This window comes from Topomyia yanbarensis, chromosome 3 (genome assembly GCF_030247195.1).
Source record: "Topomyia yanbarensis strain Yona2022 chromosome 3, ASM3024719v1, whole genome shotgun sequence".
NCBI lineage: Eukaryota > Metazoa > Arthropoda > Insecta > Diptera > Culicidae > Topomyia > Topomyia yanbarensis.
In genome coordinates this window covers 64,175,899-64,231,625 of record NC_080672.1, presented here as the reverse complement: position 1 = coordinate 64,231,625, position 55,727 = coordinate 64,175,899, and the positions used below count along the sequence as shown (strand labels likewise).

At 39.2% G+C, this 55,727-nt stretch overlaps 2 protein-coding genes across 3 annotated transcripts in view; one reads left to right on the top strand and one right to left on the bottom strand.

Moving 5' to 3' along the window:
- Nucleotides 1–11,683: 11,683 nt before the first annotated feature.
- On the bottom strand, nt 11,684–45,630 carry LOC131693763 (transcription factor GAGA-like). Its single transcript, XM_058981885.1, has 8 exons — nt 45,368–45,630; nt 44,793–44,942; nt 41,622–42,009; nt 29,723–30,007; nt 29,224–29,599; nt 29,017–29,166; nt 28,657–28,943; nt 11,684–16,210 (listed from the first exon to the last, which is right to left on the bottom strand). Exons 3-8 carry the CDS (start codon nt 41,811–41,813, stop codon nt 16,058–16,060), a joined length of 1,443 nt encoding a protein of 480 aa, XP_058837868.1. The 5' UTR covers nt 41,814–42,009; nt 44,793–44,942; nt 45,368–45,630; the 3' UTR covers nt 11,684–16,057.
- Nucleotides 45,631–54,252: 8,622 nt separating this feature from the next.
- The window catches only part of LOC131691163 (ubiquitin-like-conjugating enzyme ATG3), a 1,912-nt gene continuing 437 nt past the window's right edge, over nt 54,253–55,727 (top strand). Inside the window, exons 1-6 of one of the 2 annotated variants that reach the window (XM_058977365.1) lie at nt 54,253–54,289; nt 54,384–54,670; nt 54,734–54,869; nt 54,938–55,275; nt 55,338–55,615; nt 55,684–55,727. The exon at nt 55,684–55,727 is cut by the window's right edge and continues 437 nt beyond it. In XM_058977365.1, the coding sequence (XP_058833348.1) occupies nt 54,599–54,670; nt 54,734–54,869; nt 54,938–55,275; nt 55,338–55,615; nt 55,684–55,727 (868 nt within the window). In that variant the 5' untranslated portion in view covers nt 54,253–54,289; nt 54,384–54,598. The other variant, XM_058977366.1, reaches the window with a different exon arrangement.

Below are 55,727 nucleotides of genomic sequence, written 5' to 3'. Positions count from 1 at the left end.
GTTCCAACAACAGAAAAATTTTACCTTTTCCGGCAGCTGCTTCGCTCGGAAAGTTACACTCACGCGGTTGGTGGGCCTTGGGCTCCCATCCACGAATCTATTCAGACGGTAGACATCCACTACCGGGTACGGTAATTGTTCCGAATCGCGGCTTTTTCGAAAAGAGTGTTAATTTCTTTTGAAAATGGTTCTAAATGGCCTATTTTATAACAAGCAATGAAAAAAATTTAAGGGGAAAACTTTAAAGTAGTTTAAACTGGAAAAATAAGGTTTTGATCTTGCTTTCGAAGGGTGCAATCAAACCTGTAATCCACTCGTTTGCCCGGTATACTCAAACATAGGGGCTATCTCTAGTTTAAGTCAGTCAGGACAGCATGACAAAGAGCGATGTGGCGTAGCCACATTAGGCATTAACAATGTTTTATTTAGTAACATTAGGATAGTATTCATTTACAAAAATAAAATGTCAGTGCTTTATTCAAGTGCTGTCCGACTTCGCTGACGTCACTTTCTCATGAGCAATGCCATTGTTAGTAAGTGGGAACAACTTATTTTTCCAGTTTAAACTACTTTAAAGCTTTCCCCCCAAATTTTTTTCATTGCTTGTTATAAAATAGGCCATTTAGAACCATTTCCAAAAGAAATTAACACTCTCTTCGAAAAAGCCGCGATTCGGAACAATTACCCCGGGTACTCACACTCCATGTCCGCTTTGATTTAATCGACGCTTATGTGGGCCAGAATTCCAGCTAATACTCCTGTTACGCATACGACATGACGGAGAATGTACGGCTTGTATCCGCGTTCCTTCAGTTTTTCGTTCCCCACCAAAAAATTTGCCATTAAGTAACTTAACTAAAGCGATGATTTTGTTACGTCCCAGATATTTCAGTTCGATGACATGATTTCGTATCTTGTCCAATTTGCGTATGAATGATCCAAGTGCAAACTTGTTGATTTTCGATTCGTTCGTTCCTCCTAGTTATACTCTATATGGCCCATCATCACATGTTGTGTACAAGTATGAATCCATTTCCTTTTTGCGGTTTTTATTATCCTGCGGTGTTTTCCGATCGGTTCCTTCTGTCTCCATTATTGCATCTGGATCCGGCGGTTTTCCGCCGCCTACTTTCGCCATTTTGGCTTTCTTTTAAAAAAAAAATAGCTGCTCTATTGGCTGCTTTTTTGCTCACAATACGTGAAAAATCCTTTGTTTCAGCAACGAGAATGCTGGTCACGCTAACCTTTCAACGAGTTTCATACTGAATTTCCTCTGAAAATAACGATATATCAGAAAAAACGCTCTGTCTAATCACACGACAAAAAAACTGGACCTTTCTCCTTGGCGGGAAAATACAGAATGGAATGTTACTACTGACTGAGGGACAGATCCCTCAGCTGTCAGTCAGTACCTTCAGTACTTTTATTTACTGTTAGTACGGTATGTACGCTAAAATTGCGTAATCTAATTTTCGGTAGTTTTAATTGGATCATTAAATGAGAAAAAAAAATTATTACATACATCGATAAAGCTGATTTTCGTGATTACAACAATGTTTTTTTTCCAACTCAGAAAGTGTGAAAATAAAATCAAATTTAAAATTATTGCGCACTGCCCACCAACCTGGACTCCGCACTTTCAAAGTGCGAGTGATCAAACTGCTACTGAAAACTGCGAGCTGTCAAAACACATGTATTTCAAGTGATAGAGATGGTACTTTCATAGACAGACCAGTCGAACTAACCAGTTTATGAGAAGCATTTATTAGAAGAATAGTAAGTGCGCAGTGCTGTTAGAATCCAGTTTTTAGTGCCACAAACAATATGTTGACAGCCTTGATTTGACACTATCAGAGGCATTTGACATATAGAATGATGCTCTGTCAAAAAAAAAAATGAATGCATGTTGTCCCAGTTTTCCCGCAGGGTTATTTTTATTTGACATAAACACCATCCAATTGAGTTCTTGACGACCGGTCCCCCGCATAGTTAAAAACCATTTATCACATAGTCCAAACAATAAACCTACACACTTAATTTTGTTCTACCGAATCCCTGCTTTTTTCGCAACTTTTACCGAGTTTTACACAGCTGAGCACTCAGCTAACAAAGCTTTTACCGACATCTCAGTAGAAGTGACGTTTGTTTTGCTGAAAGTTGGAAAATATATCACTGAAAATCAGTAAATTTAAGCCACTTTGCTGAACTATCTGTAGAAAAACTTTACTGACTGTTCAGCTGTGCGAAAATTACCGAACTGAATTGAGTGTGTATGGTTGTCTACACACTCAATTCAGTTCGGTAATTTTCGCACAGCTGAACAGTCAGTAAAGTTTTTCTACAGATAGTTCAGCAAAGTGGCTTAAATTTACTGATTTTCAGTGATATATTTTCCAACTTTCAGCAAAACAAACGTCACTTCTACTGAGATGTCGGTAAAAGCTTTGTTAGCTGAGTGCTCAGCTGTGTAAAACTCGGTAAAAGTTGCGAAAAAAGCAGGGATTCGGTAGAACAAAATTAAGTGTGTACACTGAGGGAAAAATCATTATAATACATATGTGCGTAACACATACATTTTTGCAATTTGCATTCACACATATTATTTATAAGTTTCACGCATAATAATCGTTCTTAGACATAACATTGATGTTATGTGTAAACCACATTGTTTCTGAATGCAAATATATCAAATGAAATATGTTTAATAATAAAATCGAAATGTTTCCACTGTTCATATGCATAAGTAATAAACGTTAATCTCAATTGCTTCAAATTTAATATTTATTATACCACACAAATTATTTTCATGTTCCATGCATATATACATCATGCAGATTGCAGTATATAGTATATCTGATATCATTTTGAAAATCAACGACATTTTAATGGGATATTGTACGCCGATAATAGAGAAGTCAAGTGCAGCGTATCTTTGATAACATACATTTATTCTAGAACTGAATACATGATATTGATCTGCCCCTAAACTTATTTCTAATCTATTGATAGAAAAGCTTGATTTTTACGGAAGAGGAATTGTTTTCCTATTTTGTGTATTGCTATTGGAGGACCGTCTATGTCTTGTATTTTAATAATACGTACTTCCTCTGTTTTCAAAACAGCTTCGTATGCTAGATAGTGTCTATTATAATCCCCTACATTCCAATGATTACTAACAATATATACATTTCCATCAATATGCAAAATCGTTTCAATAATTTCAAACAAGGAAACGGTGTTGATTTCAGTAATGGTAACAAACATCCCTGATTTAAAGCTAGTGCCTTTATATGTTATCCAGTCAGAAGCAGACACCGTTGAATCAATGTCAAAAGAAATTGGAAACAATATTGATTTTACATATGGTCGCTCATTAAAAACAATCAACTGAAAATTCCCTTCTATTTTCCTTTGGAAAAAATCAGATTTGAAAAGATTATTACTGAATTGCAATTATATTTTGGTGCATAATGTTAGGCATATATTGCGTCGTGATGAAATCACACGAGCATATTCTTTAAAAAATTTATGCTTTGCCTCATATCTAAAATTCATCATTTTAGCTAAACTGCCATTTTGTTTCGCAACAGTACTGTAATGAGTAATAAAATGGTGTTTGGGCTTTAGTTGTTTATCAAATAATGACTGATACAACATATGATGCTTTTTGGTTGCTGATTGCATATTATCAAGGTCCAATAATGATAAATTAGGTTTTAGTATTACATCTGTAAGGTTTACAAGTGCTATCAGATATTCCCAAACATGGTCGTATTGAGGTACAAAAGGTCCCATGATTAGCGGAAAATAGTGAGTAAGTGATCGAACTTCACTTGCAGTTGCTCTTATCGTTACACATTTAGATTTTTTTTACTGCAATACGATGAACTGAATGGAGGCAGCCGTTTTAATGCAGAGTCTGGGACGGTTTTTGAAAATTCGCTTTTATAAGTGTTTAAAATCTCCAGAGAAACATATTTTTTCTCAAATATGTAATAAGTCAAGAGTTCTTCTAAACCAAACACGCATATACCACCACTGAAGAGGTCGTGCATTGGATCTACGCATACATTTTGTATACAATGGAACGAAGGTAAGTCATTTAAAGGACTACAATGTTTAATTCCAGTTTCAGATGGATTATTCAAAGCGACGTCAGAGTCATAATTATCTTCATTGCGTAGGCAATCGTTTATCGCTTCGCAATCGGTTTGCAAATAGTCTTTATGACGACGACAAATTCTGCAGTAAAAATTAGCGCTGAATGTCAAAAACCCGAAAAACTGGTGCACACCAATATTGTCTCCTTGGAAAATAGTTACTATAAACCTAACTGGTTTTATAATACCCTTATTTGTGAAGTCAAAAGCGGTTTCCTCTACGTTTTTGAAAACGTTTACAAGATGTCGCAAAAGGGAATGGACTCCAGCTTGGCTTATATCTGTTTTCTTAATTGCTCCACATACGAAAATATTACATAATTTTGAAGTAAATTCATCTGGTATTGTGGGGAATGAATAATATAAGCCACACACAGCGTGTTTTTTGTTATGGGCACCTAGCGGGTCATTAATTTCGAATTCTTCTGCGTATAGTGAAATTGGTATTTGTACATCATTTTTATACTTTAGTTTTATCTGTTTCCACACGTTTCCACTAACGATACTGGTAATGCCTTCCGTTTGTTCTAAATTAATAGTATTTTCTATTGTTTGAGTAAGAACATTATCTATGTTAAAAAATGATCGTATTTGGAATTCGACATCCATTACAACTAAATTATTTTCACTCTCATCGTAAGTTTCTTCTAGAGTAATATCTTTGGAGTGTATTGAAATTTGTTCTCTTTGTAACGAAACAACAGTTGGCATACGAAACAAATTGTTTTCCGTTAAATACATAAAAAGTTTATGGTCTGTGCCAACAAAATTAAACAACGATTTCATTTTGGTTAGATATGTATGAAGTTCGAACTCAATCTGTGGATCGGTTATTTTAAGCTGAAGTTCATTAATATCTTGTGCTATCTTCTCATTCAAATTGTTCACACATTTCTGAATGTGTCTAACATCACGTCTAGTTAAGTTAGCGCTGCTATGTAAATCTAAAGTGAAAGATAATGAAGATTCTTGGAGATGGTTCAGATTTCTAGAAAGTTGACTTGTTTGTTCGGTAATCATATTTGCTGTTGTGGGCGGCATCGCTGCGCTTGTTGTTGTCAACATTGGCTGAATCGTCTGCGAAGATTCCTCGGCTTCGTGATGCACGTGAAATTTATTAGATGGTTTGTGGGTATATAGATGGCGCTTGAAGATATACCAGGATGTTGTTTTTTGTATACACGTGCCGTATGTACATATAAAGTGATATTCTTTAGGCACGCGATGAAAGAGCATTAGATGATTGATATAACCAATAACTGTAGCCAGTTTTTCGTCACAGTCTGAAATTTGACATGAAAACATTTTTAATTGTTTTCGCTCAATTTTGCGATCACTGAATCCACGGATGCGTAGGTTGCTTGACACGGGATCTTATATAAATACCGACAAAGAAAATTCCACAGCATTCGATTAACTCGTGAGTATTCAAGCTCGAAAACAGTATTAAACTTAATCAGAACATCAATGGCACGTTCAACAGTCTCAACTTGGTAGCTCAGGTCGTCGTAGCATACGAAAAACTTTCCGGATAAATTGGCGGCACCAGAGCCGACGAATACCAACTTGGCAATTTGTGTAAAATTCCAATTCGCGTAATTTGCATAAGTGTTTTGCAATTTCTTCTTAATTTCTGTTTCCGTTTCGACGAACAAGACCGTATCTTCTTGTGCCACCAGAATTGTTGGTTTGAAAGTCTTGGTAATTTTCGTGGGCCGCAAATGATTGTTGAGTAATATTAAAATCGAACAAATTTTGGAATCTGGAATAGTGAATTGGAATGATTTATGGAATTAGTGACATTTACTTTATCTAAAAATGTGGTCATATACATATTATGGGTCAACCTAACAAACGAATTAAGTGAATCGTCATAGTGGCTGATCTATAATATTGGAATGACTGCGCCTTTAGAAATGTTAAGTAACTATAAAAGATTACCTCTTGAGATAGAAGATTGCTTCAGGTAATCTGAGAGCGCAGCTGAAAGTTTATCCTTGTACTCCACACTCACAAGTTCCACCAGTTTTTCCAATTCACGATCCCATGCGAGTGATCCTTCCTTCTCTTTACCATGTAATTTGACGAAGTCGATGTCGATCTAAATAGAAAATGAGTTTATTAAAAATAAAGCAATAAACCAAAAAAAAAAAATATGATACCAGTTGGTACCCGAATGGTTCCGTATAGTGTGGGAACGATTTCCAAATTTGAGCAGTGTCCAACAGCTTCGGCAAGCTGACTTGGCGTGATTTGAAGCTAATGGCCCACTTCTCTAGAGTAGTTGCCCACGGTTAAGTGTTGAGTTTTAGCCAGTTCAATGCTTCCTCACCCTCGAGGTCGGTACGCTGGGGTGAATCAGATAAATTAACCTTTTTCTTCGCTAGATGTTCCTTTTCTTTCAACTTCCTTTTTACAAATTTTTGTCTGGTGTTAACGATACCGTTGTACAGCTTCCCACCCGGATTGCGCTTTCCGTTTCCTCGTGGTGTAAAGTATATTTCCTGCAAGAAATAAATTTATTATTTAACAATCCTCACGTAGTTTTTGACGGGTCAATAAACCAACGGTCAAAATACATTTTGTTGTGAAATACGGGACGAGTCGTTTTTGTTTTCGCCTTCATCGCGATAACAATCGCACTTACATATAGAATTCCCCCCTTCTATACTACACCGTGTACCTTTGTGCTGACTGTCTGGCTCTTTTCGAAAACCACGCTAGAATTCAAGGAAGAAAGGAGAAAATCCTATAAAATCCTATATTTATATTTACCTTCTCTTTTTTCTTCAGGTAGAAAACCGAAGTAAAAAGGAACAAACTTTTGCTTCTCCTGTTTGCTTAGAAGCGCTTCAGAGCAACTGGAAGCAAGAAGCGTGTACTGGAACAAACCTGTTATCAAAGTAAATCTTTTGGCATTTGATTCGGGTTGCGTTGTATAATCAAAACAATAACATACCTTTTTTTCGTGTTTGAATAGCAATGTTATGGCTAAAGTATAAATTTTAAGAATTTCCTCAGTTACTTTTCCTTTCGTGCTAATGTGGTACTCAGAAAGTATCGAAATCAGTTCTGCTTGACTCTGATTTGATAACGGTCCTTGATGTGCACGATTTATTAGTTCTTTTCCGGTTACTGTTCCTTCCAACAGCGAACGTAACTTGTTGGGTCCAAAAAATTCTGCAAAATCCGAAACCTCCGCAACATGTTCGGTGTACTGAGAAGCTGTAAGTTGATTAGTAGAAATACCAGGAGTTGAAACTTCTAGCACCGATGTGTCACGCTCCAGCTCTGAATTATCCTTCTGCTCCAAAACCAATATCTCATGGTGTGGCCGAATTGATCCTGCGTAGGTACTCTGGTCCTCCTGGAGGATGACCGATTGCAGTTGTTCAGCAGTACGTTGAGCAACACAAGGCAGTTTCGATCCGGTAGCAATGTTCGTGGAACCGCTCGCGTTCGATGCTTTTGATTGAAGCTGCTCTGCAGTATGTTCTCTAGACGATTCAAACTCGAAATCGAAAATCGTTTCCGTTGAACCGTCGTCGTGAGCTTTCTGATAATTGAAATCCGGTAGATTCGTTGGTTGCAGATTGTTCTGAAATTTTTGTTTCTCAATGAGTTGTCATAATATTTAGCATAACTTTACATTATTCGAAAATGCAAACACAGACTTCTAAACAATCGTTTAAAAATCTGATTTCAAAGTCAGAATCATCCGGGAATTTTGTTCTTCTTAATGAGATTTGTATGGATTGGATTTGTATGAACAAATTCAGCCACTGATTCCGACTCTATCAGTTCCGGAATCGGCCCCTAAATTTGAACTGGAATTCATACAGAATTCATTCGGAATTCAGATTGGTTTGACTAACCAAACCAGCCGGATTCTAATTCGTAATTCTGGCTGGTTTCTATCAAAATTCCGATTCGAATGCAACAAACAATTTGAAATAATTGTATTATTTTAGTCTTTCCATAAAGATACTTAGTAAGTCCTGCCGGAAAATGAGTCGGAATTCTGGCTAGTATCCGGCTCCAGTGACGCAACCAATTCTATGAATACGTTGTATCACTAAAGCTGGACACTAAATCGCGCCAACCGGAATTTCGGTTGAACTTACCGGGTATGCCTATGGATGGTAGAGTTTGCTTCGAATTAGTTACCTGCAGTGATCTGGGAATCTGGGAAAACTGATTGGTGCTTGGTGCCCTCGCCAGAAGAATTCGATTCATCAACTTCTAGACTGTCAAGCGGCATCCGGTCAGTGTCAACATTCTCATCCGATTGGCTATCCTGCCAGTGGTGTTCAAATTTTACTGTTTCAAAATTGAACAGATTCAATCCCTACAGATATTTTCTGTATTATAACAATATGCACATTCATGTAAATATTTGAAAAGATACCTTTGATTGACGCCAGCTTACAATCCTTTGGAATAGTTCATGGATATTACACCGGTATCCTGCCCTTAAAAAATCAGCCTCCAGCTGGTCCTTGGTTACGGTTTTAAACGATTCCTTTGTATATTCACAAACTGAAAAGTAAATGAGATCAAAATAACTGCTTTGGAAAATTACAACGAAATTGTGACGCATGTGAACTAGACTAAACTAAAGAGGAAGAATTACAGTACAGGTCAAAATGAAGAAATTTTGTTATTCGAATTAATATCAATCTTAACGAAATAAAAAGACTGGTCATTTCTAATTTACTTACATGAAAAAACTTCAGCGAATTCAACTGGCAAGTTGAGCTCTTCACAAATTTCGCTTGTTGACGCCATCTTTGTCTATCTACATTTGAGCTCTTGTCCAGTGAATAGCCCTGCACATACTTTTCATTCATGGTTCGTTTTGGAAAAAAAATATGACTTTATCCAATAGAATGTATGTGTGTGTCTAATACGCATTATGTTTTATGGTATTGTGTTTGTAAATGTAAAATCAAACATCAAAAATATCTGGTTCGCATTTACTATGAATATGGAGAAACATTTAGAATGTATGTGCGGAGTATTTTACGGAATTTAATTCCGGTTAAGTGCAGCTTGCACTTGAAATTTATCATGATAATTATTTCAGTGTATGTTTACATAGGATTTATTTAAAAAACGAATAAAATCGTTTTTACCTATTAGGTTTTTTTTTAAATAATGGTATTTTATGTATATTGGACCTAAAATTTATTGAATGGAACGGAAAACTATATATAGCTTAATGACCCAATTGTACTAAAACTTATATACAACAGTGCCTTCCATTAAAGAAGATAACATAATAAAACAAATTAAAATAACTTATTCTCCTTATTTGAAAAAAAAATCACCATAAAAACTGGCTACACTGCTCTCAATAACATTCTTTCTAACAATCGGGGGAAAATGACGCGACATTAAATTGGTTTTTCCGAACAATTAAAACCATATGTGTGCACAAAAGAAATCTAATTGCAATTTTCTTTTTGTTCTTTTCAATAATTACTTACTATTATAAAAAAGTCCGCTCTGCTTCCGACTCGTACACCTATGGGTCTGCCGTTAATATGCGCGGCCAATTGTCCTCGTCGTCACTTATTTGTCCGTCGTTTAGCGGTATTCCGAAAGGCCACTAGAGAAATTAAGGGGAACTTTCTATAGATAAGTTAAAAGCCGATGTTTACAGTACAAATGTTACTGCAGCTGCTGCAGCCTGATAAGCAGATCCCTCAGCTGTCAGTAGTTTTATTTTCTGCTAGTATAGTATGTACACAGTAAACTGGATGTACCTAGAGAATTGGTACTAGCGCTGTACCCAAACAGAAGGTACGACTTACCCACTAATAGGTGGAAATCTCTATAATATTTATTCTTTTTCATGTACAAGGGATTTATAATTGATTCGTAATCACCTAGTTTAGGTAGAGTGAATATACCCACTTCTAAGTTCGTGCACTTTTCTGGATGCCTAAGTAAATAGTACCTAAATTCCACAAAACTGCACATACTCACCAGTAGGTAACTTGAAACCACCTAAAATTAGGTAATTGGCAATCAAATCTGAGCGGATATTACCGATATTACCTAGAAATAGGTAAATATTATAGGGATTGGAACCTACTAGCAGGTAATTTGTACCCCTTCTTTAGGTACTACGCCACTACCAATTTTCTAGGTATGTCCAGTTTACCGTGTACGCTAAAATAGCGTAACCTAATTTACGGTAACTTTAATTGTACTAAAACTTGTATACAACAGTTTGAATACGCCATAATATTATGTTTTCTTCCTCCTTACACACTCAATTCAGTTCGGTAATTTTCGCACAGCTGAACAGTCAGTAAAGTTTTTCTACAGATAGTTCAGCAAAGTGGCTTAAATTTACTGATTTTCAGTGATATATTTTCCAACTTTCAGCAAAACAAACGTCACTTCTACTGAGATGTCGGTAAAAGCTTTGTTAGCTGAGTGCTCAGCTGTGTAAAACTCGGTAAAAGTTGCGAAAAAAGCAGGGATTCGGTAGAACAAAATTAAGTGTGTATGGCCACTCTTTCTGACTTCGTTTTTGCATCAGAGTTGCTCTTTCGCTCGGAGCTGTCACTTTTGTATGGACGTTGTAAACATTAGAGCGAACCTAGGGCGACTCGATTCTAAAACCAAAAACAGCATCTAATTCGAGATGTACAGGTGCACACATTTTTTGCTCTGTGTGGGTGAGCTGTTACTCTTTTTGGGCAAACATGAAATGAAGGAGAAAACAAAAGCACGTGGTCCCATACTTCATTGTGATTAATTGGTGATGTAAATATTTGCCTATTTGCGATCCCGGAGGCCATACTTATTTTAACCACGTGCTTACAAGCTTCGTTTCGATTGGTCGGTTCGTTGATTATTGGGATTTTCGACTGATGTGCACCGGTGTAGTTAAGTGCACTGATTTTGCACTTTCTAGCAAAAGTGCCAATGGAACATACCCAGTTCTCTGCACTTCTGCTAGAAAGTGCAAAAATGGTGCAGTTTCAGTGCACACCACTACGCCAGTGTCAATCAATCGAAAATCCCATATGTGTTTCGCGCAGCGATGCCAGATTTACAGACATGTCTGTATTTTACAGACTTTTGATGTCTTCTACAGACGTAGCCAGAGATCTACAGACTTTTAAAAGGGTAATAATGTTTAGTAAAATTGCGCTAGAATAACTGTTTTCGAATACGAGTGATTCATTCACAATAGAATTCTACTTTCAATCTATTTTTAAAGTTACATTTTAGTGTAACTACGATTTACACAACCATCTACAGACTTTTACAGACATTTTAGTTATTCTTCTACAGACATTTCAAAAAAACATGTGGCATCGCTGGTTTCGCGGTCCCGGGATACCATGATTAATTTCACTAGCAACAAACCAACACACTCAAACATGACGCATCTAATTAGAGTGCTCTAAAGCTGAATCACTCAGATATATGATCAAAATAAATTTGACAGGGTTTTTTTTGTTTCTTTTCGGTTCTACCAATTTGGAAATTACTCTCTACAGTTTTACATGATTTTCCACTTTATTTTCTTCTGTATTTACACACATTTATATCTAATTTTCCTTCTCGTTTTTGAAAAACTCGTTCACTTTAAGATTTAAATTTGATGCATATCCTTCATCTCTCGTTTCCACAAGTTCATCCCACTTTGCAGGCCCTATTATGCTCTGCTACTATATGGTTGATTTTGTTTTTGTATGCATTTTTATTTAATGTATTATACCATATCGTTTAAACATCATATTGATCATAATTTACCGAGTTGTGAATTGAAAATGTGAGATGCACGATACAATCTACCTATACAATGTGTAGCCCGAGTGGATCTAGCTTGGTGATTCCTCTGTTCTACGATGAAGTCAAATTGTTTTGCTTAATAATTTTATGTGAAAGTGCGCAAATGATGAACCATCGAATTCGCGACTTGCTATCTTGTATTTACTTACAGACAATGTATCAAGCGGTAAGTTTCATGATGTAAGTTTTTCATGTTGCTAATGTTGTCTCTCAAAGGAGCTCACCATAAATGCACACCTTAGTGACGAGAACAAAGAAAAGAACTACACACACACGTTAACATGTTACAGTTTTACAGTTTTTTTTTACTTTTTTCTGTTATATACTACAATTTACGTCTTTCCCCAACAGGTAGCTGTTCGAAAACGGGTTCATGGCTTTCTCGTGATTTTTGTTTTCGGTTGTACTTTTGTTCTAATTTCGGGTTCAAAAAATGGGATTCTTTTTTCACGCACGATCTTGCTTAACGTTAGATATTACACATTCGCATTTATTTGTTTGCCTGCTGCCGCAATTCCTTACGCGCTCTTCGTAAAAAGGAGAGCTGTACCTTATTGATCTTGGTTTTTGCTTATTCTCATTTGTCGCTTCTGCTAGTGGGAGGAATAAATCTGTTTGGGTCATTAATTGCTAGAGTGAGTTTGTTAAAAAGAAATGTTCTTATCAGCTAGATATTTTACCTTGCTTATAATTTTATTATATCTTTTATGTATATGCTAAAATTGTATAGTTACGGTCATTTTCGTTTTTTTTTTTTCTTGTTTCATCGAACTCACTTACAAACTAGTGATGACGCACTCTCACACACAAATGATTTAACTTGTTTGCTCCATCAATCAATATTTTTATGTGCTGAATAATTTAAATTTCTTAACACGCCCCATCTTTTTTTTATTTCAATATCCCGAAAACTTACGAACGTGTTGTATTTTTTCTTTAACTTCTCATTGGGTTGTGTAGTGCACTCTGTTTTGGAGTCAAATTCAGTAAATGTGCTACATCAGGAAAGATGAAAAACGATCAAAAACATTCGGGCCTATGCTATATTTATTCTCAGAAAGAAGAAAATTAGATTAATCCAATTTGTGCAACAAGGGCACAAAACCTAATTTAAATTAAGTTGGATTTTTGTGTTTCGAATTCATCTCGTCAGTAACTAGCACCAACTTGGGGCCAAGCTAGACGATGTATCTATACTAGTGTCAAAATCAGCACTAGTTAGACACTATATCCAAACAGTCACACGACGTACACGACGCTTAAAGCAAATGGCAAGTCCCGAGAGTCCTACGGGTGAATGACCATCTGGTTAAAGCCCTCAATAAACGATTACAAAGTCCCGAGAGAAGCAAAGTCCCAAAGGGAAGCAAAGCCAGAAGCTTTGGTTTGCTGATGCGAAGGCGGAAACGATTGATCCTTTTTTCGCTAAGGAACAGAACGCCAGGCACTATTGCAATATTTATTCCCCAAAAGTTTCAATTAAAGTGTGGGCCCTATTCTCACAGTCACGTCACCTAGTGACTAGAAGAAATTTCCTTCTAGTCACTAGGTGGCGTGACTATGAGAATAGGGCTCAAATGGGATATTTGGGAATCGCGATTGATGACATAATTATAAGTTATTTGTCCATTTTACAAGTTGAATAAAAAAAGTTTCCAAATAGCGGCAGACAAGAAAAACCAAAATGGAAACATAATGCTTGTTGCGACAACGCGTCAGAGCAAGTACCGATATGGATTAGCTGAGCACAGTCACGTGAGTACAACGAGAATGTACCCACGAAAGCAGAGGAAAGCTTTGTCAAGAACAACACGCGAAAGTTTTACAAAACGTACAACACGAGGAGAAAAGGTACCTCGACACGGGTTTAGATCATCGACCTGAATGGGAAACTGTTGATAGATCGTACAGATGTGGTAGCCAATTTGAGTTATTCACCCTTATTCACGTCCTCCGAAAGTTGGCCGTAGAGACTAACACTTCGATCATAACACAAAATTGTTGAGATAGAGAAATTATATTCAGCTTTCCAACGGTATGTTAGATTATTCGATATCTTCATTCTATAAAAAGTTACAGCCCAATAACAAAACCCTGTTCACAACCCAGTCAGCCCTCTCCCTTTTCATATTCGCACGCAGAAGCGAACCGTTGTAATGAAGAATAAGGTTGAGCGGGCAAGTAGCTAGAGAATGCATAAACAGAACAAGGATAGAGAATAATGGGCAAGCTGTGGCACTACCTACGATGGAAACCCGAGCATCCAGAAATCGGGCGTGATCGACTGTATGAAGCAATCCACTACACACTTAATTTTGTTCTACCGAACCCCAGATTTTATTGCAACTTTTACCGAGTTTTACACAGCCGAGCACTCAGCTAACAAAGCTTTTACCGAGATCTCAGTGAAAGTGACGTTTGTTTTGCTGAAACTCGGAAAATATATCGCTGAAAATCAGTAAATTAAAACCACTTTGCTGAGTTATCAGTAGAAAAATTTTACTGACTGTTCAGCTGTGCGAAAATTACCGAACTGAATTGAGTGTGTATGTGATCGGGGCGACCAATGGGAAGAAGAAATGTCTTCGGATTGGTCATATGACCTACCTGCAAGGGCCATAAACTCAAGCGTAATATCTCCCCGATTCTAAATACCGCCTATAAGGTATTCTCTCGTGTAGTGTTTAGCTGATAGCGCTTGAAGGTAGAATCATACAGCAGCGACCAACAAAGCGGGTTTGGGAGGGACGATCCACGATTAGTGACAAGCTGTAGGTATTGTTTTGAAAATCGTGACGGTGATTTGCTCTTTGTTTAATGTAGTGCACCACAATTAATTAAATCTAGCTGGTCCTTGCTGAATTTTCTCCAATAAACATATAAAAATAAAATTCTGTGTGTTCTACTTCGAAACTAACTATTAACTTGCACGTACTGCACCTCCACAAATTTTCCATAAAATAACTTTTTGCGGTCTGGTTTGTCTTTCCCTTTAAGCAGCATTCTTCGCTGGAAAGCAATTTTTCATACAACACGTTCGTTTGAAGATTCCGCATCGTGTCTTTGCGCGTTTCTGCCAGACAGAAAGTTCTACTTACATTTGCATATATGGTAAAGATCTCTGAATATTGTTTTCTTGTTGTTCGCTTACTGTTTATCCATATTACTAATCGTTACTTTTTGTCCAATAAGTAGCTATTTACAAGACAATAAAATATATGTTTATGAAATATGAATCATTCTAGTATCTGCTTTTTAAAATAAACGTAATTGTGAAAAACCTAACCTTAGCTGTGTGAAATTGAATAACTTTTCTCCGGCGATTCGCTAAAATTTTACTAAAACAAGTTTCCTCATCTTCAACAACCAATTATTCGTTCAGTTTGTTGTTTTTTCTTCCGATGACTGAATGTTCTCATGTTTGTTCGTAAACAAACCATTCTCTACACGTGTGTCTCAATGTAAATTAGTATTTACATTCACTGTCGCAGCATGAATACAACGCTTCTCCTTTTGTAAAATTAAAAAAACATATCTTCCTCACTCTGTTTCAGAGCAGTTGCTCTCTTGCTTCCCACCCTCTCGTCAAATTAAAGAATAAAAAAGTGTTTGTAGGACGACGCCAAATCCCCATCCGCGGTGTTACTTCCTCTAGTATTACTGCTGTTTCTGTTGTTGGAGATCGAATTACGATTACTACTTACGGCGCTACCACCAGCGGTCGTTGCCGCTGCCACAACCCCTCCGGCAGTAGTAACGGTTACGATCGTGGTTTCCCCCGTTTGCGTACCCACCTGATGATGGTGCTGCTGCTGCTGCCGGTGCTGTCCGCCATCATTCTCTATATCGCCGTTCCCATCATCGTTAGTGGTATCGATAATTACCCCACCGGTGGCATCCACTCCTCCACCAGCACCGCCCGAATCCATGGCCACTTCTTCTTCGTCCTCTACCACGATTCCCTCGCCCGTTTCCTCCTCGATCTCCACGTCCACGCCACTATCGATGATGCAATCGTAATCGACCCCTTCAACTATCTCGTACACGTCGCCACCATTGTCGACGTCATCGTCATCGTTCTAAGTCAAACGATTCGGTTGATCCGGTCGACGTTCCTCTATCGTGTAGACGGTGTTGCCGACGCGGAACAGTTCGGTGTGCGGGCGAAGGGTTGGCTCGTGTGTGGCGATGATTCCTGCTTCGATCGATTCACCGGTGCGGATGAGGGTGGCCTGGAAATTGAGGGAAAAACAAGGATGAAATTTGATACAGTCAAAATATCACATCTTTAAAAATGTGTTTTCTATAAAATAATCAATTCAGTTTGTTGAATTTCTTTTGTTGATCTCTGTGAAAAGTGAGCAACTTGTTATTGACATGTGAGATAATTAAACATCCGAGAATGTACTCTTGATTGGTGGATAAGAGTGTAAGATTCGAACGAGTGCTGTTTCTTTCATCTCTGAATCTCATGACTAATATTCATTAGATCAAGTGTTTTGGCGGACAGTTGATACGAATGAAATTATTGTCCACCGGATCTCTGATGTCCCTTGCTTTTTTATTGTTACTAACTCTTGTAACTAGAGTTATGAAAGCTATGACATATGACGTCTTGATCATAATATTCATAATCATATTTTCTGTTGAAAGTTACTGAAGTTTGATAAGACCATCATGTTTCAACTGAGGCTAAGTTTTGTTCCTATGTCCATTGATCTAAGGTTCACGTTGCTACTGGATGAAACTCTGTTAGCCTTTGTGTACATAGAGAGTGACCAGTCGTCCTGGTTTCCTAGGACATGCCCTGGCTTTTAACCTACGGTCTTGGTGTCCTGGAACCAGCGATGCCAGATGTGGAGACATGTCTTCATTTTGAAGATATTTGAAGTGTTGAAGCCTTTTTATTCTTTTTGAAAAAAACTCGGAATTCGGCGAGGTTTCTGGCAGACATCTGGCTCAAAATCAATAACCGAATCAGAATCCTGGACATGAAGACAAATGAAGACTTTTTTTTTAATTAAATGTGAAGACTTTTGAAAAATATACCTGGACCATCGAAAATAATGCTTGATTTGTCCTAAGTTTTCTGTTCCAGGTCAATTTTTTTTCTATGGGTCTTCGCATAATTTACTATGGTCGGTGACCCAGATCGCAGTTATGGCCGACCGCAACCATAGCTGTAGTGTAAATACTACGCACTTACAGAGTACGAGAAACAAAGCCTAAAGACATAACCCACCCATCTTTTTGCCCGGTATTTTTTCACGCGGTTTTTACGCGGATTTTGAAATTTACGCGGTTTGCATTTACGCAAATTTTGAAATTACGGCGGTTTTCATTTACGCGGTTTTTGAAATTTACGCGGTTTTCATTTACGCGGATTTTTTAATTTACGCGGTATCCATTAACGAGGTTCCCATTAACGCGGATTTTGACAATTACGCGGTTTTTTTTATTTACGCGGATTTTGAAATTTACGTGGTTTTTTTTAATTTACGCGGTATCCATAAACGAGGTTCCAATTAACGCGGATTCTTAAATTTCCACGGTCTTCATTTACGCGGATTTTGAAATTTCCGCGGTTTTCATTTACGCGACCTATACTGCCGCTCTACGCATAATTGTCCCATGTGTATACGGAATCCCATAGCACATGGGACAGTTATGCGTATAGCGGCAGTATATCCCCCGCGTAAAAAACCTGAGTGTATTTTGAACATAACACTCGGGGAGAATCGCAGCGACTAAAATGTCTAAAAATTTATCAGAAAAAAAACTAATTTTAAGGTGTCTTCTATATCATATGTTCCATAACATTTAAACCATTAAGGCTAGGTATGTAGTGTCTTCAGCAATTTCTTTTGTAGTAGGGGTGACCGGGGCTGGTTGGCCGTGTGCCTTGTACGAAAAGGCTATCACCAATGCACAGTGGTCCAGAATGCAAATTTAGCAGGAATTTTAACTTTTTGCTAAAATTAAATGACTTAGCCTTACAACATGTTTGGCAAAGTTGTTATACTTTGCAATGCCCTTCTTTTTGTTTAAACCGATGCTAGGGTGGTTCTAAATTTAGCAATATTTACAATAGAACTTTTTAACGGTTTGAGATAGAGCTTTACTGTCTTCGATGAAGTTGTAGAACAACACATTTTAGACAAATGGTCGGTGTTAAGTCAGACCGGACCAAGTCGCAAAACATCATAAAATGAGTTAATGATGGCACTGGATAAGGAATTTCTTCATCTACACTCCACTTTTATCATATTTGAAATATGAAACAATAAACAAGAATTATGGTAAAAATTGTTTTCCAATTATAATGTAAAGGATGCTGCGATTCAAACTTTAAACCCGTTTTTCTCGAAATCAATGCACTGTCACTTAGTCCGGTCTGACCTAACACCGACCAAATTTGCTGAAGACATGCAAGCTCTAGCTTTTATATTTTCCATTGCACGAGAAATTCAAATGTAAGCTTTAGGGTGTTCCTTAAGAAAAAGGTTTTATTTCTATAACTTTTGAAGTTTTTATTTTACGCTAAAGTACCCTTTGGATGACTTAAAGATTATTTTAGGGCGCATAATTTGCTTTATAACTCCAACTACTTAACTTTTCTTTAAAGTTATAAGAACTTTTATATAAAAAATATAAATTTTTCAAATAGAATTATCTTCGATTCGGGCACTCAACATTGAATACTGTTGCTTTCATATGAAATAGCATGCTTTGTAGTATAGATCGCCAAAAATGGCAAATACGATATTTTTTAAAACTTGCAATATTTACTCAAAAAATTGTTTATTTTTAGTAAAAAGTATATATAACTTTCTAACGAGCGAAGGTTCAATATATTAAGACAAATTGTTCTCCTTCAAAATATCTGAAAGTATTTCCAAAGTGATCCTAATGAAAAATCAAAACTGCAAAAGTTATACAAAGAAAACCATTTTTTAAGAAACACCCTAAATTTTTTTGGTAATTTTTTTGTAAAATGAAAAGTATACGACATAGAGTTTCAGTGTCTTCAGCAGTTTTTCAAAATTTCATTATCTTCAATTTTGTGGAAGACAGCGAAACTCTATCTCGAACCTTTAAAAAGTTATTTTTCTGATTTAAAAAAAAAATTAGAATCACCCTACCCACTATTTAAAATAGTAGAAAAGTATTGTGAAGTGCAATATTTTATCATGAAAACGATGCTACATTTTTTGTATTGTTCACCGTGAAAGAAATTTAAACATATTACAAAGAGTCAATTCATGAAAAACCAAATTTTTAATATAACTTTTTCAGTTTTCATTTTTTTACAACCTATCCTTCAGATGTTTTTCAGAGTTTTTGAAGACGAATATTTTCTTCAAATACATCAAAACTCTATCTTTTATTGTTCAGAAGATATAAGCACTTAATATTTCAAAAATAGATTTTTTTAAGTCAATTTTATGAAATTTTAAAAAATATCGTGTTCGCCATTTTTTGCTCAATTATAACTCTAATCATGACCTTATTTATAGTTCAAAAAGAATTATCTTTTATTTGCCCCAAATGAGTGATATTGTTATTCAAAACAACCCCATTTTTGGCGAAAAAGTGCTCATAACTTTTCAACGCAAACTGCTAGATATATGGTGCCATGAAACAAATTATTCGCTTTGAAACAATCTTAAAGTTGTCTGAAGACTACTTCAGTTTTTAATGAAAACAGCAAAAGTTATTGGAATAAAACTGTATTTCGAAGAAACACCCTAAGCTCCGACTTTAAATTTATTGTAAAATAAAAAGTATTACAGATAAAGCTTACATGTCTTCAGCAAACTTTTCCAAAATTTGTCGTTCTACAACTTCGCTGAAGGTCGTTTGGCTCTAGCTAGAATGATTAAAAAGTTAATTTTTTGATCTTGGTAAAATTAGAACCACCCTAACTGTTGTTTTAACAAAAAAGAGGGGGCTCATAAGCTACGAAAACTTCTCCAGAGACTTAATAAGGCTAAGTTGTTTAGTTTTAGTAAAATCTCAAAATTCCTGCTAAATTTGCATTCTGGACCACTGTGCAATGTACCGACGTAATTTCAGATATTTTGGTAGTGTCGTTTGTACAGGAGCACGTTTGTTCTTTTTTCGGCACTGGTGAGTAAATTTCTGTTTCTGAAAAATAATATGTGTAACGCGAATCAATTTACATCCGATTTCCAATAACTTTGTACTGCTGGAAAGGGTATTCAAAACCCAACAAAATGGTATAACGGTTACCAGTGTAACCTTATATTTGTTTGTGTAAATCGTGATTGTTCTCGAAAATATACATTGGGGTGGGTTGGCCGAGTTCTGTGCGGGGCTGGTTGGCCGAGTTGTAAATTTTGTGTAGAGTAATGTGCACTTTGATATCGGCGGTAAAACATGATGATGAGTTATGTTCTCCCATAGACCATGCGGTAGACTTGGGTGCAACGCCCAACTCCTGCTCTACAGAAGGCAAAGAATTCTTCACATTTCCTTTCGAACATGCCCATATGAGCCTGCCTAGTTCTAGTTTTCCGTTCTAAGTTTATAACTGATTCGCTCTAGAATACCTATCCGTCTTTCAATTTCATTGCTTTCGTTTCTCTTAATCTCAAATTTGCCGAAAATAGCCAACAAAATCGATACAGTAGCATAGAATCTGCTGCAGATGTAAGCCTCTCTGAAGACGTCAGACCTCTTCCCAAGGCGAGTGCACGATCTGATTCGAAGAAGTGGCAAGTTCGTAAACGCCGATCGTCTCAAATTTTGACCGATTCCCCAATAAAAGCAGTATTGGAGGAGCAGAACAATGAAATCAAATGTAAGTGTACGCTGGCGGAGGAAAAAAATCAGCGAGAGCTGGTAAAAAGTTCACTAAAGCTGGTAAAGGTAAGACTAAAAAGTGAAGAGTGGATTTCATTTTCCTTACCTATATACGAAAAAACGGTTGTGTACCATTCCCCCAGAAAGCCAATCCCCAGAATTCCATCCCCCAGAATGTACCGTTCCCCAGAAAGACATTGCCCAGAATATACCATTCCCTAGAAACCTATTATCCAGAATGCTCCATTCCCCAGAAAGTCATACCCCAGAATGCCCCATTCCCCAGAAAAGTTAATGTTTTTAATGATTTCTTTTTTTGTGGTGAAGCCTCGGTACTGTTGTGCTATCTTATGACAAACGCCATTTTGGGGTGAACTGAGTTAGATATGCCATGTTACTAATCATGATTTCGTTTTTAGATCAGAGTTGCTCTAGGTTCGCTCGGAGCTGTCACTTTTGTATGGAAACTGTAAACATTAGAGCGAACCTAGGGCGACTCGATTCTAAAACCGAAAACAGCATAAGTTTTAAAATCTCCATAAAGTCGCGTTTTCAGAATTTTTAAATTCTGCTAGGTTACTGAGATATAACGAAACACGATTATGACAAGCGCCAATTTCTCGAGTGATCGAGTTGTGCTATCTTATGACAAAGAAAAAAGAGACAACATTCTTAGTTTGTTGGCTTGCTATAAACCGAAAAGCTTATAGCAAGCCAACAGATGTCTCTGATGACATAGGTAATTCCTATGCAGATCAACCATAAGCATTAGCTAGGTTCTTGTCTCGGGAGCAAAACTTTTCCTACCATAGTTTTTTTCTGGGAATGGTTGGCTTATATATTCATGATTATTGAACAAATTTCCTTTTGAGATTTCCACTTGTTTTGGAAAGTATACCGAAATGTAGTGATGGATTATGCAAGAAGAACATTTGTTTCGTCTAGTCACCTGTCAACAATAACATTGTTTGATATACATTGCCTCTAAATTGGCAATGAAACCAATTTTTGTTCTTTGTTTTTTCTGAATAAAGGAGGAAAATTGGAAGAACTTTGTGTTCTAATACCATCATTTTGTAACCTGATATTGCTGCTATCGCATAGAAAAGTATGATATTGGACATAGTGATCTATAACGCATAATTTTACGAATCAGTTATAATTCATTTTTATATGAAATCTTCTGTACACATTTGTGACACGTCATACATATTTTATCAACAATAAACACTTATGACACGTATGTGAGCGACTTTGGTTTACATTTTAAGCAAAAACTGTAAATATAGTCAACCGATCTTCGCACAAATCGAGAGTTTACTTCAGAAAAGATAGAAGCATCGAATGCCTTCTCCGAAAAGCTTCTAACATTTATAAATTTTAAGATATTCAATCTCAAACTTTAAAAATCGTTTTTCTCGAAAAGTGCTAAATGGCGCTTGTCATAAGATAGCACAACAGCGACGGCCTAAGGTTTGCGCATTACCAAATTCAAGGAACTGATGCGGTGTAAAGCTGCTGAAGACATGCCGCCGAATGTGGCCGCCCCTCGCAAGCAAACCTGTTATCCACTCGCATAACCGGTTTACTCGACCATAGAGATTGGTTCCTTCTTTCATTCATGAGCAGTTTTTTTGATTTTGCATGCCAAAAATTTTTGCACGCAAATTTGTGATATTTTCATCTAACCGGTTTATTCAATCATAGGTGTTGATTCCTTCTTTTGAATTTTCCTTGAATCTGTATTAAAGTCGAAATGAATGCTCATTTGACAAATGGTTTGGTGTGTTTTTAGAGCACAAACATACGATTACGACGTAAAATCCAACTGTCAAAATTCTCTTTGAACGCAAATTCCTGACAAACCGTTATAGGCTACACACAGTTCACAGCTGTAAATGAAAGAGCAAACCTTTCTCTTTTGTTTACTACCAACATCTTTGGTTGGAGAGTAACGGTTTGTCCAGAATTTCCGCTAAAAGTGAATTGTGACAGTTGGCTTTAACGCCGTAATCATATGTTTATCGAGGTTTATCTTACTTTTGAATTGGAAATGTTTCCTATGCAAATGTACGATCTACCCGAAATAGATTCGAAAATATTTTCGTACCTTATGCCAAATGGTACTTATACCACAGACTAACAGATATAATACTCGACAACAATTCTGCGCCAATGTTAGCGGTCATTTTGAATATATTTTTAGGTGGGACAGTGATCGCATTTACGATTATAATCCATATGTGGCGCCACTGATATATGCGCAAATATACGGGATAGACCACTAGTAAAAAAAGTTCCGGGGTCTGAGGGTTAACTAATTTGTAAATGAGTGATTGGAACCGTGTATAGTGTTTGGCGGATCGATATTTTTAAGGAATTATTCATAGTGTTATGTCTGTTTGTCTGTGCTTATGCTACACGACTGTTAAGTCAAATGGCCAACTACTATATAATGTCTTATGTCAGACGATGTTGTGTCAAAAGAAATTAATGCCGAACAGGATAGTCTTGCTCAAAAGTTGATCACAAGTTTGCGTGCAAGAGTCATTTGGCATGAAAATTCAATGAACTGCTCATGTTTGAAAGAAGGAATCAATTCCCATGTTTGAGTAAATAGGGTAAGCGAATGTATAACTGGCTTACTTGCGAGGAGCCACCACTTTCAACAGCTTATACGCAGCAGCCTAAAACCACATCACTTCAATTACTTCGATATGTTTTGGTTTCACCATATAACCTTACTTACATAAAGTTTAATTTTTTTGAATCCTAGGGAGGGGCCCTACCGCTTACTATGATTGTTGCCAAATGTCTCTCAAATACACCTGTATTAGATCCTGAAATTTGTTCTACATGTTTCCGGGACAATAGTTCTTTCTGGGGAAAACACTTCAGTGTTTTATTTTGTCTTCATCGCAATATTCAACACTAACACAACATGAATTAGCAAATAATGTCATCCTAACTTTAGGTTTCAACACAATGCAAATCATTTCAAATGTGTACGAATCGAAAGCGAAGAATGTCGTTTGATGGATTGTATACTATTCCCCCGAAAATCATTCCCCAGAAGGCCATTCCCCAGAATTCCACTCCCCAGAATATCATCCCTCAGAATATACTATTCCTCAGAAAGTCATTTCCCAGAATGTACCATTCCCCAGAATTCCATACCCCAGAATACACCATCTCCCAGAAAGTCATTCCCCAGAAAAGTTTAACTTTTTTTATTGATTTCATCATTTCAAACGTACTACTCGTTCCAAGAGGCAGATCACTTGTGATGTGTTTTTAAAAATCAGCGAAATTAAATGCATTTATTTCCATCAAAATAGAAGGTCATAATGTATTTTGCTTTGCGTGCAATGTCTTTTGCGTTGACGTCAAAACCCTACGAAAAAACTAGCCTTACATTCCAAAAAACGTCGAACAACTTGTATCAGCGTAGGACGTTTGTTGAACAAACTTTTCTGCGAGGGAGTGCAAAGTTGATGCAAAAATGGAAATTAAATACATTTTTCTAATTTGATGCAAATTTGTTATACATTGCTAGAGTGATCTGCCCCTAGACTCGTACCCACTTCCATCGAACGACATTCTTCGATTTTGTCACATTTGAAATGATTTGCATTGTGTTGAAACCGGAAGTTAGGATGACATTATTTATTCCGAATTTAAATAAAGAATAGCTGACTTTCCCGAAAAACCATTCCACAGAAACTAAGATACCGAAGTGTTTTCCCCAGAAAGAACTATTCTCCAGAAAACCTTATCCAGAATGACCCAATGCTCATAAGTTCATTCCACAGTTATAACCATTTCCCAGACATTTTTTTGAAGTGGGAAATTTTTTTGATGCAAATCAAAACATTTTTTCAGTATGTTGCCCATATTGCTCCCCTCCAAGAAAAGTGCTCTGGTAGCAGCATTAGACAATAGCAATATAGGACAAATCGCAAAATTCAGTACAGGTGTGTTTTTCAGTGCCATTCAACAGAAACCATAGAAAGCGGTAGCCCCCTTCCTAAGATCTAAAAGAATGAAACAGTGTTATATAAGTAAGGTTATGTGGCGAAACCAAAACTTTGTACATTACCTAAGTCAATGCATGATGCTGGTACGGATAAGCCGTCGAAAGCGGCGGCTCCTCGCAAAAATATCGTTGCACCAGTTCGACCAAAACACCAGCTACACCTTTTATACACGCTTCCAACCACTCATTTACAAATTACTCAACCCTCAGGCCCAGGAGCAATTGGTATATCCCCCGTATACTTGCACATATGTCAGTAGCGCCATAATCGCAAATGCGATAACAGTCCCAACTAATAATATATTCAATTCAAAATGATCGCTAACATTGACGAATAATTATGTCTAACTCTGTGGTAAAAGTACCATTTGGCGTAAGGTATGAAAATACTTTCTAATGTATTTAGTGCAACCTGTTTGAGTAAACCGAGCAATCGGGTGGATCGTACATTTGCGTACGAAACATTCCCAATACAAAAGAAAGATAAATGCTCTAAAAACCCACGAAACCATCTGTCAAAATATGCATTCGTTTCGATTTTAATATGGATTTAACCAAAACTCCAAAGAAGGAATCAACATATATGTTTGAATAAACCGGGCAGACGAAAAGATCACAAGTTTGCGTGCAAGGGTTACTTGGCGTACAAATTCAAAGAACTGCTCATGTTTGAAAGAAGGATCTAAGTCCTATGTTCCAGTAAACCGGTTATACGAGAGGATAACAGGTTTGCTTGCGAGAGGCCGCCCCTCTCGACGGCACATCCTCAGCAGCTTAACACCGCATAAGTTCCTTTAATTAGGTATGCGCAAACCTTTGACCTAACCACAAATAATGAATAAAAACCATAAGTTTTCTGGGGAATGGGGCATTCTGGGGAATGACTTTCTGGAGAATGGGGCATTCTGGATAATGGTTTTCTAGGGATTGGTACATTCTGGGAAATGTCTTTCTGGGGTATGGTACATTCTGGGGAAGGGAATTCTGGGGAATGGCTTTCTGGGAAATGGCTTTCGGGGGAATGGTATACAACCGTTTGATGATAATGGGAACAGATACAGTAGTGATTTGTTGGTTGGGCCACAGTCTATGTCCAACTAAAGAATTTGATTTGTTAGTTGGACCGACCAGCGAATCACGACTGTAGCACGTTAAAATCAATAAAAAAATAAAACTTTTCTGGGGAATGACTTTCTGCGAAATGGTGCATTCCGGGGGATGGAATTCTGGGGAATGGTACATTCTGGGAAATGACTTTCTGGGAAATAGTATATTCTGGGGGATGGTATTCTGGGGGATGGAATTCTGGGGAATGGCTTTCTGGGGATTGATTTTCGAGGGAATAGTATACAATCGAAAAAAAACGATATATTTTTGAACCCCGGCCAACCAGCCCCGGTCTCCCCTAACATTTGCTACAACTTTGCCGAAGACACAAAGTCTCTATCTTACTTAGTTCAGAAAATAAACAACTTCTCCGAACAAACTATACTTCTAAAGTTAACGGTTTCGACGGTATTAATTTTGAGCACGAAAACGACGTTTTAAAACACTGTGCATTTGGGCTCTTCAATTTTAAAATGCTCGGGTTTAAATTCTATTCGGTAACATTTACCATTTGCTCGAGGTAGGAATAGATGATGCTAGGGTCTGAGTCATTTGGCATACGGTCATTTAACATAACGGACATTTGGCATACTGGCCATTTAGCATAATTTTGAGAGTTGATCATATTGAAGGTCATTTGACATAACGGACATTTGGCTTATTTTATTTTATTACCAGAACACAGGCTATTTGGCATTACGGTCATTTTGCATAATTTCTAATTTTGCGTAAATTGAGGGCCATTTGGCATAATTTTGAGAAGTGATCACACTGGTGGTCATTATCTACAGAGAACCGAAACCAATTTTAGACTGCGCGAGAAAAAAAATCATTCGGCATTATTCTGAGCCGTGCTACTGCTGAAGGACGAAAATTAATTAGTTTACTCTTCTTTATAAGTTAATAAATAGCATTTCCGGCTAATCTGGCTACGCTACATTGCTTTAGATCGCGTGCTGTCCGACAGCTCTGTCGCTTCGTCGGACTTAAACTAATTATCTGTTTGAGTAATACGGGCCAACGAGTGAATCACAGGTTTGGTTGCGAGTGGTCGCCGGCGCGTCAGCGGCCACTTCGCCCAGCAGATCCTCAGCGGCTTTGCGCTGCTTCGGATCCTTGATTTCGGTTATGCGGAAAATCCGCATGACAATCGCTTCGCCCTAAGTGCTAGAGCAGTGTAAGAACCGAAGATTCAATATTTGTAAATTCATTCAATAAATCCTCGTTGGAAGCGGTGGATACATGGTTATATCCAAAAATGATAAAGTTAACTATCGTTTGAATCGAATGGTTATAATTCGAAAGACAGCTCATGATATAAAGAATTTTAATTTTTGAAACGCTGTATAAAAAAAAATAAAACTCACTGGCGATCATAAAAATGATAACCAAAACAAATATACGTCTGGTTGATTGCAGTTCTAATGCTTTGCATCAATAACAACCTGTAGAACTTACAGTACACTGTAACTAACTCACAGCTTTTAATGAGTCCTAACTGCGCATGGTGCTGAATCAGTAGTCAATTCACACGGTCTTTAATTTGTTGCGAACGTGCGCGTACGTGACTGCAAACATGTGCTGTGGGACATAGCCTTTGCACGAACGAATCACCTTCTCATGACATAGAACTACTGTGTGCATTAACGCGGTACAGCGTCATCAAACTAGTAATTTTCTCAATTTGGAGCCCTCGTGTCTAGTACGGCAGTGATATCTATGGCGGTTCCTATAATATTGCTCCAATAATCTTAAAGAAGAGGAGCATCAAGCAGCTCTTCAGCGGGTTGGACTGTCTATAGCGGCTGCACGTATTGCTCGGCAGCACGATTACCTCGTAGCTGCTCGATATTGAGCCTCGGCGCCCGTGATATGTAATATCGGAGAAACTTTTTCCGTTTATTATAGCGTAGTTAATTTGGTTTTCAGTCTGCTTATCAGGTGATCTCCCGAAGGATTTCTCCAGAGGTCTTTCTTAGTAGTGTGCAGATTATCTTGTTGGATCATCGGTTTGTACGTTGCCCCCCAGACAATCTGGTCGTTCATATCGCCCGTAACATCCCGTTGCGGGCCATTGTTTTTCAACGCTGCCCGTAAAATGTCTTTTTCTTCGTCTCATGTGGGCAATGCATGTTGATTATGGTGTGTCCGAGGACTAGAATAATTTTTAACGAATTTTTATTTACAACGTCGATAGCACCGATAAAGAAGAATCAGAAACATAACCAACTTCTTTATTCTAACAGGGTAATTGAGTAATATCAAATGCTATGATTTTTAAAAATTTTGATCGACTATTGCTGTAAGGCAAAAATTTATTTGATCATGTGGTAAAATTTCTAACATTCCGAAAAGTGAAGGTCAGTTGACATAACCAAATTTATCTTCAGAAAACGACATAATTTGAAACCGTGATGTATGTAAATGAAGCAAACCATTTAGCATAAAGTAATTTGGGAAATTTTTATTTTCAGTAGAAAAAAACAAGAATCCGATCTACTCGTGTCGTGGTCGTTTGCATTGATAAAATATACGCTATTAGGTTGTAAAATTGTCGTTAAAAATTTAATTTCTTACAAAATTTGTGATCTATTTATGGGCAATGCATGTCAACTAATACAAATTTGAAAATATTAATAGTAGGAATCAATGCTTTCCCGGTGTCTGTTCTATACCATTACATTTTCAATCGAAACAGTAGGTACTCACCTGATTCAAGTTTCCGATCGCCAGCTGATGTCCGTCCAACGTCTGTACCTGGGCAATCGAGAGCGAAGTTGTTCCGTCGGCGTTCTCGTGCTGAGTGACCACATGTTGCTGTCCGTTTGCCGCTGCCTGTTCGAGCTGCTGGGCCTGTGCCTGGGAAACCGTAACCGATATCGTTCCTGCCGTTTCGATGGTAGTCTGCTGTTGGGCCTGTTGCTGAGCATGTGCCTGTTGTTCCGCCGATGTGTTTCCAACTCCACTTCCATTGGCGCCGCTAGTGTTTGCCTGTCCTGTTGTCAACCAAAAGGGTAAATTTACTCTTGTTAGATCAACAGGTATGATACGCAAACTTATCAGTAGTACCTTTGTTTTTCTTGACGCGTTCCTTCTTAATACCAGGTTTCTTGAAATGCCTTAGTTCAAGGTGACGACGCAGGTTACGTGACTGACGGATAACGGCCTGGCAAATAGGGCAAGTGGCAGGTTGTTCCGATTGCGATTTGTTTTTGATTTCTGCAAAGAGTGTGTTGATTGATTTTTAGTAAAATGTAATATATTTAGACAACTTACTGATGATTCCGTCCTTTGATTCCATAACCGAGGCGCCATCAGCAGTCGCTTCCTTCTTGATGTCCTTTACAACGTTAGCAGCTTCTTCGGCACTGTTCACGATAATGGTCTGTATAGTTCCTTCCTCATCTGTTTTCATAACCTTAGCAGCATTGGTTCCTCCAGCGGTGACGGTAGCGGTTGCCTGTATTCCGGTCATATTCTGTCCGCTCGACTGTGAGGGTTTCTTCGTTCGTTGCTTGCGCTTGCGGGTGGGCAAAAACTGGCTGATGACGTCCTTGGTGACTTCATCGCTCATCTGATCCGGAGTGATTGTTTCGATAACCTGGGCCTGGACGGTTTGCGTAGGGGTCAATGTGGTGATGAGATCTTCCGTCTGAGGGAATAATCAAAGCGCAAAGAAAAAAAGTAAATAACAATTATTTTACAATTCCTCAACAAATACGTAGAATTTATAGGTCAATATTGTATGCAAAATTTGGAAGTCAAAGTTACTCACGCAAACATTGTTTCCGACGTCGATGACCGCCTTGACGGAGTGATTCTGCGGTACCAGAGTTGGATGCAACTGGATCGATGTGGTGTACGTTGTATTATCATCCTTGTGGGATACAGTTTGCGGTGCCAGCCCCTGAATGTTGAGACAGTGAGCCGCCTGTAGCAGCGAAGGCAACTGCGAGTGATCAACACTCACTTCCCCGCGGTAGACAAACTCGAGCAGCGCCTCCAGATCGTTGGCATTCACACCGGCCAACATAACGACGGGGTGTTTGCAAGGGGTGTTCTAGCGAGTCGAGTGTCGATTTAGTCCGAAGAATAAGATGTACGTGTGAAAGAGAAAGAGCGAAAACAGAGAATGAAAAAATCAAAACACATCATTATTGATTTCACAATACACCACCCCCACGTGTGCTCTTCGACCCTACTTAATGGGAAGAGTGTTTTATTTCCCTCATTTGAGTCAGATCTCATTCCTATACTCTGTATATAGCAACAGAAACGGCAACAGCAGTGCAAAAATCAAAATATACAGAGCGCAGCAGAAGGCAGCTTCCTCCACGCTCACTAATCTCGCTCACACTTCTCCCCGGCTCTCCACGCTTGATCTATACTCAGTCCATCTCCATCCCTGTCGTTCTATTCTCTTGGGCAGAGCCTTTCACTGATATGCGGTCCAAAACAACGGTGCATCAACATCAACCCCACCACCCATCGTTAACCCGACACATGCTGGCAGGCACAAGAGATGGTGGCGAGCATAAGCAAACGCGGAGCACCAAGAAGCACACAGCAACACACGGCGCAAACTACCGGAGCTAACAACTCTCCCAGAAATGCGATAAAATAAAGTGGACCACACTGCCATTCACCAGCTACCATATTTACATCATTCGGATCACTTCTTCGCCTTCAGTTTCAACAGTTTCTCCGTACCATTCACACACTATGCTTTTGCGTTGCTGGGTTTTTAAATTAAACTCTCGTATGCTGGTAGCTTTTCATTCGCGAACAAACACATACACAGATTCCTTAGGAAGATACACCGCCGATCGAAAGTATGATTACCAAATTGATTTGATTCAATTCCGGACGAACCGTTAGCAAATGGCAGCTGTTCATAGTAGGTATACATAGGTTTCTACGCCGCGTGGATACGGGCGCGTGAAAACCCGCGTTTATTAAAAAAAACTGCATAAGCAAACTTTTTTATCGTAGATTTCAAGAGTACTTATTTAAAAGGTACTAAGTGACATTGAGCTCGAACTGAGAAAAACGAGGCTGAAGTTTCATGGACCTAAAACAAATCCCTATTAGAGAACAAATATGTGTTTTGAGTGAACAATTATGCCAATATAGTATAAGGACTATGCTCTTTAGAATGATGCGTCCTTTTGAAAATTATAGGACCTTTCACATAGGTCTTTTTTAGGGCCTAAGAATCATACGACGCTGCACATAAGGCTTTTTTCAGCAAATGTAGCTCTTACGACAAATATTGAATTTCTTCAAAGTTTTCGCCAAAATGAGCACTGGAATACGATTGTTCTTCATTATTATGGTAAATATTTGCACAGGATTTAAACGAAGTCTTGCAGAAAAAATTGCGGGAAACTTTAGTTTATATTAACAAACCATTGGCTGAAAGTAATTAAAACCAACGAATGGTATGTTACTTTAGAATAACTAAGCTTTCCAATTATCATTTAACTTATTATACTTTCTAAATTCAACTTCGAAAATAAGTCGCATGAACAGAAGAAAATAATTTCTTTTATTTTGATGCTTATGACGTTTTTACTAGGTACCTATGTGCAGTACGAAAAACATAGAATGAAATGAATCTTGCGTCGTTTTTGCATGGCGCCTATGAACAGTTGCAGAGGTTTTGAAATGTTTCACGCATAGGTCCTTTCAATTTAAAAGGTCTCAAGTGCAAAACTTCAAAATATGATCATGAAAACTATAACTATAATGCTTGTTATTTTGATAAATACGGAGTATAATGAATCTTGATTTTCGGTATTCGTTAGCTATGTTGTAATCACATGCTGCGCTGCAAATAACTCAGTTTGTTTACATTTGTCACTAAGGACCATTTGAATCAGCACTCTTGATTTTATAAAAGAATTGTTGTTTTCGCAAAGTTTTAGTAATACTTACACTATTGAACTTTGCTCAAAGAATCTTTTTTTTAAATTTGGATATTTCGGAGCTATGATGTATTTTCCATTAAACCCCGTTTAAAATTTCAATTTTGCCAAAATTCCCCTTTGACTATAATGCTTTACCTTGAAGTTATATCTCATTTCTGATGTTCGCTCTAATTTTCGGAGGCAGATGGTGTACCGGGATGTAGGACTCAGTATTTACTAGTTAGACTAGTTAGTTTTTCATTATGAGGTTTTAACCTCTAGGGTCATTCGCCTCTTTGTTCGGTTTGGAAAAAATCTCTGTAGAAAAATTTCTAATCCTATGTGCGGAATTGGGAGGCGAACCCGGATGAACTGAGCATAAGACAATCGATTTACCAACTACCCCACCACTGCCGACCCCACTATTTATATATTTTTTTACAAATCTATGAATCTGATCCGCAGCACTAAGTACAGCATGGGAAAACTTAATGTGTGATATTATTGGCTATTTGCTTCTCTTCAAAAATAAAATTAAAACACTCGAACCCTCGTCTTCGAAGTTTTCTGACTCATTATTATTTCCATATCAACTTTTGAATAGGGCTAATAAGATTTGTAAACAAACTTGTTTTGCTGATTTCTCTTAATTTGTAATAATTTTAACACAGAAAACATTTGAAAGTGATTCTACCAAGGGTAAAGATGTTGATTCATGTCTATTTTTCATGAAATTCAACTCGGCTGCGGAATAAGGAGTGAAATAAGTTTGTTTACAAAAATCTCATTAGCCCTTTTGAAGAATTAATATTGAATTAGCAGATGTATAATCCGCTGTTTGCTCAGAGATGGCGTTAGTGAGCATATTTAGCCAAGGAGCCTAAATCCGCTGTTTGCTCATAGATGGCTTAGTGAACATATTTAGCTACCGTAGAAATGTTTTACTTTTTGTGTGATTTCGACATCTGTTTATCAATCACTGCACATCATCAGTGATTTCATATAACAACTTACATTTCATGTAAGTAATCATGTCTAATTTTGTGCCACAAAAAGAGCATATGCGGGAAGCTATACTTTTTTGCTTATATGTGAAGAAATCGTCTGCCTAATCGCATCGAATGCTTGTGGATGCCTATAGTGACAGTGCGTTATCGAAAAAAAAGGAAAAGAATATTTTTTTTTACTGAAACTGTCAATGCTCACGGCTACTACCTATAACTAATTAAATTGCGCCGTGCTGTACTTGAAAAAGGCCAGGTTATGACCAAAGAAATGAGAAGCCCATCGCACAAGTCAAAAATGGTCCAAAACTACTTGGAGACACTCAACTGGGAAATGCTACCTCATCCTGCTTATTCACCAGACTTGGCTCCTTCCGATTATCATCCATTTTCATCAATGGGTCACGCGCTCGGAGAACAGCACTTCGATTCGTACGAAGATGTCCGAAAATGCCTTGACGAGTAGTTTTTCCCGAAAGGTGAATAATTATTTTTGCGTGGTATACACAAATTGCCCGAGAGATGGAAAAAATACTTTACAATACTTTGAAGAAATTATTTTTTTTTGCTTTCTATATTTAAAAAAGTGAGAATTTAAGCTTATACACTTGGTATTTATAAGTAGTTATGGAATTTATGTTTCGATTTCATCTCGTCAGAATCCGACACTAATATCTTAGTAATAGGACTAAGACTGACCGCACCGGTCGACAATGACTGGGCAGTGCGTAAGCCTCTTGTACCTGAAGGCATAAAATAGACCCCACTTGCGTTCCTTAGCTTCCTGCCCAGTAACTCCTAGCCCTGGCCTCCTCGTGGCGTCGACTGGGATACGAGTAACTTTAGTGAAGATCGGGTAACCAACCCCGGTGGGAACTTTGGTCGTATGCTGGCAGGGAAGGGGGGGTTACCCTTCTTCGGAAGGTGTAAACCTGTCCTGGTGCCCAGGTGGGAGACAGGTGGTTGGCGTAGGCCCTATAGGCCGCCCCTCAAAAACCCACATAACGAACAATACAGAAGAGAATACGACCCAGAACAATCGGCAACGACCCAGGCGACGAATAAAGGATCACGATTGGAAACTCGGAACATGGAACTGCAGATCGCTCGGCTTCGCAGGATGTGACAGGATAATCTACGACGAGCTACACCCCCGCAACTTCGATATCGTGGCACTGCAGGAACTTTGCTGGACAGGACAGAAGGTGTGGAAAAGCGGGCATCGAGCGGCTACCTTCTACCAGAGCTGTGGTACAACCAACGAGCTGGGAACCGGTTTCATAGTGCTGGGCAAGATGCGCCAATGTGTGATCGGGTGGCAGCCGATCAACGCAAGGATGTGCAAGTTGAGGATCAAAGGCCGTTTCATCAACTACAGCATCATCAACGTGCACTGCCCACACGAAGGGAGACCCGACGACAAGAAAGAAGCGTTCTACATGCAGCTGGAGCAGACATACGACGGTTGCCCTCTGCGAGACGTGAAAATTGACATCGGCGACATGAACGCACAGGTAGGAAGGGAGGCAATGTACAGACCGGTGATCGGGCCTAACAGCCTGCATTCCGTATCAAATGACAACGGCCAACGATGTGTGAACTTCGCAGCCTCCCGTGGAATGGTAGTCCGAAGCACCTTCTTCCCTCGCAAAGATATCCACAAAGTCACCTGGAGATCACCGGACCAAGTAACAAAAAATCAAATCGACCACGTTCTAATCGACGGTAGATTCTTCTAGGACATCACAAACGTCCGCACTTATCGCAGTGCGAATATAGATTCGGACCACCACCTGGTTGCAGTATGCTTGCGCTCAAAACTTTCGACAGTGCATAGCTCTCGTCGAAGCCGAACGCCGCGGCTAAACATCGACAATGACTGGGCAGTGCGTAAGCCTCTCGTACCTGAAGGCATAAAATAGACCCCACTTGCGGTCCTTAGCTTCCTGCCCAGTAACTCCTAGCCCTGGCCTCCTCGTGGCGTCGACTGGGATACGAGTAACCTTAGTGAAGATCGGGTAACCAACCCCGGTGGGAACTTTGGTCGTATGCTGGCAGGGAAGGGGGGGTTACCCTTCTTCGGAAGGTGTAAACCTGTCCTGGTGCCGAGGTGGGACCTTAAGCAGTCCTGGCACGATGGCCCACCGGCGAGACAGGTGGTTGGCGTAGGCCCTATAAGCCACCCCTTAAAAAACCCACATAACGAACAATACAGAAGAGAATACGACCCAGAACAATCGGCAACGACCCAGGCGACGAATAAAGGATCACGATTGGAAACTCGGAACATGGAACTGCAGATCGCTCGGCTTCGCAGGATGTGACAGGATAATCTACGACGAGCTACACCCCCGCAACTTCGATATCGTGGCGCTGCAGGAACTTTGCTGGACGGGACAGAAGGTGTGGAAAAGCGGGCATCGAGCGGCTACCTTCTACCAGAGCTGTGGTACAACCAACGAGCTGGGAACCGGCTTCATAGTACTGGGCAAGATGCGCCAACGTGTGATCGGGTGGCAGCCGATCAACGCAAGGATGTGCAAGTTGAGGATCAAAGGCCGTTTCTTCAACTACAGCATCATGAACGTGCACTGCCCACACGAAGGGAGACCCGACGACGAGAAAGAAGCGTTCTACATGCAGCTGGAGCAGACATACGACGGTTGCCCTCTGCGAGACGTGAAAATTGTCATCGGCGACATGAACGCACAGGTAGGAAGGGAGGAAATGTACAGACCGGTGATCGGGCCTAACAGTCTGCATTCCGTATCAAATGACAACGGCCAACGATGTGTGAACTTCGCAGCCTCTCGTGGTATGGTAATCCGAAGCACCTTCTTCCCTCGCAAAGATATCCACAAAGTCACCTGGAGATCACCGGACCAAGTAACAAAAAATCAAATCGACCACGTTCTAATCGACGGTAGATTCTTCTCGGACATCACAAACGTCCGCACTTATCGCAGTGCGAATATAGATTCGGACCACCACCTGGTTGCAGTATGCTTACGCTCAAAACTTTCGACAGTGCATAGCTCTCGTCGAAGCCGAACGCCGCGGCTAAACATCGAGCGGCTACAAGATGGCAGAGTGGCTCAAGAATACGCGCAGCAGCTGGAAGTGGCACTACCAACGGAAGAGCAGTTAGGCGCAGTTGTCCTTGAAGATGGCTGGAGAGATATCCGATCCGCCATAGGTAGCACCGCAGCCACTGCACTAGGTACGGTGGGCCCGGACCGAAGAAGCGACTGGTACGACGGCGAATGCGAGCAGTTAGTCGAAGAGAAGAATGCAGCATGGGCGAGAATGCTGCAACACCGCACGAGGGCGAACGAGGCGCGATATAAACAGGCACGGAACAGGCAGAACTCGGTTTTCCGGACCAAAAAGCGCCAGCAGGAAGACCGAGATCGCGAAGCGATGGAGCAGCTGTACCGCGCTAAAGACACACGGAAATTCTACGAGAAGTTGAACCGCTCGCGCAGGGGCCACGTACCACAGGCCGACATGTGCAGAGATACAAACGGGAATCTTCTCACGGACCAGTGTGAGGTGATCCAGAGGTGGCGGCAGCATTACGAAGAACACCTGAACGGCGATGCAGCAGACGACGAGGATGGCACGGTAACGCACCTGGGAGCACGCGCGGAAGACATTACACTACCGGCTCCGGATCTCCAAGAAATCCAGGAGGAGATTAGCCGGCTCAAAAATAATAAAGCCGCTGGGGTTGACCAAATACCAAGCGAGCTACTAAAACACGGTGGCGAGCCACTGGCTAAAGCGCTGCACTGGGTGATTACCAAGATTTGGGAGGAGGAGATTTTACCGGAGGAGTGGATGGAAGGTGTCGTGTGTCCTATCTACAAAAAGGGCGACAAGCTGGATTGCTGTAATTACCGAGCAATCACCCTGCTGAACGCCGCCTACAAGGTACTCTCCCAAATACTATGCCGTCGACTATCACCAATTGCAAGAGAGTTCGTGGGGCAGTACCAGGCGGGTTTCATGAGCGAACGATCTACCACGGACCAGGTGTTCGCTCTTCGTCAAGTACTGCAGAAATGCCGCGAGTACAATGTGCCCACACACCATTTGTTCATCGACTTCAAAGCCGCATACGACACTATCGATCGAGATCAGCTATGGCAGATTATGCACGAGTACGGATTCCCGGTCAAACTGACGCGATTAGTGAAGGCGACGATGGATCGGGTTATGTGCGTAGTACGTGTCTCAGGGAGTCGCTTCGAATCACGCAGAGGGTTACGGCAAGGTGATGGCCTCTCTTGTCTGTTATTCAACATCGCGCTGGAAGGTGTAATAAGAAGAGCAGGGATCGACACGAGTGGTACGATTTTCACAAAGTCCGTTCAGCTACTTGGCTTCGCCGATGACGTTGATATTATTGCACGAAACTTTGAGAAGATGGAGGAAGCCTACATCAGACTGAAAAGAGAAGCCAAGCGCGTCGGACTTGCCATCAACACGTCGAAGACAAAGTACATGATAGGAAGAGGTTCACGAGAAGAAAATGAGAACCGCCCGCTTCGAGTTTGCATCGGTGGCGACGAAATCGAGGTGGTTGAAGAGTTCGTGTACTTGGGCTCACTGGTGACCGCCGACAATGATACCAGCAGAGAGATTCGTAGACGCATCGTGGCAGGAAATCGTGCTTACTTTGGCCTCCGCAAGACACTTTGGTCGAACAGAGTTCGCCGTCGTACGAAGTTGACCATCTACAAGACGCTGATTAGACCGGTAGTTCTCTACGGGTACGAGACCTGGACCATGCTCGTGGAGGACCAACGCGCACTTGGTGTCTTCGAACGGAAAGTGCTGCGTACCATCTACGGTGGAGTGCAGATGGAAGACGGCACATGGAGACGGCGAATGAACCATGAGTTGCATCAGCTGTTGGGGGAGCCGCCCATCTGTCATACCGCGAAAATCGGACGACTACGGTGGGCCGGGCACGTAGCCAGAATGTCGGACAATAGCCCGGTGAAAACGGTTCTTAATTGCAATCCGACCGATACAAGAAGACGTGGCGCGCAGCGAGCACGATGGATCGACCAGGTGGAAGACGATTTGCGGACCCTTCGCAGACTGCGTGGCTGGCGACGCGCGGCCATGGACCGAGTGGAATGGAGGAATCTTATGTACGCGGCACAGGCCACTTCGGCCTTAATCTGTTAATAAATAAAAAAACTGACCGCACCGGAGAGTGGGTAATAGCAATTTGCTAACCGTAATCATATCACGACACCGCACCGGCGCTTGGTAAACAGGTTGGGAAATGGAAACTTATCGGTTCGGTTAATAGCAAGTGTGTATATTTGGTAAACTCTTCCAAGCGAAGCCAACGTTGTTATTCGCCTATAGGAAGTAAAGCAAAGGAAAATGTAAAAACAAAGATCGTGTCTCGCGGTAAATGTTATGTAGAAGTGTTCTGCGTGAATTTTAATGCGAGCGTTTTACGAAGCGATATACGGTGTAGGTGCCTTGTATGGCAGTGGAGATCGATGGTGTCGACGCCGAACCGGGTCTGAAGTCCGAAGAACTGTTGATGTACGGAGGATAATAAGGCAACTTATTCTTAGTCAGACTCGCTTCGGGTGACTTTCTCCGGGTCTTCTCTTACCAATTTGGTCCTCCTGGATAAGATTAGTCTACCTGTTCGCCTGTTTGTGCCGTGGCCCTCTTGGCTCAATGCAGCAATTGCAAGCAGCTGGGCCACACAGCCACCTATTGTGGCAATAAGAAACGGTGCGGCAAATGCGAGGGAGAGCATGAGGATGACGCTTGCGGTGGAGAAACTGTAAAGTGTATTTACTGCGGGGGCCTTCCGTGTGCTCTTAAATCATGCCCTGCATACAAGCAGCGCGGGGATAAAATTAGGCGCTCCCTTAAGGCTCGCTCGAAGCACTGAAATGCTAAAGAATGCTTCGCCATCTGTCTCTTCCGAAAAATCCTTTGCTCTTTTGGCTCGTGTTGAGCAAGAATCTGACGATCCACATCTTTTGTTAACCCCGGGGGAATCCAGGAAGAGGAGAAAACTAGCCTCCCCTAGACTGCCTCGTAAGGGTGCCAAGGCGTTATCCCCAGAGAGTGCGCCAACTACAAATAATAAATCCAACGGAAGTGATGCCCAAAAACCGAAAAAAATTGCCCCAGGGCCTAGAAATTTTAATTCAACTAAGGAGTATCCACCACTTCCAGGGACACCAAAAACCCCAAGTGTCCCTTTTTTTCAAACAGACGCTCACTCTAGCAACGGACTAATAAAATTTTCTGACATAGTGGACCTAATTTTCACAGCTTTCAATGTCACTGATCCTCTTAAAAGTTTTCTGATACGTTTTCTCCCTATGGCATTGAAATTGTCGCATGTCAAGTTCTAATGGAAGCCAAAGACCTTTGCGTCGCTCCTAGAGCCTCGGTAGGGCACCGAACGCTTTGTAATATCACGGAATCCTTACCGGCACCGCGACTAATTCTAGGCGACTTTAACTCACACTGTGCGGCATGGGTCTGTCTTCATGATGATAATAGATCAACATCAATCCAAGACCTTTGTGACAATTTCAACAGGAACATTTAAACACGGGAGAAATGACACGGATTCCATCGCTATGCTCGACATCGCTACAGTTAGATTGCATGTAGAAGGTGATCTCTGATCCCCACGGTAGCGACCATTTGCCTATCGTGATTTCAATTGCCAACGATTCAAGACCATCGGAAACAATTAATGTCTCGTATGTGCTCACATGGAACATTGATTGGAAGAGTTACGCGACCGCGATACCCAAAAAAAACCGATTCCACACAAGAACTTCCTCCAGAGGAAGAGTACAAGTTTTTGGTTGACTTGATCCTCGACAGTGCGAATCAAGCTCATACTAAACCAGTAACCGGCGCGAACACACACGGACGGTCTCCCACCCCGTGGTGGCACAAAGAATGCTCAGAGCTGTACGCGGAGAAGTCCACTGCATATAAGGCCTTCCGGAAAGACGGGTTACCCGCTAGTTATCAACAGTACGCGTCGCTGGAAAGGCGAATGAAAAGTCTAATGAAAGCCAAAAAACGCAGTTATTGGCACCGGTTCGTCGACGGGTTAACGAGAGAAACAACGATGAGCACTCTTTGGAGTACAGCTCGACGTATGCGTAATCGAAACAGTACCAACGAGAACACAGAATATTCAAACCGGTGGATATTCGCTTTCGCTAAAAAGATCTGTCCGGACTCTGTTCCGGTAGAGAAAACGCATCGCGCCGCGTCTCCACACGATACCGCGACCGAAACACCGTTTTCGATGGTGGAGTTCTCACTTGCTCTCTTATCATGCAACAATAACGCCCCAGGGTTAGACAGAATCAAATTCAACTTGCTGAAGAGTCTGCCTGACACAGCAAAAATGCGCTTGTTGAATTTATTTAACAAGTTTCTTGAGGGTAACATTGTCCCTCTTGACTGGAAACAAGTGAAGATCATCGCCATCTAAAAATCAGGAAAACCAACCACAACTTGTATCGGCCGATTGCAATGCTGTCCGTCTCGACAATTGGGTCGAAGCAAATGGCTTACTATCAGATACACAATTTGGCTTTCGCAAAGGCAAAGGGACGAACGATTACCTTGCCTTCAGCGTAAAAAAAATCAGTTTTTTTGTCAATTTTTTTAGAAAGTTTGGTGAAGCGAATTGATCGAAACTTTTGTACAGTAAACTACATTATTTCAATAACATCCTGTAATTTTTTCATGCAAATATATCTCTAAGCGACTCGGGGACGAAGCTTTTTGTGGAACGTCTTTGGAAAAACACGATTTGCGGTGTTAAATACCATTCAAAAACTACTTGACCGATTCATTTCAAACTTTGCATACACATTCTATGTTAAAAATACCTAACCCCTACGTTGTTTTGAGATAATTTTTCAATTAAGGGATTTTTTTGATAATAAAATGGCGGAATTGCTATTTTTCAAGAGAAATCCCGCCGTTGTATGAGTAGAAAGCCTCCTTTAATTGAAAAATTATCCCGAAAACTCAACGTAGGGGTAAGGTATTTTTAACATAGAATGTGTATGCAAAATTTGAAATAAATCAGTCAAGTAGTTTTTGAATGGTAGTTATCACCGCAAATCGTGTTTTTCCATAGACGTTCCACAAAAAGCTTCAATATAAAAAGTTGGTTGAAATAGATTGATTTTAACAGATTTCGTCGGTCATATTTAATCGGCTGTCGTGTCGGTAGACGCCCATGCTAAACTCCCATAAGAGTCGGTGCAACAATTGACCGATTAATTGGTGGCATAGTCGGCCGATTGTGCCGACGCAAACCGATTTAGTCGGGAAAATCTGGAGGATTTTCTATGGGGATGTGTCCATATGAAGTTTTCAAAGCCACCATAATTAATAAAAAGAATAATTTGAAACATTCCCACACATTTCATTGAATATTATTTGATTTGAACTACAAGTCAAACGTGTAGTCACGGCACGACATTACCCACTCATCTTTTAAACCGCAGTGTACCTCGCTATTCAACATTCAACTATGCACACACACACACACTCATGAAGCACTCTGCTCTCGTTCTTCAACGCGAAATCTAATGCTGTTGGTTTGATGATTCCACCCATATCTGGATTCGCCTGAGGACAGCACTGAACAGTTTGCCTCTACACGATACTGGCTGGTAGCACCTGCAATATTTCGAATGAAAGAGTTTCGCTTTACAAGTCTTACCTTTAGCAAATCCAGCAGGAACGGACTGGCTGCACAAAGTACTATCTTGTGCGCCGGAAAGCTCCGGCCACCGGCGGCCAATGTTACGTCCACCAAATCTCCGTGGCATCGTAGCAGCTGTACGGCGGACACTAGCGACGTCCCGTAGTCTCCCCACGTCAGTGAGTAGAGAGAGTTTATCGGTAGGGACATTTTCGTTGTTCTTTTCCCCACGCAATATCACACTTTTTTGCCTCTTTTTTTCTTATTGGTTTTCCTTGAAACTACCGATTGAATTATTCCACACTACACGCCGTGGTTTGGGTGTATTTTCACTTCACTAGAAATATTCGTCGTTTTTGTATTGCTTGCTTCTACAGTAAAACACACTTGCTTCGTCGTTCAGCGCCTTTCAAAAAAAAAATGAGACATGAATCAGTGTTGCCGAATATCACAAAACATAAAGTTAATGAGTAAAATTTAAAATATATTTTGAGGCATAAACGTAATATTAGTATTTAACTTTTTACGTAGCACAGTGGCCACCAACATAGTTTTATTTACAATAAGTTTGAATCCCTCTTATTTAGTACAAACGTTCACTCAATAAAGATGATCATTTTCAATATTACGAACAAGCCAAAATTGGTCTATAAAGTTTTTGGTTTATAAGTCCTAGTTCTCGTAAAATATTCTCTTAAAGATATTTCCAAATATCCAACTCAGTCGTATATGGAAGATTTATTTGGGGCAGATCCAGGACGGGACCTGTCGATAGATGGTTTCTTTTTTCTGTTAATTTTATCTTTTGTCTCACATAGCCTCTCATTCTCATTTTTTTTAATTTGCAGATCCCGTCCCAGATGCAGTTTACTAATATTTTGAACAACAACTATTTTTCTGGAAGTTCCTAGGGGACCCCTGTTTTGCTATGTAGCCATTGACAAAAACTAAAAAAATTGTTATAAACTTCCTCCAATAGCTTAATTCCTGCTCTCAGCCGCTTGTGGTCATTTGGCATAGTTGAGCAATACAACGAAGATGCAGGATAGTTAGCAGCATAAAATTAGGCTAAACAAGTTATGCGACCTTCGAAAAATGATCTAGGTTACTTTAATTTTCGCCCTAAAATATCCAGTTAATCTATTTGACATCTAAATTACCTAGATTGGGTTGCGTTGCAACGGAAGATGAATGAAACAATTGGCAATATCTTGAAGAGTTCATAATGACTAACAGGAATATCTGCATTTGTCTAGCTGCTTTGCGCTGTTTTTATGAGGTTGCAGCTACTATGAAAAAGACTGAAAATTTCCCTGCGACTGAGGGAAGCTTTCGACCACTTTCTCACTTTTGAAACGTTGCGCTGGATAGTCAATAGTCCAGTGTGAGTATTTAACTGTTTATTGTGGTTTTTGCGTTGGCCGTTGTTGTCTGCTAGATACATTTATGGTATCGTCCCAAATTCCGTAGTATGTGCCATGGGTTTCTCGGTTTGTGAAGTGTGAAAAGGTTGATCCTAGAAGCAGATTTTTGCTTAGTTCTGCATCCTTGCTGTAGCAAAGGCCAAAGAAATTGCGCAAAGATCGCTCTAGGGTGTATTTGGCTGTCTGTGTGTCTTTTTTGTATTTCCTTTGTTTATTGGTTTTCAGTGCGTCCCGCAGTATTGTCAAATAACTAATAAAGCGCGAATTCGGGTAAGAATCTGGACAAAGAAAATTTAAAATTGCTAAAACAACTGCTTTTCGCGGAAGGCGTTAAAGTGTTAGTTTGTAAGGCTCGCGCCATCTTTCCATTTAACATTTGAAGGCGCAAATCAATGCTTTTAGAATTTTGTGAAAATTGTCTCACAGCTATATCACGTCAAAGCGATAATTTTAAGACTATTTTCATGATGTTGTCTTAAAACAACATTGCGCATTAAAGGGTCAAACTGGCAGAGCAATACGCCACACTTAACAATTGGCTCCTACAGAAAATGTCTCACTATTACTGCTTTTTCTAGTAGCTTTAAAAAACTTCATGTAACAATTAATTTTACTGCCAGCAAAAATTGATAAGTGAATTAGTAAAAGTTGCTGTTTCAAAGAAATTTTTTAATATTATAAGTGGTCCATAACTGTCTCCCTTTTTACTCTAAACGTCGAAGTGGTCGTTGATATTTGCTGTACATATGGTAAAATTGTTTTTGTACTGTGGCGAGACGCAATTATACAATAAAGAAAAATTGATTTTAGAAATTTCTCTAGGAACACTTTTGAAATTTTATTATTTGAATCAGCAAATAATCCTAGAACGGCAAATTAGGACTAGGTAGGCTCGTATAGACATGATCGAAAGGAAATGTGAAGAACCCTTCGCCTTCTGCTGGTAGGAGTTAGGCGTTCCATCCCAGTCAACCGCATGATCGATGATAGAACATAACTTACTCATCATTATGTTTACCGCCGACGTCATCATATATACATATTGTTAACCTTTCGCAAACATTATTTCGCGCTATATGATTCTTGAAGATAGACATTTTTTTTAGTTTGGACAACTTTTTTAGCTAAATTAATTGTTCGCAGCTGGATTGATTCCCAACCCCACACAGGGTTAGAAATTTTTCTAAAAAAAATTCTTCACCCCTAAAAAGAGGCGAATGACATCTATAATTCTCCTCCTGTTACTATTAAATTAAGCACATGTAACAGATTACTGTACGTTTAGTAAATTACAAATAATAAAAAAAATGGAGGAATTTAGTTTATACCTTAGGAATTCTTTTATTTATGGCAAAATGCGTCATTGGCAAAAAATCTGGTTCAAAAAGTCCCTCTTTGGAAAAGACGCTAAATTTAACAATTACCCTGCAACATTGTAGTACAATAACAGATACATTGACTACACCCAACGGGTGAGTGCAGCTTCGGATACACCGGTGTAGTGCACAGAATTCGACTTTTGAATACTTCCTACTACCAGGTTTTTGTTAACACTAACAAAAATTATAAATTACTATCCTTGAACTAATGGTAAAACCAACAGGTTACCGTGTGATTTAGAAATTGCGAATTACAAAGTCTAAAATGCCGTTATTGTCAGAGGGAATTCGTTATCCGCCTACAAAACGACCATAATATTGAGTAAAATAAACAAACACATATGCACATGGAAATTCTGGCAACACTGATTTCTAACTGCGCTCACCTCTTGTTTCCTCTCTGCTTTCCCTGCGTCTCATGCGTACGGGCTCTCTAAAAGTCTGAGCTTCTGCTCACACTACCACCACGATATTCACGCCTCTCACTCTTGCACCAAGGAAAAAAGATAAATTTCAGCGTTTTTTTTCTTCACCAACTAATCACGAAACCATAAATCCGGGAAAAATAGAATATATTCGGAAAGATTCAATTGCACTACAGGATGGTCTATGATCCGGCTCCAGGGGTCTCCCGGAGCAAATCCCCCGAAATTGAGCTCACTCTTGCAAGCTCTTTCTGCTCTGCACCACGGAGCACTATTTTCTGCTTCTTTTTCTACACTTTCCCAAGATGTCTCTCCAACAACAACGTCAGCCAAGAGGGCCACAACAGCAAAAAAAACGAGGAAGAAAAATTTCCGCCCGACTTTTCCCCAGCGAAATGCGCTGAAAATTACGAATAGCCACCGGAAAACGACGCTCCGCGGCACAATCTAGCGAATGCAGGCCGTATTTCCGACGGACAATTCCGATTTTACTGGGAATCCAAGCGAATTCCCCCCAAACGAAGAAAGATTTTCACTTTTTCTCCGAGGCGCACCACCAACAAACAACACTCGAATTCGACTCGCGTTTGCTCGCGCGGACGGTGAAAAATTTCTCTTCCAGAGGACGTTTGTAAACCAACACGGGATGAAAAGAGTCCAGCAAGCTCGGACTGATCTTTCGACTCAGCTATGCTCTTGCGCTGAATTTTATGCTCGTGTATAGCGGTATAAAAACGCAGAGCGATGGTTCGAGAAAGCGCCTGCTGCCACTTCACTACTCGGTCTTCTATTGCTGCGTGATGGCCGAAAGAGCGCTTGCGAGAAAAAATCGATTTCAGTGCGAGAGGGAGAGAGCACGTTACCGACCAAGATTCGTACGATGGCGAAGGTAAGGTGATAGAGCGTGAAATAATTTTGAACAATCATAACTAGTGGCGATTTTCTACAATAAGTATAAATTGAATAAATAGAACCTTATTCTATCCTTCGATTTACAGTTAGAATAAATAAATAAAATATCACAATCAATCAGTTAGAATAAATAAATAAAATAACACAATCACAATAGATGGTAAATCGATTGCCTTGTACGTAACTCCTCACCTGGGTTCGATTCCTAACCCCGCACATCGGGATATAGATTTTTCCAAAAGGTATTTCTCTAACCCGAAAAGAGGCAAATGACCCTAAGGTTAAAACCTCCATAATCAAAATAAATAAAAAAAAGTTATAAAGATTCACGGTTCCTGGAGACCTACCGTTCATTTGTAATAAGAATTCAAAACAATAAAGTCACCATCAAAATCCTCTAAAACATTACTTTTCATTACCAAAACAACACTTATCAGAACAAAAAAAAATTTTGCTGGCATATTCGCTTCTTCCATTACCTTTATGTGTACTTATCTTGTTTCGGATATGCTGAGTGATCCTGCGTGGAATGGTTTTGAGTTTTGAATATTTACAACTTGCGAGAGCGAGATACAAAACGAAAGCTCTGATTGCCAGACTATAAAAGCTTTGTGAATCGTGAGTGAAAGGAAAAACGACATTTTCGTAGTGTTGATAATAGGAAGAACGAGAAAGCTATACTGTCATTTTTTTGGCAAGCTTATTGGAGTTGCAGAATTCATCTTCGTATTAGGCTGTTCGCAACGTTGATTTCAGAATATTATTGGGATGTTTTATTTTTCATCTCCGATTAAAACAGATCGATCGCAATGCTGAGATGCAGTTCTATTGTAGTAGATGCTGTTTTGGTGAACCGTTTACCAGAGGGTAATTTCCGGAGCTGTAATCCCCAACCAAATGCGCGAGATTTTAATTTTCTTATTAGGGAAACGATGAAGTTCCCCCTGGCAGCTTTGACTTTAGGGTTTCTCGTATCCGCAAATACCGCCCCAGGATACAACAAGAGGGTATGCAGAAGAAAAATAAACAAATGTAAAACTTTCCTGTTTGTTACTAACTAGAGTGACGAGCCCTTTTTCATCTCATTAGTGAGGATGTCACACTATTTCGTTGATAACTCGACTTGTAGTGATGGGATTGCGCTTAAAAGGGCATCATCATCTTTGCTTCGTTCCTAAAAACCAGTAGGGTAACCAACCTAATTTGGACCCCTACATATTTTGGACCCTGTTAATGTATTTGCCTCCTACACTGCCAAGTTTCTCTGCATTTGTTTGGATTGATGCAGCAATTACATTCCTTGGATTGTCTATTAAGTTTCAATATCATTAGTTCATCTCTAATTGTTTGAAATTAAACAGAATCCACAGTTTTCAAAAATATCACCGAAAGCGTTTCATGTTTCAACGATAGCCAAGAGGAACCGGTGGAAATGATACATTTTCAAATTGAATTTAAATGCACAATTATATTTTTTTATCGATTTAATTAGTTTGTCTTATTTGGTATTTTGCATGTTACGTGCTTGAAAAGGTTTCTTCGTAATGTTTTATCTAAAAAATCTTAAATAAATGGTGTCCACAATGTGTCTTAAAAAACTGATATCAACTTATTTTGGATACCCCTCGATTTTCTTTCTTGACAGCTATTTGTTTATCGAGTTAGAATAATCAAAAAGTGAAATATTTCGTAACGGTAGGTCGCATGCTCTTTTTGGTCAAATTATTTAAAAATGTTCAAACCAATGGATGTCCAAAATCAAAGATTGAGGAACATTTCATTGAAGACCATAAGAGGAGACTTCTGAAATCCATGTTGAAGAACATTTGTAGTTCGAATTTGTTGAATTCGACGAGCTATATGTTGACAAATATAAGAGACATATCACAGCTAAATAATGATACTAAGAGTGTGCTTGCTGAATTCCTAGAATCGCCTGAAACACTCACACGAACATCACAATTCAAGCGACGTAGTCCTGCTGTTTTAACATTGCGCCGAACAGTTGAATACCACAAGGCGAAAACTGAAGAAAAAAGGAAAGTAAAGGAAGAGAAACAAAGAAAAACTGAGCTTAGAAAGAATAACAAGAAACCACCTCGTAAACATATTATTGTTATTATATTATTGTTAACTCTATTGCATAACATTTAATGCTGCTTTGTTAAGTCTGCAGTAACCTAATTGAACCGAAAGTTTTTCTATTTCTCAAAATGATAGAACTAAAAAAATACTTCATGCAGTCAGCCTTCCACATAAAGATTAATGTACCATTTTTGATTGGCAGTCACTGATTTGCTTATGTTCTTGTTTCATGCATTAAATATACTGCAAAGAGAACGAGTCAGTAGGTCAGTTTAGTAGAAAAAACTTCACTGTTTCCAAAATAGATTCAGTCACATTCAGTGTGTCCAAAATATGCTTGGAACACTGTCCAAATTAGTGTGGAAGGGTCCGAAATGTGATAAATTAATGCTGTGAAGAGATGTCATTTTCGAGTTTATGTCAATGTATAAAACATCCATTGACAGTTTTCTTTCAAGAACAGTAATTTTGGAGCAGACTCGTGCATGTATGGCATTAAAAAACATAGGCAAGCAAATATTTTTTGACGTTCACGTAATTTCACTTTCTCTAGGGGTCCAAAATTGGTTGGTTACCCTGCAATTGAACATCTTGCCTAGAAAATGTAAAAGTACAGAAGAGTACAACGCTCCCTTATTAATTCTATCACTTAAGCTAATGCATTGAATAGAGATAGCAGACACTGCTCTAACTAATGTGTTCAAATGGGTGGGATGAATAGATACTAAGAATTATATCCAGTCCTCCTGTTGAAGTTGTGAAAGCCGTCGATCCAGAGCCAGGAAAACGCTTCATTGAAAGGTCCATTGCATTGGAATAGGTGATGTTCGATGCTGTCTGTCTGGTTGGGACAGTCGGAGTCGGAGTCAGCTCTTCTGTTCATCCTAAGCTCGTTGGTTATAATTTTACGATGTACGACGATTGATTACCGTATGGATGAGCTCATACTTTGGTGGAATGCATGAAAAGTTTAGAGGGTTTGTGTTGTGCTCTAGAATGCGATTTGTTAGCAGGGCCTTGGATAGATGGCGAGTGTAAGTTTAATCCTCCTACACGTTAGGAAGTATTAATGTCTGGAAAGTAATTCGGGTCAAATTCTTCCTATACCACATAAACGATCCGATTCGCGAAACAAATTTCCAGCCATATTTGTTCAGTAGAGGGACCACTGATGTGTACCAAATTTTTGACGTAATGAACGTGTAATTTTCTGTATAGAGTTAAGTTTTCTGGGGGTTTTCATCCACATGCCTGTTAGGACTTCCTGTAGAACCGCAAGCCAATTTTGTTCAAAAGTGCCTCTTTGCCTTTGAATTTTGATTTCACTTCCCAATTTCACATTGACCAAAACTTTTGACAAGCTGTTGTTTATACAGAACATTACAGGACATTTGTCAGTGCCGAATTGAAGTTCATTTGTCCCATCGCTCTTGAAAGGAAGAGCATTTTTGATTTTTAGTTTGCACCAGTGGAAGCAGGGAGCTCATTATTTTAAATCCCATTTGAATCCATTATTGTAGCACCTTTATTTAGTAGCGTTTTGATCGAGGTTTCGGTTCATCAAGTCTTTTAGTTTGGTACGTGAAATGTTCATGTGCTTCTTCTTCGTTCCGTTGAAAAACCAGCATTTTGAAGTAGAATACTTCTAACGTGTTAATACTGAGGTCTCGTTTCAAAAAATTCTGCTGATATTTTCCCAATTTTGAATACGCAGTACTTCCGTTGTACTGAACGAAATCGCAATATTCTTGCACTATTTGATCGGAAATATGTGCACGTGTTTTGCAATCAATTTTGCAAATTAGGGGCAGATCACTTGTGATGCATTTTTAAAAATCAGCGAAATTAAATGCATTTATTTCCATCAAAATAGAAATTCATAATGTATTTTGCGTTGCGTGCAATGTTTTTGCGTTGCGTGTAAGACGTCAAAACCCTACAGAAAAACTAGCCCTACATTTAACAAAACGTCGAACAACGTGGATCAGCGTAGGACGTTTGTTAAACAAACTTTTCTGCGAGGGAGTGCAAAGCTGATGCAAAAATGGAAATTAAATGCATTTTTTCTAATTTGATGCAAATTTGTTATACATTCTTAGAGTGATCTGCCTCTAGGTGACTGCTATAAACAAAGCAAAAAGGGTTTTTTAGAAAACGACAAGGAAAATCTTGATTACGTATCTTTAACGTCTGCTGCACCGGTAAAATCCGAAAACAGCATATATGGCTTAATGACCCAATTAATGGATTAATTTTTTTGCAATACAGTCGTGATTCGCTGTTTGGTCATTTTTTAACTATACCGCTTTTTAGTTGGACCTCCGGCAGTTGGACCATTGTCCAACTAAAAAGCATCAGAATGTCAAAATATCGTGTCAAATTCACTTTGACAATCAAACTGACATGAGTTAGAGATGTGAGCAGATGCATTTTCGGTCCAACTAGCGAATAAAAATCGTTACAGTCGTGATTCGCTGGTTGGACCACAGCATTGCCCAACTAACGAATTTGATTCGCTAGTTGGACCGACTGACAAATGTCAAAAACTGTCCAAAGGAGATGTTGGCAGTGTAAATGCATCTGTTTACATCTCAGATTGATTGTCAAAATTAATTTGACATGAGGTTTTGGCGAGGGGAACGATACTCCTTGATTTGTTGATTAAATGAACATAAAATTTATATTTCTGAACGGATTAATAAAGATTAACATTAGTTAGTTCGAAATGGATTCGCATTTTCAACATTGCCAAAAAAAAGTTTCAAATGGCCGAAGATGATTTAAAATGTGTCATGAAAACCAAAATGAAATGCTCGAAATTCACGTTTTGACAGCTTCAGTGCTCGATGAAACCAAAACAAAACATTACCAGCAGCATAACTGCATGACCAAATCAAAACAAAAACATAAATTTTGTTGCCAGAATTGTTGAAAGATTCAAACATTGAGTATACAGAATTGCCAGTTCCATCAAAATCGTCGAAATTCGAGCAAAATTAGCTTGAAATTGGATAGATTTTTAGTAATTTCTTCGATTTTTCTTAACAATGCTCGATTTGTTAGAAGATTGTCAAAATTTTCTAAAATTACCGGTAAAAGTACGAATTCGTGTAAAACTTAACGGAATAAAACAATCATTCTGAAGTGACGTTCCCCTCGGGTTTTGGCGTTCAGATGCTTTTTAGTTGGACAATGGTCCAACTAGCGGAGGTCCAACTAAAAAGCGGTCCCGTTAAAAATTGTCCAACCAGCGAATCACGACTGTAGTTGGACAGAGGGTGTGACCCAACCAGCGAGTCACGACTGTACTGATCTGAAAGCTCGTCTGAAAGCCGTTGGGCCAGTATTAAACAATAAATAAAAAGATCATCGAACACTAGATTGAAAATTTGAAAAGTTTACTATAGCAAGGACTGAGTGAAATTATTGAAGTGACATATCCAGGGACCATGGTTCCTCTGATTTCTCATTGTATTACTCCGTGAGCTATCGGATATCGGGTGTTGGGTCATTAAATGAAGAATAAAATTCGTCTTTTATTTCATAAACCGAGAGAGCTCATTTTTCTAAATATGACAATATATATGTACAACGATTGTACGTCGATTCCCGGTTTACCATTTCCCGGAAAACCATTTTCCGGAATGTCATTTCCCAGAAAACCATTTCCCGGAATGTACCATTTCCCGGAAAACCATTTCCCGGAATGTACCATCTCCCAGAATATCATTTCCCGGAATGTACCATTTCCCGGAATACTATTTCCCGGAATGTACCATTTCCCGGAATACCATTACCCGGAATGTACTTTTTCTCGGTAATTATTTATACTATTGAAATCTAAAGTTAACATGTAATTTGAACTTTAAGAACAAATCCAGAGGTATGTTGATTTACATATGTGTCATTCCACGCGAAGTGATCAAAAAAATATGCAAACTTGAAATCGACCTTCACGGATTTGAACCAAATTTGAAGGAATTGTTCATCTAGGGCCAATATATAAAAACCCAAATTTTTGTGTCAATTGAACCACCCCTCGGGTCATGGGAGCACCCCCCGTTTTGGCAAATTGCCAAAACGCTTGATTTTCTTTTGATCATATCTCCGGTTCTATTTACTCTAGAATCAAACCGTAAATTGGCTTTTGAAGAAAATTGTTCAAGGAGTCTAGAAATAATATTATTTTTTTGCCGGCAGTGCTGCCAACTATGCGATTTTTCAGTTAAATATTAAAAGTTAGTTTTTCTCTCAATACATATATTTTAATTTTGAAAATTTTAATGCCATCGCGTTCCTCAGACATTTTTACATAAAAAACACTTATCATCCCAATATAATATGAGCGCATCCTGAGATATACCGTTTTTCCTCTATTCTTTATTTCACATTATTCCGCGACAAATAAAATTTACAATCAAGATATGATAAGCTTTATAGATATTGATTGACTGTGCTGGAATAAAACATGAAGACATTATTCTGCATTCCAAGTTTTTGTTTGGTTCGCTTGACACCTTATCTTTGCTCTCTAATCATATTAATAAAAAACAAGCGCTCATAAACCAATAAAGTACCAGAAAACAGATTATGCTTAAAAAAGGCAATGTCTCAAAGACGATTGTTACGAACCAGATTCACACAGATTAAATCTGGCGATTATTATGGTGACGAAAATTGTCCACCGACGAAACCCGTCTTGGTCGTTTAATTAATCTGTCGACCTCGAAGCACCCGTTTTCGTCGGTCGACTGTGAAATTTATGAACTGTCAAATTTTCTATGGGAAAGGTATGTTAGGACCACTAGTACTTAAATCCAATAAAACACCAAGAATATTTTGAAAGAGTTCTTAAAAGAATGTGAAACTACATAGAAATAGAAAGTACATATAAATCAAAAACATGCCAAAAATAACGACAAGGAAGCATGCATGTATAAGAAAGAAAAACCGCAGATTTTTTAGATGATAGAATATATCTGAAGCATTGTTGAGATGTTATTCTAACTTACATTTAAAATCAATAAAATTCCAAACATATTTCCAAACTACTTTTTATGTTCTAAAGTAGAGAGAATTTCGTAGTTTGTATGACATTTGCTGCGTAGCAAGTGTAATCAAAATGAGTGGTGGTAAGGTACGTGGTTTAATTTATTTTCCGGGAAATGGTATTCCGGGAAATGGTTTTCCGGGAAATGGAACATTCTGGGAAATGGTTTTTCCGGGAAATGGTACATTCCGAGAAATGGTTTTCTGGGAAATGGTACATTCCGGGAAATGGTTTTCCGGGAAATAGTACATTCTGGGATATGGTTTTCCGGAATATGGTATACCGGGAAATGGTATTCCGCGAAATGACGTACAACCATGTACAACCTTTAAAATTTCAGAATGATTTTTAATTGATTTTATTAAAAAAAAATGTAAACACGTCCTCGTTTGACACTATCGGTTTTCGTTGACAGTGAATTTTACCTCATGGGTTAGCATTTTTGACAGTTATTCCAGCAAAAGGATAGGGATTAAAGTAATTCAATGGAAGGTGTGGTCGTGAAAATTCAATTTAATAAAATATTTTTTATTTGTTATTTTGCGTACAAAAAGTAAAATTCGATTACGTATCTTTAACGTTAGCTGCATCGGAAAAAAAATAAAAACAGCAAATGGACAAACTGATATAGTGACAAATCGATCATGAATCGACCAAAGGGCCGAAGTCGCAATGATATCGAATCAAGAAAAATAGCTTTGAAAATTCGGTTCAGAAAATTAAATCGTATTTTAACAGTGTTTGCATACTGCGCCTTCAAATGTATTGAAACACTTTGAAACAATACTAGTTTTCGAAAGCATAACTAAAATGTTTTATATAATAACGTTTTCGTTGATAAAATTTAAAACACATTATTTCGCCGAGTGTTGTTATGAAATGTTGATTAGGCCATTTTTGAGTCGCCCTCTTGTTTTGACGACTCTCAATTTCGCCCTGCAGTGTCGCCAAAAAACAAAAATCAAATGTGGCTTTCGCCGTGCTCGCTGGAGGGGAAAATTTGTTATTCCCCCTGGGCGTAACAAGCACTTGGTTTTTGTTTAGGGCTATTCTGTTTACGGACCTTGTAAACAATGATGCTGTCAATTTCGCCTGTATACACTACCATAGAACTGCAGAGGCGTAACCCGCCTGGCTTTTTGTTTACAGTTGAAAGTCGGATCCGCCGTTTTGTTTTTTATTGATTTTCATGAAGTGTGAAATATTTATAAATGAGTTTTTATATTTTTTATAAAGTATTTTACTCCTCTTTCAGATATTAATCAAATCTCTGTTTGTGTATAGTTGTTAGTTTCGCCCATTTGTCGGTTCACGATCGAAATGCTTCCACCTTTCTTTCTCCCTTAATAATGGCACGTCTCCTATTTTGACAGTTTATAGGAGAAACACCAAACAGCGAACACCTCAGAAAGTAAGAAATCGCAATCCGTCATCATCTGTTTTCTCTTTGTGTGAGCTCTCCGAGCTCTGATACCTCGTTTGCTATTTACTAAATTGCATTGCAGGCTCAAGACAAAAATAGTATTCTCATCTTCCAAAAGATTCTTCTGTTGTCTGCTTCGTGTGATAGTTGTGAACGACGTTGCAAATCTAATTGATCTGGACAAAGCGATATCGCTGTTATTATTCTGAGTGAGTCACAAAGGAAGAAATTAGATCTATTCATTCTGATCTGGAATAATATTGTCCGCTTCGAACTAAATTACACCGCAGTTTAGCCATGCAGAATGTGATTAACTCAGTTAAGGGGACAGCCCTGGGAGTAGCCGAATATTTGACTCCGGTGCTGAAGGTATTATGCTTTGGTGTCATAGAGATGAATTGAAAAATATTGATTTTATGAGCATTGATTTAGGAGTCCAAATTTAGAGAGACCGGAGTTCTAACACCGGAAGAATTTGTAGCCGCTGGAGATCATCTGACGCATCACTGTCCTACCTGGGCCTGGGCTATCGGTGACGAAGCCAGGGCCAAGCCGTACTTGCCAAAAGGTATATTGCTTGTTACGATGATGATATTGACGAGGTTAGTAATCGTACTCGACTGTATTATGCTTCAGACAAGCAATTTCTTATAACGCGGAACGTGCCATGTTACCGACGCTGCAAGCAGATGGAGTACGTTGGTGAGGAAACGTTAGTTGAAGAGAGCGATCAGGATGGGGGCTGGGTGGAAACACATCACTACAATCCGGATGGAGCCAGTGGTTCTGGTCTGGAAGATAAGGTTTGTGAGATGACGCTGGATAGTTCCAAAACGGACGAAGACATTGCCGCCGACATGGACGATCCGAAGAACATGAACAGCGACGGGGAAGGTGAGGATGACGATGACGAAGGGGCTGCCATCGATATGGATGAGTTCGAGGAGAGCGGGCTGCTGGATGAAGTTGATCCAGTAACATTCTGTGATAAAGTATTGGTTGGACATGTCAAGTAATACCTGTTTATTTATTGTAGTCGTTGGCTACTGTTCCGGTGGAGAGTGTGAAGAAAAAGACATCTGTCGTTGAGGGTGATTCGGTTGTTCACACGAGAACCTATGATCTGCACATTACCTACGACAAGTACTACCAAACGCCGAGGCTGTGGGTCGTTGGATACGATGAGAATTGCAAACCATTGACAGTGGAACAGATGTATGAAGATGTAAGTCAGGATCACGCCAAAAAGACGGTAACAATGGAAACTCATCCACATCTGCCTGGGCCGAATATGGCTTCTGTTCATCCATGCAAGTAAGTTTGGTTTTGGAGGAAGGTACATTATTTGAGATTATATGCTGTGATTATTGACATTGTTTCAGACATGCTGACATTATGAAGAAAATCATTCAAACCGTAGAAGAGG

Coding starts and splice junctions, on each gene's coding strand:
- LOC131693763 (XM_058981885.1), bottom strand. CDS start 41,813: ATGTCCCTACCGATAAACTCTCTCTACTCACTGACGTGGGGAGACTAC. Junction 30,008..41,621: donor TCCTGCTGGATTTGCTAAAG/GTAAGACTTGTA, acceptor TCGACTCGCTAG/AACACCCCTTGCAAACACCC. Junction 28,944..29,016: donor ACGCGTCAAGAAAAACAAAG/GTACTACTGATA, acceptor GGTTGACAACAG/GACAGGCAAACACTAGCGGC.